Consider the following 71,774-nt stretch of genomic DNA (forward strand, 5'->3'; position numbering starts at 1 on the left):
TCTTGCTATTGTTGCAGAGTTATAAGGGAAAACATGCAGGCTATACATTTCCCCATATAACTCTACAGCAAAAAGGGCTACAGACTTACTTGTACCATGCCATCCTAAGTAGGTCTATTTAGAATCTTACTGAGCTCTATTCAATGGGGCCTACTCCCAGGAAGGTGTTGTTAGGATGGAGGTGTTACTTTTTTTAAAAGCTGGGAACTAGTAGATCACAGCAAGGTATTATTTTAAGGTTATAATGCTACAGCAATCTAGCAATGCTTTTTAAAAAAAAAAACCTTCCAGTGTATGAGTAGAAATGGTAATTGATGAGACTAAAGGAAGGAAAATGGCACTGATGTGGGCTGGACCAGAAAAATGCACATCTTTCTGTTTTGCATGGCACTGAAAGATGCTTTGATTGCAACCTTTCCAAAAAAGATCAAATCAAACCAGGTTTGAGAAAGAGGGAAAAAGGAGAAGCAGGATGAACAGAGAATGACATCATGTGGATGACAGTGAAAACAGTGCTGCTGAAATGAAGCCCAGATGAAGCCCAAACATCTGTTAGTACACCAGCTGTTGATTGTACAATGTGGATTATATGGTTTTATTTTATGAGTTAGTGCTTAGAGCTAATTCTTCTTGCATTAGTGCTGTTCAGTGCTGGTGCTTCCTGCAAGGTTAGAAAAGCTGGCCTTTTTGACGCTTACTATTCTGTGACTTTACATTTGTCTTTTGGTCACATTCTACTTTCAATGTCTCCTGCACAAACACTGTCACAACGAATGGAAAATGTGCCACACTGTTTAAATTGATTTTCTAAGCAATAATCTGTCCATGCATCCTAGCTGTGGGACTGTGGTATCTTCATTAGTGCACTCTTAATCCATGGCTTTAAAGATATACTAAAGTGTGTGTGTGTGTGTGTGTTACAACAACAAAATAATCTCAGCAAATAAAGCAACAGAGCTACCATAGCCTTCACTGCATCGGATGCCTAGCAACATATGTTTTAAGTAATTGCGTGAGACCAAAATTTGGTACTGTCACATTCATCCTCCCAAAGCAACCCCATTATCACTAAAGAGAACCAAGTGACTTCAGCACATTAATGGTATATGAGAGGAACTGGCTTCCTGGGTCTGTCAACACAGCTTCATCATCAGGAGCTAGGCTGGAGCATGCATATTACCCCCATTCTGCAATCACGCCATTGGATGCACATTCAAAGCACGTACTATCACAATCAAAGCCCTGCATGGCCTTAAACCCTCATATATACAGGAGCACCTCTCCTCCTATGTTCCACTGCAACAGTTTCACTCATCTGTTCAGGGCCTTCTGCAGATGCCACCCTGCAAATGGGCAAAATCAACAACTGCCCATACACATGCATTCTTTGTTGTGGTCCCCACCGTGTGGAATGGCCTGCCTGAGGAGGTCAGGAAAGTTCCCACGCTTATGTCATTCCACCAATTATGTAAAATGGAGTTGTTCAGAAGGGCTAAAGAGTGGTTCAGGGAGACCTTTATAAAGGGAACAGGACTATGGACTATGCCACTGGGCAAAGGACATATCTGATTGCTGCATGTACCGTTGTGTTGTCACTACATTATTTTCTACTCATGTAATACCATTTTTTTCCTGCGATGTATCTGCATTCTGTATCATGTCTAATATGCAATGCTTGTTCAGATTGCTGTAATCCTAGTCTTAATGCTAGTCCCCTCTCCCCCAGAGTTGGGGAGGAAGGGTCCATGTGCCACTGTTGGGTTTGCACTAGGGGGGAGGGTCTTTTCTCCCTGTTTGCAGACTCTCCATGGGGGAGGTGGCGGTATCAAAGGGGCAGTGGCCATATCAGTGGGTGGTGATTGGGTGCACCTGTGTGTGCCACTTGCATAGGCATCATTGGCTGCCATTGTCTGATTGGTGAGTGTTGCGGGGTTTGCTATGCTGTCTGTGCTTTGTAGAGGGGCACACATTATTTCCCCCTGCAGAATGCCCATAGGAAACAGACCAGTGGTGCAGTTTTTTTGCAGGTGGCTGGCCGCCACCACAATAGCAGCCTCGGGATTGCTCTGTAAATGTTGTGTCTAATACAAGATTCTGAACAGAAGAATAAAAATCTGGGACAGTGATTTGTGTGCCTTTTTCAATATTCTACGTTATGGATATAAAGAATCATATAGCTAGTTCAACAGCCCCTTGGGAGCTTCAGCCTTGCAGCTTTTTAACACCAACCCATACTCTTGTGGTACATTAATTTTGCAACTAACAAGGATTTCAAAAAGCAATTTGTGGTCTGCAAATGAAAAGAAAAAGATAGTTTAAAAATCCTACCTACTAAGAACATGCAAAGTGACTGACAGTCACTTAGTAGACATCACATCTAGTTCAGCCCTTAGCTTGATCATCTTGGAAGACAGAACAGCCCAATTCCATATGACTTGCTGAGCTGACTGGAGTCACCAGGCATCTCTCTCTCAAACAGCCCCATCAAGCCGCTCTTGGCTCCTTTACAAAACATACGTGTAGTCACAGAAGTACCATAATTTTGCAAATGGAGCCAATAGCAGCTCCACTTGGTAGTTTGAGGGAGTCAAATTGGCATGGGGGGGGGGCTGAAATTGCTTCTACCTGTGTGCTGAATTTAAAAGGAGAAAAGGGCATGGTGAGTTTGGGAGACACAAAACTCTCACTGACGGCCTGACGCAAAGTTTTCACGGTGCCCATCAACAAATATGAGGACTTAAACCAGATAATGAACTCATGTAGAATTTTGAAAGCGTGTGATACGTCAGAAATTTCTTGCTTCAAATTTTGCCTCATTCATAAATTTGCTAGGTTAATCAGGAAGTGTCAAGACACAATCCATCAACAAGTATTCAGAAGGCTACTTTAACACACCAAAATCCAGTGAAAGGTCATGCCTATTGTATTTCTGGAATAAGTTGTCAGCTTTATATATGGTATAAACTAAGAATTACTTTGCCATGGGATCCACTGATAATACTGTTCGATTATCTTAAGAATGCTGTTTGAAAGGTACAACAGGAATTGTCAGCAAATCTATTGATTGCTGAAAAAGTATTAATTACATTATATTGGAAGAGTAATAAAACCCCACAAATTAATTAATGGGTTTACAACCTGGGACACTGCTAAAATGCAGAAGTAGACAAAATGTAAAAGTCTGCTAATGCAGAAAAGCTTTGGACAATGTCCAAGCACTAAGGCAATCATTCTTTTAGTTTTAGGATATGAAAAATCATATACTGAAAAATCTTTTCAGTGTTCTGATTTTGCAACTTTGTTTCTTTCAACTGATTTTCTTTGTACTCCCAAATTAACACTCTCACACACACACAATATATCAAGCTAATATGGTCTATCCCTCTGGAATAAACATATGCACACACTTGCAAAAAAAACCTGGTTGGGGCTTTTACCTATTTAAAATTATTTTATTCCTGTTTATCCTGCTCTGAGATGCAAGCTTGCTCCTCTAGGCCTTGATCAGTCTGCCCTTTATTCCATATCCTGATCCCTTGAGAATAAATACAGTTGGTTAACTAATAATTGCAACAGCATCATAATGCTATCAGTATATCAAATTCTCAACATCACCAAATCTGTAGACACTTTAATCCAGCAACTGCATCCATGAAATCAAGACAGATTTTTCTTGTTTTTAGATATTTGGAAACCATTTATAGAAACTTATGTTTAGATCCGCCACCACTGTTATAATATTTTTGTCTTTATGTATACTCTTCTTATGTTTTTTTCTGGGTTTTTTTTGAAGGAAATAGAAAGAGGCCATTTTTTTTTAAAAGACACATTTTTCTACAAACCTGAGAAAAGCTCCAGGTTTGCAGAAAAATCTGCAATTAAAAAAATACATGGGGAATTTAAACCCCCGCCCCCCAATAATAGAAGCAGCATAGTAGCTTTAAGATACAAACAGGCTCCATGGTCACAGATAGGCAACAGTATTGCCAGCCTTCAAGCCTTGGTTTCTGTCAGTAAAAGGCAGAGGGAGGGCCCTCTCTAGGACTGTTTTGGCCTAGAAGGAGGACTCATTCGGGCCAAGCCCAGCAGCAACCAACGGGTGACTTGATACTACACAAGTTACATGACTCACCCAGGCCCAGCGGCTCACTACTATTCAACAGCAGCCACCACACAAGAGTCAGTGTTGTACAGTGGTTAGAGTTTCAGACTAGGGTCTGGGAGACCTAGGTTCCAATTCCCACTCTGCCATGGAAGCTTGCTGGGTGACTTTGGGCCAGTCATACACTCTCAGCCTAGCCTATTTCTCAGGGTTGCTGTAAATATGATAATCTTCAGATTATTCAGGGGAAGATAAAAGATAGTTTGGTGGGTGGGAAGGGGAGAAACAAGGAAAATGTGAGGATATGGGGACTGCCAGAAGAGGGAAAACTAAAGCGAAGAGGAGGAGGAAGAAGGATAGTTGGTTTTTATATGCTGACTTTCTCTACCACTTAAGGAAGAATCAAACCGGCTTACAATCACCTTCCCCTCCTCACAACAGACACACTGTGAGGTGGGTGGGGCTGAGAGAGTATGACTAGCCCAAGGTCACCCAGCTGGCTTCATGTGTAGGAGCGGGGAAACAAATGCAGTTCACCAGATTTGGTAGGTTTGCTGGTGGATGGGAAGGAAAAAGGAGGCAGGACGAGAGGTTATGGGGGCTTTCAGGGAAGAGAAAGATGAAACAGCACAGGAGGGGAAAATGAGATGACCTCTGCATATCCTTGTGGGTTTCCCCTGCTTTTAACTATCTATGGCCACCCATCTCTTTCTATTTCACGTTCAACAGAGCCATTATAGGATTAAAGTGCACGTTCATGAGGTAAGGTTCTAAAAAGGAATTCAAATGTATGTAGCCTCCCTCTAAGAGGAATTCTTCTTCCCTTCCATTTTTTTGTATTATTTTCCAGCACTACTTGTGGTTCTCAGCTGCATCCACATGGAGGTTTCTTTCTGCCTTGGCTTACAAATTGGAGTTTTGTTTTGTTTTTTGGGTGGGTGGGGGAGCTTCCACATGATATCATGCTGTTCTCTTTCCAGGTTTTCCACATCCTCAATACTGTTTTTCCAAAACCTACTTTACTTCAGTCTTTTTTGGGAAAGGACACAGTGGGGGCATGGGAGGATAGTGCACATTTTTTCTGCCCTGCAAAGGTTCCACCCACAATTCACCAATTTTCCAGTGTCAGCTCCTTAGAGGCACCATTTTCTCAGAATTTTTCCCCAGTTGTACCACTATTGAGCTTTCAGATAACTGGTAACTGCTACAGCATTATAGCGATATAATAATCAGTTGCCACATATATTTCTATTTTAAACTTTAATACAGTGGTTACAGCATGCACACAAGGAAACCAGGAGAGGGGGGATAAATCACTGTGCAATCAGTCCTTTCAAACTCCTCCAAGAAGTGATTTCTCTGCGTACCCAGTCAATGAAACAAAAAGGATAGGGCTTCAGGTAGAGGGGGTCTATATAGCACTATAATGCAAACATAAAGAAAAGACCCAAAACAGGGGCAGCAACTTACCATGTCAGCTGTGACAATGACACCCCTGAGATCCAATGCAGAGTTTTCGTGGTGCACATGTGGAAGGCAAAAGGGGGGAAAGCGTACAGGAAACTCCACATGAAAACTACAGTCAATGTGCATTCCTTTGAATTCACACTGGCAATGAAAGCTGCAGAATACCACTTTGTGTTTAAAAAAAAAAAAAAACCTCCAGCCTCCAAGCATGTAGAAAACTTAAAGCATCAGAGAGCTGGCTGAGTTATAGCATCTCTCATTGATATGCTAGTTTTGTTTGTAAATAATTTTTAATATGATGGAGCATTTAAAAATGGTACTCCCCATATGCAGTCTGAAGTGCTACATATCATTGCACCACTCCCCCATCTAATCCTACTGTATGTATAAACCAGGCCTGCTATAATTTTGAACTAGCAATCCACATGCTAAGGGCCAAAGTGGACCTGACATGAAGCCATGTGTTCATCAGGGGGTGGTCAGGGATCTGTCTTTTAAAACAAACACATAGTGTGGGAGCAGATGAACCTGACCTCTCCCTCATCATCCCACTGGATTGCTTTCCATATTTGCCTTTCAGCTTAGCTCTAATAATGGAAGAAAAGTGGTGACAGCCATCAAAGTAAAGAGAGGGAGTGGGTGCAGGGTAAGACTGAGCAACCCTCATCTGTGCACTTCTTTTGTTAAAAAACAAACCTCCACCCCCCCAGATGTTAACAAATGGATACCTGTATAAATACACGAGAATCTTTCCCTCATTACTAGTTTGGTGTCTGCCATGCCACCACATCAAATATTACAAAAACACTACAAGTCTCCAGTATTTTCCTCACAAATAACTGCCTTCAGTTTCCTACTTCTTGGGAAAGTACGAAAGGTAAAACAATATTGCCCCATTTGCCAAGCGGCGACGCTCCTTAGGTGGCTTTGCCTACTAGGCTGCTGGAGCGCCACGATCCCTGCAAACCGCACCCTCGAAAACAGAGCCCCGGGTCTTTTGGTTCCTAGGTGAACAATAAGGAAGCAAAGTTCGCTCTGCGCCACGCACCCGACGGGCTTTAAGACCCGAGAACACGTGGCCGCCCGCGCCGGCTGCCTCAGGGAGAAGAGTCGAGCGCGCGGGAAAGCGCTTAGACAAGAACGCATGCGCGCTGGCGGTTGCAGCGAAGGAGAGTGAGAACGCGTTGAACGCACGGCGCTAGGACCCCGTGTCGACGAACTGCGCCGCGCGCGCTGCTCGGCGATAAAGGGCTCGCGGCGGAGTTTGACGTCACGGGGAGTTAATTTTAAACCTGGACAAGATGGCGGAAGGGGACGCGGCTCGGTACGGTCGGCGAGCAGAGCTGCCTCGGCTACAGCCGGACTTGGCAGGTAGCTAACGTCTGTCTCGAGTGGGAGGGGGTGGTGTGGACGGTTAGGCCTTGAGGCTGGCGCCTGACAGTCTTCCTTTTCCCCAAACGGGCGGGAAGGGGGGTGAGAGGGAGTCGCCTCCCTCAGAAGGCACAGCGGTGTGACAGGCGAGAAAGAGAGGGGTGCCAACGTCTGCAGCTGTGAGAGAGGACAGCGACCTCTGTCACTGGGTTCTCCCTCGCTGCCCTTGGGGCAGGCAGAATTTTGGGTAGGGAGGCAGCTAGGCCTGGTCGTCGAGGGAGGTCGGTCTGTTTTCCTGGTCCGTCCGCCGGTGGTTTCAGCGTCCGGCGGCCCTCTGGTGTGGTAGGAGTGTGTGTAGAGCAGGTGGGTAACATGGTAGTCTGGGCTTGGTCAGGCTTTTTCGGTGTGAGTCTTCTCCAGTTCAGCGGGTCTTGCTTTGGAAGATGTGTCATGTAGGGTTACAGATTCAGTACGGCAAAGTGGTTCAGTCACTGCATGGGGAGGATGAGAGCTGTCTAGTTTGGGTGATCAATGACTTTAGAGGGGTATGATATGAGAGGTGCTTTCTGGCCAATGGCTTCACTTCTGGGTGGGAAGATGTGATGTGTCATGGTGATGGGTGGGTGATGGGTGTGATAGGAAGGGAGCGGTTAGCCTTGTTACTGCTCAGGGTGCAGAATCTGTTCCACAGGTATGGGTTAGTGGATGAAGTAGCAGGCCTGTAAGAGAGACAGTAGTCTGATTCGTCGGTGCCCCTGAGGTGTATCATGTAGCAAGCTCTGACTGGTGCATAGAGGGTGTGGAAGATACCAGTGCCCATGTGCATTGTTGATCTGTAGCGTATGTGGGCTCATAACCTACTGGATGTTGCTTTTAGAGTAGAAAACAAAGATTTTAATCTACCTAAGAGACTGGTGAATGTACTGGTTTAATTTTAGTCAGTTTTATTATTGCAATCCTAGTTTAGCTGGTCGTTTATTTTGAAATAGCCTTTCTTACTGAGTTGTCTTGGATGTGGTGTTTATTGGGCATTGGTAATTTGTAATGAGGTGGTAAGTTTGAGGAAATGGTGTTTGTAATGCTGTCTCCAGTGTATTAAATTGTCAGCCGATGGAAGGTCAACTGTTAAGATGTTGTGCTTGATTGCATACTTTCAAGTAGCAGGACCTAGCATAATAGGGTTATATGATGTAACAAACCAATTGTGTCAATCGTTTGATGAACGGGGAGTGGAGGAGAACTGTCTCTGGTAGGTTCTTGGAAGCTGTGATTGGTAGCTGAGGCAGTGGGGTTGTATGGAGAAATCTCCTCTGATTATAATGCAATGTGCTCTGCTTATTTATGCTGTGACCTACTTTTGAATACTCAGAAAGTAATATGATTCTTTGTTCACTACTGCTTTTCCGAGTATAGGAAAAGCCTGAGTTGTGCTATTTGTGCAGCTAATTTTTGCAGCTTGCCCAAACCAGCCTCTGTGTATGCCGAATGGGATCCTGGGAAAAATATAGAAGCAAACAGATAACTGTAGTGACCTTATTCTCCTCTCTGGTGTGGTTTGAATTGGCAACTGGCCAGTGAGTCTTGTCTTTGTGTACATCATGTGATATGCTTCCATGCCTGTTTATTGCCAGACTGCTGGGGAAATATGCTTATATGATATTTGTTCCATTTTCCCCCATAAATAAATATGGCAGGTATTAGTGCTTTGGCACTGTGTGTATTCCTGGGAGACCCATTATGTCTGCGTGTGCCTAAGGGCTTGAGAGGATGGGGATGACCATAAGAGGTGTCAGCATCTAGCCAAAACTTGTAGAGCCCTGGTGAATATACATAGAACTCTTGCATTGTGCTCAAACATACAGCATTAGCCTATGACATATTTCTCACAATATTAACAATGGCTAGGTTAAATTATTTGCTTCTGTTCTTGAAAATAAAAAGTAGGCTTAATTGAGGCAATATAGGCAGACTTATAATATCAAAATTGTCCATAATATATGGGGAAACATTAAAATGAGAGTATAGGCTTTGTTAATTATTTCATTGTTTAAAAAATCTTGATCTTTGAATTTAATTTAAATTATAAGCTGATCCCTAAACTAGATAGTTGCCCTGACCTGGATGGCCCAGGCTAGCCTGATCTCGTCAGATCTCAGAAGCTAAGCAGGGTCAGCCGTGGTTAGTATTTGGATGGGAGACCGCCAAGGAATACCAGGGTTGCTGTGCAGAGGAAGGCACTGGCAAACCACCTCTGTTAGTCTCTTGCCATGAAAACCCCAAAAGGGGTAGCCATAAGTTGGCTGCAACTTGACGGCACTTTACACGCACACAAACTAGATAGTTATGTGACTTGTGCCACTTAAATTTTAAAATGGTTCTTTAAAAATAACCTTCACTTTAGCCCATTGCCTAACAAACCCTGTTCCTTGTTTGTAACAGTTCAATGAAACAAACAAGTTTTCTGCAGCTGTGACCAAGAGAGCCTTTTTCAGGATTTGCTGTGTGATCTCTTTCTCTGACAGTGGTTTCTTACTGAATGTTATACTGCTTCTGGAATTTAGAAACCTTGCTGCACGGTGCTTGCATCATAGCTCTGTGTGTTTGGAGCCTAACTCAAGGCTTTAATGTTCTGATCCCCAAGTGCTTCATTGAGGAACAATGTTCTGGATAGGATGTACCAGTAATTAACAATGTAGTGTTACAAAACCAGAGGCAGATATAAACTTACAACAGAAAACTATATAATGTAGGGGATGACTACTTGTTTGTAAAATGTTCATTTTTTAGTAATTAGGGATAGATACTGATTCTTACATTGTTTAGTGGAAACCTCATAGAACAATGGGCATATTGTGGAGTAATGTCCACTTGTAATGAAGAGACCATATGCTTCTACTTCAGTGAAATACAGAAAACAAACAGTTCATCGCTATCAGTTCAACAGCAGTGTAGATATAACTCGTCACATCTCCTTTAGTTTCCCGTGCTTCTTAGCTTTTTCTGCCTTTTCTTTAGTTGTTTTGCCATGTAGGTGTTGGTACCTTCTAGAAGCTGAGAGGAAGAATAAGATGCTACATGGAATTCTACAAGCTTTTCCTAGGGAGAACTTGCTAAATGCTCCTTCTTATGCATTGCATAAGAGGAAATATTGGATCCACTAGAGTGTTTTCACTCTAGAATGGAACAGCTTCTGCCCATGGAGTGTGACTTTCTCAACTGCTTCATAAGAACATAAGAAAAGCCCTGCTGGATCAGACCAAGGCCCATCAATTCCAGCAGTCTGTTCACACAGTGGCCAACCAGGTGCCTCTAAGAAGCCCCCAAACAAGACGGCTGCAGCAGCACCATCCTGCCTGTATTCCACAGCGCCTAAGATAATAGGCATGCTCCTCTGATACTAGAGAGTATAGGTATGCAGCATGACTAGTATCCATTTTAACTAGTAGCCATGAATACCCCTTTCCTCCATGAACATGTCCACTCCCCTCTAAAAGCCTTCCAAGTTGGCAGCCATCACCACATTTTGGGGCAGGGAGTTCCACAATTTAACTATGCGTTGTGTGAAAAAATATTTCCTTTTATCTGTTTTGAATCTCTCACCCTCCAGCTTCAGCAGATGACCCTGCATTTTAGTATTATGGGAAAGGGAGAAAAACGTCTCCCTGTCCACTCTCTCCAAACCATGCATAATTTTATAGACCTGTATCATGTCTCCCCTCAGCCGCCTTCTTTCCAAGCTAAACAGCCCTAAGCGTTTTAACCGCTCTTCATAGGGCAGTTGCTTTAGTCCCCTAAACATTTTGAAGCTTCCTCCAGCTTCAGCACAATTCCCTCTGAAATGTTGTTTCTATGCAGGAGTAGCATTTCGCCTGCAGTGGAACAGGGAAGGTGAGAAAGAAGAAATGCTCCAGTAGATCCAAGCCAGCCTGTTTGCGTGCCTAGCATTATGGCATTAAAAAAGGGCTGGCGTGCTTAATAGGCCTGGGAGCAGAAGGTTAAGAGTAGATGTGGGAATACAGAAGTCAGTAGTAACCAGCATACCTATTGTGTGAACACAGTGAAACATTTGGTTAAAGAATCTCAAAGGATGGGGAAGTAGGGTCAATAAAGAGCAAGGTGGGGAGAAGTTTCGCAGACAGTATTCATAGCTGCAGGCCGTGGCTAGGAATGCTGCCTTCATGGTTCTTGGTATGGGAGCCTTTAGTACTGGATTGCTGCAACATAGGTAATACTGAAAGAGCTGCATGAGTTACAAATGTTTTCAAGTCAAATTCAGAATGCTGGTATTGATTTAAGTTGTTTTCCCACACGTACCTTCATTTGCCTGAAGATCTGTGCATAACTTTTATTTTGGAGGTGCAGGTGGCAACAGTGACATCTAGGGCCTTATCTGAGATGTTGCTGTAGTTATGAGATTTCCTACTCTGGGAGGTCTGCCTTTTCGGCACTCTCAGTCTCTGGAAAGGTTGAACAATACTTTTCAAGAAGGCTTTCAATGTAGTTCATCAATGATGTTATCTGATTCTGTTACATTTGAAGTATGTGAAATCTTACTTGTATCCTAGGGCCAAAGTACAAGTAATTGGAGTTCTATGATTAGAACTCAAGGCTGCAAAAAACAAAAAAAACAGCTAAGAGTGGGGGAAACCTGGACTACATTAAAACATTTATAGGCAGCTCACAAAATAAAACAAGATAAAGCCATAAAAACAAGTCATGAACACCCCCCCCCCTGAAGCAGTACAGTTTATTTAAAAATGCCATCTTCTTCCCCTATAGCCTTTTTTGTTTGAATCACAGCTGATACTAGAACTCCAGTGTTGCTAGTTATAGTTCAGTTGCTATGAGGCTGAACTGGCTAGCATGTTATACATATCACCATTGGGTAACCATTTTGGTAAGTTTTGTCTAATGGATAAATGCAAGGTAAAGCAAATAAATACAGTAAATACTTTGGTGGCACTTGAGTTTCAGCTAGAAAACACATGCACAGACCCATTCATGTGCCCATTATTGAGTGTATACGATGTAGGCAATGTGCATATATGGCTGGTTCTAGTGAGATTTTCACCCGAAGTGGAAGGATTGCAGGAACTAGTCTCTATTATTATTGTAGTAATTCGAGAGAATGGATTTATTTAGCTGTACAGTAAAGAATCTATTGAGGGAACATTAACAGTGCTATTGAAGTTCTAATATTGCGTTTACCTATTGGCTATCATTGAAGGGTGTGATGCTCCCCCGCATTAAGGCCATGTTACCATTGTTCTGCCATTGCCTTCCCTGCTGCAGACAACCCACAAGGCTTTAGGTTTGAAAAGAGGCCTAATTTCTCCTTTCTGTACCCACCACTGCTGCATACTTCATCCTTTCTGGCCTGCTGGAGATCATCTTTAAACAGGCCACCCTTCCAGTCCCCTCCTAGGGTGGGTTCCTTCACCCTTCCTGCTTGAGCTCTGGTCACCTCTTGGGTTAATCCCTCCCCTGGGTTGAGCTTGGTGATGTGATGTTCCACCTGGCTGCCAAACTGAATTACTTAATTCAGAGTCTGCAGCCCTGTGTTGCCTGTTTTGGGCATATCCAGGCCAGGCTGAAGTGGCTGCCAGCCATATATGGCTGGCCTCAGCTGAGGTGAGTTGTGCCTGCAAGTCCAGGGTGAGTCCCATTGCCGGACAAAAGGCTATAGTAATCACATTCAAATTTCCCCCTGTGTGACTTAGGCTGCAACCCTATGCACATCTTCCTAGAGTTCCACTGTTTACAGAGGGACTTGCTTCTGAATAACATCATAGGATTTCTCTACATATCTTGAACAGTAGCCTTTAAAGTACCTTCATTCTTGTGGGCATAATTTACAAAGTGGGCTTCAACTTGCCATACTTCACCGCTTCCACTCAAAGCCTTCCCTGAACATAGAGTCCCATGCTGTAACCTACAAGGGGTGTGTCAAGTATCATATCCTTGTTGGCTGCTAGGGAATATCTTTTCTAGCCAGTAACTGTCAATTGATCTTGTTTTGGAACTTGTGTAAGGAAAATATTAGCTGGAATACGAATAACATGTGAACTGATTTTATTTATCACAGTTAAACTGACATTTCTAATTGACTCTACTTAAATGGATTGGCTTAAATCACATTTCCCATTTTGGAAGTTATGTGTTTTCTGACCCATGTATGTTAGTTGGCTTCTGTTAACAGTTCGGAGCATAATCCCAGAGAACTTTGTCATGTACTTGACATCTTTTTTGCACCGTGGAATTACACTGACAAGGGTGTGTCTGTGTCAGCTGTAAAACTGCTAAGATTTCTTTCCATTCTTTGTCATGCATGTAGGGCTGGGGATACCAGATAACATCACTTTATTAAAATGGTACCACAATGTGCACGTTTGGGAAGGAGTCCCTGTGATCTTTGTGGTATGTATAGCCTGGTCAGATCCAACTCTAATGGCTAACACTGTTTTTCTCTTTCATCTTTGCCTCATGACACACCTGTGAGTTGTGACCCATTTGTGGGTCTAAACCAGTGATGTGGATTTTTTTGGGAAAATATGAAATTGGAAAGTTTTCCCATTCAAATTTAAATATTGGCAAAAGAAGGCAAATTTACTATGTACAAGCCCTGGGGTTTGTCCATGCTTCATATTTCATGTTCCCCCATCTAACATGATTAGATGGGCGAGGGTTTTGGGTCTTGTTGTTTTATCTTTGGTTTTAGCTGGGGGTACTATTACGTTTTAACTATTATTGTAAGCTGCCTTGAACCAAGAGGAAAGGCAGGATAGAAGTGTTTTAATAAAATAAATAGATTTGTAACACAGCAGCCCTGACAACTATAGATAGATTTGTTTTGGAAAAATTTCTGCTTCACATTACTAGTCTCAGCACACAATTTGAGAACCACTGTCCTAATTTATAACTTTATAGCTAACTTGCTAGCTTCTCAGACAAAGTCGATAATGTGAACAATTCGTGACTTACAGTGCAATCCTATACAGAGTTAATCTATTCTAAACTATGGGTGTAGACTTCAGTAACTCTGCATCAGATTACACTATAACTATGGTACATTTATAGTCAATGAATCTGTGGGTCAAGGATTCAGTTAAGGATCTTCACTATTAATCTGGTTTAAAATGAAAAAAAAACTTCTAAAGGGTGGGATATAAATCTGAATAAATAAAGTGTGTATCTGTAAGAATTGATATTGTTTAAAAAGTCTGATATTTGAAGTCAGTAGTTCCCAAGTTTACAAATTTACTTGGGCTGGTCCTGAAAGGGTCACCATACCAAGGTTTTTTGGCACCTGAAGCGAACTGTGACCTTTTCCCCATTTAGTCCAGCATTGCATTGGTGGCCAACCAGAAGTCGTTGAATAACTCATGAACATTGCATAAAGGATGCAGCTGCCCCTGAGCAACTGGCATTCCATTTTCCCATCCTTCCAGCTACTACTGTAAAGTTACAAGTTGCTCAACAGCGCTTCACATATTAATTTTAGATGGTTGAGAGTATGTTATAGTGTTATAGTTCTTTGTTAAATTGCATTGTGCTTTATGACCTGTTGAAGGTCTAAAGCAATGTACAGTTTCATTCACTGAACCAATGAATGCTCTGGCTTGAGTTCTGTTTGACATACTGAATATTCAGTGTGCATAGCAATGACTCTGGACTGTTTCAGTAATGTGTATAACTAGCCTTTAGAGAGAAGTCCATTCAGTTTCTGTCTAACCTTGGAGACTAGTGTGTGGAAGAAGAAAGTGCTATTAAAAATCCTATGTCTTAATTCTAGATTTGTATCAGGTATCACATTCTAGTCACTGTTGTGATAAAGTTCTTTTTCATCTATCCATCATTCTGTGGATCTAGTATAGGGAAAGTCCTCTGTCCCTCCTTTGTTGGAATATGGCACAATAAAAGGAAGAACAAAATTCTGTTAGGATGTTCTACAATCACTGTCTGTATGACCATCTCCAAAGTATGTCTGAGGTTTTGTCTAATAACCACATGAAGAATTCTTACATTAGGCTTGCTGATATAATTCATAAACATCAAGTAAGGTGTTGATCTCTTAACTGCTATTGAAAAGAGGTGCATTGGGAGCTGTATGATAAGAAATGGGTTTTCAGTAAACTGAAATTTGCTTATTTGGTTATTGCCTGCTACTAGAAAAACGAACAGGACAAGCCATCCTGTACTACAGGACAAGGTGGTTGGAGAATAACATGAGGTTTAGCAGGATGCTACATGAGCAATTGACAAGTCTTCTAAATATACCTAATAATGAACCTTTGGCTTCCTTATTACAGTTTTAGCTGGCCTAGAGTTCATTTTTTTCTTTTTTTTTCTTTTGCCTTTATAGCTTAATTGAAAGGGAAGTTGATGTAAACTTTCAGCTTGGTCTGTTGTGTAGAATGCAGTTGCTTATCATAAGGCTTTTTTCAGTTAGTGTATTGAATAAGCTGAGTTGGCAAACACTCGTATCTATATCAAAAGTACAATCCCATGGAGATTAGAAAATGACATTTCTATGTAATGGAGTAGAAGAAAGTCACAATACATTTATCTGAAAAGCCTTAGCAAAAGATCTGCGTCTTTGCAAATCAAGTTGTGTCAGGATCTCAGGGCTGGTTAACATAGTTAGGCCTTAGGCGCTTGCTTCCCAAGTTAAAGAACAACTCGTTTCTCTTCAGATCCAAAGAATTCTTTAATATAAAACACCAACTTTATAACAATAGAAAAATGCAGAACTGAGTACAGGAGAACTGCCCTTGTTCTTATTCTATATATTCCAATTTACAATCTTCTGAGGCTTTTCTGCCAGTGTTCTCATGGGGAGAGGAATCGTCTCTTCCCTGCGCTTCAGTGTAGCAGCTCCCTTCGTGGAATCCCTTGAAAATGGCTGTAGTCAGGCTGCTGGGGCCTAGCTGTTTCCACAGGTATTCTGCTCTCTCTGGTCTACAGCTTCCTCAGGTCTCACTACTTAAGGGGCAGATTAGAGACTGGGGGTGGGGATGCTGCTATGGAGTTCAGTTGTTTTATCTTGCTTTTATGGCCTCTGACTTGCAGCAGCCTGAATCTTAGCCTATGGGGGGGAACCCATAATATGCTGGCATCAGGGGTCTTATATTATTACCTGGGAAATCTGCTTCCCTCTTCTCTGCCTCTTTACTTTGTAACATATGGCCTGATGAAGAGTTCTGGGAAACTTGAAAGCTTACACACTGTGTCATTAGGTTAGTCCAAATAAAGGGATTAAATGGATTGTGCTTTTACTTTTACTTTTGGAGCAATGTCTGTAAACGACTTGTCAAATATTGAAAGCCTAGAGCCATACTTTCATGTGAAGCAGAACCTTTCTTCATTTTAATTTTTTCTTCTCCCCTGCGTATTTCATAACTCACACCAGTTCTATGAAATGTGATTGGTTCATCTTTCTGTGAAATGACAGAGGGGGCAGTATTTCTGCATGTATAAGAGTATTTCATATTTAACATAACTATCAGTGTTTCGGTGATCTTGATGTCAATCAGTCAACTCTCCCCAACTTTAGGTTTTGATTTAAACTAGTTGGACCAAAATGCTTCATTATGTCTGCAAACAGGTTGTGGAAAAAGAAGAGGGAAATGTGCTGCCATGAAGGCAGTGCTCTGATTGCAGCTACTCAACCTTGATAAAATGTATCTCAGTAATGGAAGTAGAATCATAAGCCTACCCTAGAACAAAAGACTAGCTGAACTATTGATGAAGAGTGGTAATCCTTCTCCATGTAGGTGTGTTCGATTGTTTTGGCAATTAAACAATTCAAGAAGAGAATTTAGGTAAACATTTTTACTGTTGAGTTAGATTTGGTGTGCTGTTCTATTGCTCAGAGGTGAAACCTTGCTCCACAGTGTAGGCAGTGGGCCTAGTTAAGTATATATAGAATTACTCAGTGGAGTATAGGCTCCTGTCTGGATTCTAATACTTGGCAAGAAAGAATAGTACATCTCTACACAGTGTGTGCAATACAAGAGGTAGTGTGCCTTTTTTCTTAATCAGTGGTTTCCAGAAAGTCCAAATTTATTTTGTACGGTGACCCATCTACGGCTGGCCCAAGGTTTTTTGGTGCTCTAGGCAAAGTATGACCGTGGCACCCATCTATTCCAGAATTCCATTTTCTATAGTGCTTAATCAGATTGGCAGATCAAAAGGGACTGGCCTGTGTTCCCTTTAAACCCCAAACTATGGGAAACCCTCCCCCCGAAACCCCTTAGTTTGGGACCCGATCCTTCAGTAAAAACATCTGCCACCATCAAGAGTCCTTTTTCTTCTCCACCTGTTTTACATCCCTGAGTATGGATTGTGAGTGTCAAGGGGTACTCTAAAATGGTTAGATTCAGTATAAGAAGCTGCATTTTCAGAGAGTGCAGTAGGTGGAAATTGGAGACCCTGTCTTGCATGAATGGGATTTGCTTCCACTCACTACCTGCTATGTATCTTGCCTTTACTTTTAGCTAAGCTCAATCTTATATACATATCTTATATTCGTAAGTCCAACCTTATAAAAGCCTCCCCCAGATACTGTTACCTCCAAATAAAAGTTCAGAGAAGGGTGATTGGAGATATGGGGAAGGATTATAGGGTTTAAATAGGCTTTCCTCCTGGATGTGTTAACAAAGGGTATTTATCTGTGTATTGGAGTACTAGTAGATATTCCCATAAATACCTGAGTTAAACTTGCTTAGCTTACAGTGCATTCCTAAGGAGAGTTACTCCAGTCTAAGCCCATTCATTTCAATTCATTTCTCCTGGGGAAAGCACTGTTAATCATTCAAGGGTTGTCTCCATAGAAGAAGCCTGTTGTATCAAGTAAGAAAGATGTACACCCCTATCAATAGGCCTCAGATATAGTTGATAGACTTCTCTTTCTATGGAAACAACCCTCCCCACCCTCTGTCATACTAAACAGCCAAACTAGTCAGTGGAACTTGGATCTCTCGACCTATTTATAGCTGAAATAGTCAAAACTCCAAATTATTTCTGTCCTTAAAATGAGCTAATTGGCTGGGTTTGCTGTTCAGCAATAGGAATGCAGTGATGTGTCAAAGTCTGAAGTGTCATCATGATTTCGTGTGGAGCTTACTAGGAAAAATGAAGATAGAAAGGGTTGACTTGGAGTGAAACATGAAATTACAGTTTATGTTGAAGAAATTGGTCACGTTACATGCAGTGAAATTCTGGACCTTCCAACCCTGATCTCAAGATCAACCTCAAGGGTTTGATCAGGTATGCCATAGTACACCCCTACTTTTAAGTAACCTTTAGGGCCTAGTATTTCTGTCCCTGTTGCTTCTGTTGGGGACTTAATTCCCCTGATGTTTTCTAACCTATTTGATTCGATGACCTCTTTTGATGAACAATGCAACATCTCCCCCAACCCATCCCTCCCTCTCCTGGCTGTAGAGCTTGTACCCAGGGGTAACTTATCCCATAGGTTTTCTCCATTCCACCATGTTTCTGAGATACCTACTATATCTAAATTGTCACCAAGATAAAACCAAATTGTGAGAGATGTCATATGCAAGAAGGAATCTGTCTCTCATCTAGATGATGTTGGGGGTTGGAATTGGCAATAGATGTGATTGTGGGTAAATTTAGCAAGTAGGCTTGTATGCCATGCTTTGGAACAGAAACTTTCATAGCTGAAAAATAATTTGTCTAGTTTTCCTGGCAACCCTTAGCATTTTGGTTATGGCTCTTGAAAGCAATGCACTTTAGTATTGAATTAGCAATCAGGCAACTATTCTTTTGACACCAACAGCCTTGTTTCACTTTGTGGTGAAATGCATACTAAAATACCTGCTAGTTCGATTGCTAAATGAAACAGGGAAAGTTGCTTCCAACGTTGAACAGTATCTTAGGGAAGAAAATTTCTATAATGGAAAGCATAGTTTATTTTTGCAACTGTCCTAAGATGACGTGAGAAGTTGTCATGCTTGGTAAAGTTTTATGTTTCATCACTATTCGTATGTTATAATATGTTCTAATGATTTATTATATGGTGTTGTCAGCCTATGGTGTATACATGTGGAAATGTACATCTAACATAGTAAAATTTTATTTCCTAGGGGAAAATTATGTGGATGCAGATGAGAATGCCTTTTTGGATTCTGATGATGAGGTGGTTACAGAGAAGCCATGTCCAATACAGATTGTTCTTGCTCATGAAGATGATCATAACTTTGAATTGGATGAATCGGCATTGGAGAGAGTCTTGCTTCAGGAACACTTAAAAGATCTCAATATAGTAGTTGTTTCTGTAGCTGGTGCATTCCGTAAAGGCAAATCCTTTCTCTTGGACTTTATGCTTAGGTATATGTACAACCAGGTGGGTATCTTAAAGGGTGGCTGTTCAAAATTAACTCAGTAGTTTGAGCATAACTAGATTTTACTGTAATTTTTAACAGTAGGAGGGTTTCCTCTCCAGGTTTTTGACTTAGTGATTTAAACTTTATTGTTACACTTTATGATCACACCCTGGGACTGGAAAGCTGTAGTTCTGGTATCAGCAGCATTTTATATTTCCATAATAGACAGTTGTTAATCTCTTAGATGTAAACATTGTTGATGGAGACTTGTGCATATTTTCACTCCAACAGTAAAGCTACTTAGTGGGAACAACTGCTTGGGAGTTGGAAGCTTTAAAACAAATAGCTTTGGCATCAACATTAGTTTAAGCATATTTTGATTACTTAGGTGACTTCAGTGTGTACCTCTTGCTAGTTCACTACCAGTTCTGAATGCATTAAGTTAACTCCCAGTGATACATTCCAGATTCTACCATTTTAATGTGGCCCTTTTGATAGAAGAATAATATAGCCATACTCCCCCTCTGTCTTATGATGAAATCTGTATGACTCATTCAGTCCTTTATTCGAACAGTTTATCATAGGTACGAGTTCTGCCATACCAGCTTCCATTTTGAGGCAGGGTGGTTCTGTGTGCAGTATGAAATCTGTAGTGAAAGTTTGAAACTTTCCCAAAGTAGATGGGCAAAAGGAAGGTATCAGAATGCCTGTTACTGCCTCATAAATGTATTGATTATGGGTCCAATTAAGAATGAGTAACCTTTCTGTGTCTCTTTGAGAGTTATATAGCTGTCTTTAAAATGAGTTTTTCAGAACAGGGATTAACTGTTTTAATAGTTGTGCTCTTGTGTAGCACATAGATATTGCAAGTGGAAGCCTTCTGTTTCAATTAGTTGTTACCCTGGCATCTGTACTAGCTACAGTTTAATTCCTCTTTGCAACCTTGGATTTTAAACGGTGGAATCCAAGTTTATGGGGAAGATATGCGCTCCCAGTTTGTCCAGGTATCCAGTTTTGGACATCACATGTAACAGAAAACAGAACCTTTATTGGCATTTACAGTAACAAAACAAACAAGGTAAAGCAGCTAGATATGGATCTAAAAACCAATGAATACACAGTTCATCAGTAAATTTTATAATAAACAATTAAATGAGGGTTGACATCAGATGTAATTAGTTACAATCATAGAGTTGGAAGGGACCATACAGGCCATCTAGACCAACCCCCTGCTTAATGCAGGATCAACCTAGAGCATCCCTGACAAGTGTTTGTGCAGCCACTGCTTGAAGACTTCCAGTGAGGGGGAACTCACCACCTCCCTACTTAGCCAATTCCACTGTTGAACTACTCTCACTGTAAAAACAACAACAAAAAAACCCCCTAATATCCAGATGATACCTTTCTGCCCATAATTTAAACCCATTATTGCAAGTCCTATCCTCTGCTGCCAACATGAACAATTCCCTGCCCGCCTCTAAGCAACAGCCCATCATATACTCATGTCCCTCCTCAACCTCCTGTTCTCCAGACTGAACATTCCCAAGTCCCTCAGCCTTTCCTTGTAGGGCTGGGTCTCCAGGCCCTGATCATCCTTGTCACTCTCCTCTACACCTGCTCTGTTCTATCTACATCCTTTTTGAAGTGAGGCCTCCAGAACTGCATATGGTATTCCAGGTGTGGCCTGAACAATGAGGTGTACCACGGGATTATTACATCTTGTAATTTGACATCCAAGTTGAAGACTGTGATTGTCAGTCTACATGCCAGGAGAAGAGGTCATGTAAAACTGACCATTGATTAGGTTCATATTTTGTAACATCTGGATGCAGCTGTAGAGGAATGGACCAGGAAAAACTCAGAAGTGGTATACATAATTGCATCTATAATGTTTTAATGAGACTATCTCGAGGTGATGGCAGATAGTTGTTTCGGAAAGAACGTACCTATCAAAGTATGCATTTCTAAGTATGCATTCACTAAGCAGTAGCTGCTTAGATTGCTGCACCTATCAGGATTGTTCAGTTAGCCAGCTCTGTGTTGTAGACCCACAGGAAGGGCAGCAGGGAAGCAGTCTTCTGTGTTTCAGTGACTCGGGGGGTTGACATTACCTAGGCATCATACTGAAAGGAGTGGTGAGAAACCTGTGCTTCTGCCTCCAATAGTTTATGGCCCCATTGTGCACACACAACCATTGTGTAGGTCTGTCACTAGACACTTGTTTGTGTTCAACCCCAACAGCTTCTATATGCTGCACGATCTTCAAGCAACCTTTTAATGATTAATATAGCTAGGAATTGACAGTCAGATGGCTTTGTGTGTAAACCGTACAAGCTTAGGCGTTCACAAGGAATTGCAATGTATGTAGGAACAATCTAGAGATTCCCCTCCAGGATTCTGTAAGCTCTCAAGAGCTTGAGAAAGCTAACTTCCCCATCTTTTTTTCCCCTTGAACTGTTTCTCAGTGTTCTGTGTTCCTAGAACATATTCAGTTCTCATCAGGCTTTTGATGGCTGGATAGGTATGTTCTTTTGACTAATTTAAAAATTTACTTTTTTACCTACCTGTGGAGTTCCCTGAGTATGTAGATGCCCCTACCTTGTCTGTGGGTGGGTGTGTTTTGCGGCTTTTTGTTCATATAGGGGCCAACCATTTTACTGCTAGATATGCTTATCAATTCTGTCGCTTCAACAGTGGCTTTATGAAGCTGGTTGTAACTGGCACTGAATGTGTATTAAGACTGGTCAGGCTAGGCCTCTAACAAATCAACCACTGTACTATGTTAACAAAGCCTTAGAAATATAATATCAATCTGCAAGGCTTATGAACATAAAGAAATATAAGGAATTGAAAGGGTTCCTAATCGCATCACATGCTTGACCTGGCAACTATGCAAATGCTGTTCGAAATTTCAAACCTGTAAGTTAAATCACATGGAAACACTCTACAGAAGTTGCAACTTAGTTAAATACTACACTAGCTCCCTTTAGACTGCTGGAAGTAAAAATATATATAGCCATCCCATGTCTTGAATGCTAGTAGGACCAAACCATACTAACTGTACAGCTACCAAGTCAGTGCTAGCTGTTGCCTCTTCATGACCCAGTATTGCATAACTTTGAACACCTTTTCCTATATGAATCCTTAAGATGGTTGGAGATAATTACTGTGGATACTGAGATGTGCGCTGCAAGTTCAGTGCCTGCACATGGAAGACTGTGATGTTGTTCTCTTTCTGAAATGAGTGCAAGTGTTATGACAAAATACGTAGGGAAATAGGAGCCCACAAGTCCTAACTTCTCATTGTGCCTATACATATATTGATGAGTGAACAACCCTGATGTTTTATAGTGTGTATGGATCAAGCCCCATTTGTGCAGTGGATATATTTTCAGGAAGAACACATGATGAGACATTCTCTAACTAAGGCCATCATCAACAGAGCAGTCCTATGCAGACCTCCAGTGGGAGATGATGACTTGATTTTACAGATTGCATATTTAATACAAGCATTTGTAACAAATCCTTGAGGACTGGAATGGCCTGGGTGAAAGAGTACAGGCAAAACTTTATTTCACAATTCTTAACTTCATCAATAGTTATTTGAACTTTAAATGAGTGTAACCAGATGTCCAGCTCTCGGAAGGTTTAGATATATAGTAGAGTAAAGTGAGTGTTTCATGATCATCCCAATTCTAATGTATTGGAGGCCATCAAAATTGAAACTTCACATTTGAATTAAATATGCAATTATTAGTACAAGAACCACACATACTCCTGTAAAATTGCCTAGAAGAGCCACTAATCTTCTAAATATGTAACTTCTTACAGAATTCATCCCTTTGGATAGGAGGAAACCATGATCCCCTGACTGGGTTTACATGGAGAGGAGGATGTGAGAGAGAGACAACTGGAATACAGATTTGGAGTGAAGTGTTTGTAATTGACAAGCCCGATGGCACAAAGGTAAACCTTAATGCGTTACTATGTTTTATTTATGTTTATAGTCTGCCTTTCCCACTAAGATTCAAGGCGGGTTACATATTATGTCAGTATGATCTATAGGTTGAGGAAACATAATAAATAATGCAAAAGAACTAGGATTTCAGAAATCTGAAACCAGGCATAAGTATTACACATGGCATATTAAACAATGCACAAAATGGTATAGCGTAAGCAGAAATATAATGCAGTGAAAGCAAGATAAAACATGCATCAACAGATACTACATATTAGTAGTATAGTCCACAGTCCTGACTCTATTGAAACGTCTTCCTGAATTATTCTGTTATAGTGTAGCCCTGGTCATTTATAAAAATGCTCTCCTGAACAATTCTGTTTTGCATAGTATGTAGAAAGCCAAGAGTGTGAGCTTTCTTGACCTATTCAGGCAGGCTTCCATAGGGTGAGTGCCGCTACAGAGAATCCATGCATGACCCAGCACACTTTGAATCTCTTCAGTAGTTAATAACTTTTTAAATGGCTAGCTTCCAGCCTCTTGACAATTGCTGTCATAGAAAAACAGTGCTAATGCTAGTACTTGTATCAGTGTAGCTTGTAGAACTCAGAAAGTTCTATATTGATTTTTGTAACTTGGGAACCTTCTTCTTTGAGGCTTTTATAAAACAGAAATCTTCATTAGCAGTGTATATATAGTGTTCACTTTAATTTTCTCAATTGAAGACCCATGTAAACAAAAATATACCTTGCATTCCAGATACTGAATAGGGATCTAAAGACCTCATATCTATCTGGATAAAAAGGAAGAATCCTTCTTAGTAGCCTAAGATTCTGAAGACCCCAGTCTCCCCTCCCTCCCTCCCAAAACCCCATGGAGATGAGATCAAAGCACTAAGATAATTGGAGTTGGCTATTTGAAGGCCAGAGGATATTTGCGACAAAGTTGCTCAATCTGCAGTTGGCATCTGAAGTTGCAAAGTAACCAGTTAACTCTGGATACTTGATGAGACTGGTATAAGGTATTGTCAGTAATTCCCAAGAAAATGTAGGCAATAAGGCTGACTGCTCTCCCATTTAAGCAGATGGTCTTCCAAATATTGTCTTGATCTGTAAGGCCTGGATATAACTCTCTGGCTTGCCTACCTGTCTTGGATTCTATATACCTATGGCAGTTCTTAATATACTGTTAGTCTAACGATTGTAGTTAGAAGTTCCCTTCCCTTTATCTACAGTGTTCTAGGCTCAAAATCCTAACGATTCATAGTATGCATGCACACCTACTGGGTTCAACATCATACATTTCCCACTGTCTTTGGCTGTAACCATGTAAATACCTGCTGGTGTGTAATCAGCCATTTCTTTTACCTATCCCTCTGGCTTTGGCAGCCTTCAGCTGACTTGGCTCTTGAATGGTTTGGTTCATGACTGAGTGGTGGGAGGGGACCAGCACATTAAAAAAACGTTGCTCTATAGCAACGTGTCTTTTGACCCACTGCATACTTGGGTAGGCAGGAGTTAAATTCTTACCAGTAAGAAGCTGTGTTTTAGTCTGGACCATGATCTATAGCAGTGGTTCCCAAACTGTGCTCCATGGAGCACTTAGTGCTCTGCGAAACATCTCCTAGTGCTCTGTGAAGAGATTGGAAAGAAAAATATTACTGTCTTTCGGTTTAGTATATGGGAAGAAAAATACTACTGTCATTCAGTAGTATATAGGTGCTAGGTGAAAATTAGTGCTCTGTGACGAATTTCTCTCCGGAAGAGTGCTCCATGACTCAAAAAGTTTGGGAACCCCTGATCTATAGGAACAAGTCTACTGTTTCATTTTTCTTATGTGTATATGATGAGGAAACTTAAGTACTGTAATCACACAGTAATCTTTACAGTAAAATTTGTTGTGTTATAACAGCAGTCCATTGATTTACTTATTAGCGCTTACTAAGACTATATTGGATTATATCCTACCAATTCATTCCACCAGCACAAAAACTTCCTCTTTCTGAAAAGGCACCTGCATTAACAGGAGGCTTTTTGAGAGGAGCATGCCAGTGGAACAGACTGTAGGAGCCAACACAAGATGAACCTATGGCGTTAACACATAATTGAGTTTTGTGAGTTGGTGCATATATCGGTAGCTTTTACTTCACTGTTCTGATCAGAGCATATTCCCAGGCTCTTGAGAGTAGATTGTGTTGTTTTGTTTTTCCTTATTCTTAACTTCTCTATAGACTTCTGGTAAAGCATGATCTAGACAGCTGTATAAGTACTTTTCCTTAATTCAGTTGCCACCAGAAATCAAGGGAGTTCAATAAGCTTAATGAGAACAAATTTCAGTTTATTATACCTTTTTACAAACCTGTTTTCTAGGTTGCTGTATTACTAATGGATACCCAAGGTGCCTTTGATAGCCAGTCAACTATCAAAGATTGTGCAACTGTATTTGCTCTGAGCACCATGACAAGTTCAGTCCAGGTAAGCTTAGCTATTCTAAGAGGTGGCAGTCCTTAAGTTGCCTTCCCAAGGACTGCTGCTTCAGAATGCATCTTTGGCTTGCAATCAGATAGGCAAAACACATGTTCAGTGTGCTTAGTTTGTTTTTTCTGTGGTTCTGGTAAATTGTCTGGCTTTCTGCAGCATTGTTAAGAGGACATAACAGAAACCTTTAAGGACCACCTCATATAGGGCTCATCTGATGTGTGAGGGAGATTAGGAGCCTTTGAGTTACAATATACAATATATAATGTTAGCCTTGCTTAGATCAAGCACTAGTCATGGGCTAGTTGTGCTAAAATCTGGATGCGCACCCAAACATTTGAAAATAATGCAATTAAAACGGATTATACTTATATTTGATTGTATCTGACACAACTTGAGAGGGCTTAGTAGCCAGCTGAAACTTGTACTTGCCAGCTGTGTTGCCCCCCCCCCCCGCAGACGATTGTAAAGGTCTTGTTTCTGCTTTTAAACAGAGATTTGGAGGCTCTTGTACAGTCTGAAACTTGGAAGGAGCTTGCCCCTTCTGTGGCTCTGCACCCAGCATTAGGCTGTGACGTGACAGTGGGTGTAGCAGTTGCTGTTCCTTCTGATGAGGCCGAGGCTGCTGCTGTAACTGCTGGAGCCTCTGTGGGTTCTGGGTTGGCTTGTTGTGGCTGTTGCCAAAGCAATGAGTGCAGCTTAGGTATCTGTTACAGTTTTATCCCACCTCTCGTCCAAGGAGCTCATGGCACGAACAAGGCTCTCCCCTCTTTCTTTTATCCTTGCAGCAGTCCTGTGCATTAGATTAGTCTGAGAGAGTTACTTGTCCATGGCAAATTTCATAGCAGAGTAGGGGTTTGAACAAGTGTCTCCCTAATCCTAGTTCAGCATTAACCACAGCACTTCATTGGCTCTTGGTGGAAACCCTTCCCTATGCTGCTCCTTTCTTCCTCCTCACAGGCTTCTCATAGTATTGAGAAAGGAGTGGGGAAGCAGAGTGGGAGCCCCTGCTGCTACCAGCCCAACTTTATTTCCACCAGCATTGCCCTGTTGCCATGTCAAGATGCGCAAGGAAGTGGTTAACAGGGTGCTTGCTGCTGCTGAGGGATGTGCAGAACACTAACGTATGCCTTACGTTTCTGATCCAGCAAATACAGAACAGTCTTAGATGGTTCTTGTAGGTTATCCGGGCTGTGTAACCGTGGTCTTGGAAGTTACACAGCCCGGATAACCTACAAGAACCAATGAACTCTGACCGTGAAAGCCTTCGACAATATTTAGTCTTAGATGGATTGGGGTAACACTCTTGCATACTAACTGTTCTCCTAAAGGGATGTTTCCACTTTTGTTGCCAGATGTTCTCTCTGGAATTTGATGCAGGGGGATCTAATCCAAGGGGACCTATTCAGTAATTGACTTAGTGCCACCTCACCCAGTGTGTGTTGCATAACCCAACATGTTTTGTAGGTATACAACTTATCACAGAACATCCAAGAAGATGACCTTCAGCATTTGCAGGTAAATGTTTCTGGTATGCATATCTAGCATTCTGTTAAGCAGTTTGGATGAAGAATTCAGATTAAAGTTCTGTGTTGGCATTTAACAGGTCACATAGGTTGGATCAAACCCCTTTCTCCATTGAGCACAAGCAGAAAGTGTTCCTCATGTATGGGGAGTGGGTGATATTTCCTTTCATAGGCAGCCTCTTCTGCTTGCTTTTGGGAAGGAGGCTTGAGGTTTTAACAATAGCTAAGTGACCCACTTGATCACTAAGGGCACACATTCTTAGCTAATTGTCTTATAACTTCAAACACCATACAAGGTTATCTACACTTGAAATGTCTTCTTCAAATATATAAAAACTGTTAGTTCAATCTTGCTACTATTTATCTTAACAAAGTCTATTAAAAATAGTGGTTATGTTTTTATCTTGTTGTAAACCGCCATGACCCCTGCTTTGGCAGGGGGAGGGTGGCATATAAATAAAATACTGCTACTACTGCCATACTCAGAATGCTTCTGCGCCTGGACCTTAACACATCTAATATCTATTGATATTACTATTTCATTTCTTGTCCCTCTCCAAGGCTATTCTATTCTAGGTCTCTAAATTTCCATTTTGGCATACTTCACTGAGAAGCCAGGCTAACTATTTCTGTGCACAGAGACATATTTTATGACTTTTTTTTTGTAAAGCCCACCAATTGCTTCCTTACTCAAGGGCACTATGGTACTTGCCGTTATCTCCCTTTTCCTAATAAGTCCTAACCTTTCAGGATTGGCAGGAAAAAATTACTACCTACCAGATACCTGGAAGAGGAGCCGCTTCTGCTAGTGAACCAGGCAGTGACCGTAGAGGTGGCACAGGGGAAGGGAGGAGGCAGCAGGGAGGGTGACTCTTTCCACATATGGTATAATATCAAATGCTAATAGGTATAACCTAAATTATCCTTAGTTTCTGCGTAGTAGGCATTGAGGTTGAACGGGAGCATGAACTTTTAATTGAGAGCAGTAATTTGACATCAGAATTATGAAAAATTTAATTTGAATCTGCTTTAAATGCAGCACTGCTGTTGGAGAGTTGTAGACATGATAAGGAGAAAGTTGTCTTAAATTGCTGCAGCCGTATGGAGGCCTAGAAAAACTCAGTTTTCACTTTATATTAACCAGGTATCTAACTTATTGAGCAAGTAATTGAAATTCAGCGCTAAGCTACTTTCGTATCGAAGATGAATACATTTTTATGCTGCTTGTTTGTTTTTATGCTGCTTGTTCTCTGAATGGTGTTCTTAATGGTTTCATTTAATAGTTGTTCACAGAGTACGGAAGGCTAGCTATGGAAGAAATTTACCAAAAGCCATTTCAGGTAATACTGTGCTTCCTGCTACAGTTGGTACTTACAATTTTTTTTATTGAACATATTGGGATAGTAACATGGTACAGTAGAACCAGATAAGCATTAAATATAGAATGTGTGAACTTCCAATTAGTATATGAGGTGGCTTGTCATCTTTCTTTTGCAGAGTGTGCATCAGGGAGCCATGACTTGCCCTTGCTCCCTGACTCTTGTTTCTGTGGCATTTATGTGGTTAAAAACAAAGTAGTCCACTTCAGATATAGATTAAGCATTTTTTAGACATTCTTAAACAGTTACTGTTAATAGATTAAGCCAGTTCTAATTGACCAATAGGTTGTAACCCAGAGCTGTCTTTATTTTTGGGTCCAAGATTTGCCATCCGTACCCATATAACTAAATGTACTTAATGCTATGTTAGTATAGAATCCTTTTGGAATTGAATTTGAGTCTATATTTGCATTCATTTTTTTCAGGCTAGTCGTATATGGGGGATTAGAATTGATTTATCGGAACTAATAATATCTGGAACTATTACCAACAGTATTTTTTTTCAGTGGTTAATAATTTTATTTCTGTGTATATCCCATATAGACACTAATGTTCTTAATTAGAGATTGGAGCTATCCTTATGAACATCCATATGGCTTAGAAGGAGGAAAACAGTTTCTAGAAAAGAGGTTGCAGGTAAGCTACATTCTGTGATTAATCCATATTGCTGGCTACATATGGAAGAATGCATCAGATGTCTTGGTAGAAAAGTTTCATTGAAAGGGCCTAAAAATTGTTTGGATTAAGTTATAAAGACTTCTAATAATGGCTTAAATTTTAAAATGATATCTGGTATACTAAACTGTGGTTCCAATAGAATCTGTAGACTCTTTGCTTTCATTTTCTGAAAAGCGTGTTGCCTCTTAGGTAAAGCTACATCAGCATGAAGAGCTCCAGAATGTAAGGAGGCATATTCACTCGTGTTTCAGTAATCTTGGCTGTTTCCTGTTACCGCATCCTGGTCTTAAAGTTGCAACTAATCCAGGTTTTGATGGGCGGCTAAATGGTAGGAGGTTTTCTATTAGTGGCTTTGTTATATCACTGTCCTAGGTTTGCAGAAACTATAGTAAAATGTGAGTGCACTGGAAGTAGTGAAAGATGACAGACTTAAGCATACACAATTCTATAATACTGTGCAGATCTCTTGATGGGAGGGACTGGATGCTTTTTGTGGGGGACAGAGCGTGTTCCTCCTACTGAAGAATATTTGAGCATTCTAGTCAGATAAAATTGATATACTAAAATAGCAGATGTGTAATGATTTGGTATTGAATATGCATATGCTAGACTCTAAACAATGAAGCTTCTCTCCTTAAATAGTTATTAAGCCAGTTATTTAAAAGTTCACTTGCCTTTAGTCTAGTCATTAAATGCTGCAGAGAGTTTGAGCACGCTGGCTGCACTAGAACTCTGCCCCATTAGTAAAAAGCCTGTGGCAGTGTCTTCACCTACTTTGAAAACTGGAAGTTGCCTTAATTGGTTTCATATTTGTGATACGTAACTATTTAATATCTTAAACATCCGCTCCATGCATTCTCCAGGAAGGCTTATCAGTCATTGGTTAAATTTTTGCTCAGTTCTGTTCTCAGAACAGAAACCTGGCCAAGTACCCATCATCAGGTACTGGTGTTAAATGACTGAATCTTTTTGTGAACACTTGTGCCTGACAAACTTAGGTCCAAACATATGCAGCATTTTAATGAATTGATACAGCAAAGGATGATTTCACTTTCTCTAGATGCCTCTAGAAGGATAATCTGTCCCTATAATTTGGTATTTGTATGGTGTTACCTTTTATTTGTGGATATCTATTTTGAGTTGACATATTTCAAATGTTAAACTTCTTTACTGAACCTGAAGAGGAGATTCCTGTTAACTGCAAAAAAAACATTGCAACTCCTGTTCTGTGACTAATTCCGATAGACATTGATGAAGACTTTAAGAAAGAGCTGCAGAATCTGGTTCCATTGCTGCTTGCCCCTGAAAATCTGGTAGAAAAAGAGATCAGTGGCTCGAAGGTGACTTGTAGAGACCTTGTGCAATATTTTAAGGTAGGCAAATAACTTGTGGTCGTTGATCAAAGATGTTCTTTAGAAGACCTGAAGCAGGGATCACTGTTGTAAGACTCCTGTGGCTTATGACCCAGAGCCCTGTTGTGTGACCAAGGCCCATTAAGATCAATGAGACTTCATAGTGCACAATTTGATATATTACTTCCAGGCTATTCAAACGCAAGACAATTTTTTTCCAGAGTTTTAGCTTTATGCTGTTTTGTTCTTATAACTCTCCTGTTGCCATTGAGTTCAGTAGGGCTTAGAATCTAGTAAATATGCCTATGATGGTAGCCTTACAAGTGCCATCCTAAGCAGAGTTGCATCTTTCTAAATCCATTGAAGTCAGCGGTCTTTAGAAGGGTGTAACTCGGTTTAAGATGGTATTGTATTTGTGGTATAGCCATTAAAATTAGATGTTTTATGCAACATCTTCCCAACAGGCAGAAAGGGGAGGGGTTGTAAGTGAAGAGGTAGAAATTACCTTGCCTTGGTTCCTTATATGTAAAACACAACTATTGGTGAATAGAAGCTCTTTTATGAACCATGTCAAACAGGACTTAGTGCTGTAAGAAGTATAGCTTTAATCCTAGTAAAACCACTGCTAATCATCATGCTTCCCTACAGTATTGTGCTCATTCAGTGAATGTAGGGATTATAGAATATAATCCCTCCACATTGCTAAAAACCGTAACATGTAATAGTAGTGAGACTTGTCTGATGCATTCAAAGTTGGTCTTAATCCAGTCAACTATTTTTAATTGCATCTTAGTTTAAACAAACTTGGATTTGTGTTGTAAAATTACTGCTGTTTACGGTCAAATAAAAGTAGACAATAAAATATCAAATTTTGTTTTCAGGCTTATATTAAAATCTATCAAGGAGAGGAACTACCTCACCCTAAATCAATGCTCCAAGTAAGTCTTTTGATACACTTCTTTTTAGTGCCACAAGACACCAAGAGTTGCTGGTGGTGCCTGTTAAAGCTAACTTTAATTCATATGTTGTCAAAAAAATGTCAAGACTTGAGAGCTGCTTTCAGAACAGCTGCTGTCAACCTTGGGCTAAAGACAGGGTTGTGAAAAAGAGTAAATTGGATGTTTGCTTCTTTCCTCTTCCCTCTGTAATTCTCTGTGCCCTTCCAATAGCTGATGCTGGAGATTGGGGGTGGGGGACTTTCCCCAACTGTGTACAGTGTGATACAGAGGACTGCAGCAATAATGGGGAATTGGCAGAACACCCCCGCCCCGTTGCATTACCCAAGAATGAGAGGAACTTTCTACCACTTCCTTCCTTCTGGCTGCAGCTCCCTGACCACACTATCTACTATCCCAAAAGGCCCTGATCTCCAGCTGTAGCTTTATGAGGTGGTACAGAGAGCAGACGAAGGAAGGGGAAGGCAGCTAGAATCCTTTTTGTGACCTTGCTCTTCAAGGAAGTATTGAATCACACCACTAGTTGTAAAACATTTGCATTGGAAACAACTGGTGTGACCTTCTCCTTGCTATATGTACATTTTTATGTTTGGCTTCAATTTTTAAGCAGCAATTTTCAATAGTACATACTATCTGTGGCACTCTGTTTTACCAGTCACTAATGTTCCTTGAGGGTCTGCTGGAGTCCAAGAGTCCCTTCTTATGTACTTGACAAATTCACATGAACCTTTCTTATACTGAATCAGACCATCTGTCCTCCCCAGTTAGTATGGACTGTTCAGACTGGCAATGGCACTCCAGGGTCTCAGGCAGACGTTTTCCCCATTACCTACTGCCTGGTCCTTTACTGGAGATGCTGGGAATTGAACCTGGGACCTTCTGCATGCTAAGCAGATGCTCTTCTATTGAGCCACAGCTCCGTTCAACCCTATGGTGCCCCAACCAAGTTTCAATTCTACTCTGTAGGAGATGGAAGTCTTTGGTGCACCTAAATGCCTTACCTTCCTTGCAAGACTCTAGATGGTATCTTATGATATCCTACTCTGATAGAGTATGTGACTGCTGTGCAGGTAGTGTAGATACTTTGTATGGCTTGACTTTTGAATGCAACTATTTTACTGAGGCTAGAAATCTTAATTTTTCTTTTCCTTCAAAATACTGATCAAGTGGAGACATTACCTCTTTTATTAGAAGATAATAGATCTATCACTCTTTCAGTTGCAAAATTTTATGCCCTTTGATTTTCGCAGCTGTTCACATGTGGTCTGGTTTTTTAATATTTTAGTAACCTGCTTAAAACTAATAAGTTAAGAAGCAGTATGAGGTAGAGTTTTTTCCAGTTAGCTGGAAGTCTTTCTCCCCACCCAGTCAACTGCCCTTAGCTATTAAATGAGAGATGCGAGACACTGAAACCTGAGACTTGATTACTGCAGAGTATTGAGTATAGCTGCCTTTGAAGTCTGTTTGAAAACCTCACTACAGAATGCAGCAGTAAGTTTGCAGATATTCTTATGCAGAGGTACATCTCGCTAGCCTTGAAGGGAGTTGCACTATCTGAATTTATTTCCAAGCACCGCCAAAGTACTGGTCCTTGTTGTTTAAATCCCTAAGTCAACTGAAACCAGTCTCTCCTATACAAATATTTAAGATGGTGTTAATAGGCCCTGCAGATTGTTTCTCAATTTACTGAGGTAGGTGGCCACAAGGGGCAGTGAATGTTGGCAATCCATTTGTGGAATACTTTCCCTTCTGCTGGATACCTGGTGCCTTCCTTAAGTTCTCAGGTGCCAGGAACAAGCATTTTCATTCTCCTCAGCTTTTAGTGGTTCTGTATGTGTGACTGGTGTTCCTGTCTGTTCTTGTATTGAGTTTTATTGCTGCTGCACTTTATTAAAAATCTACTGCTAAATGAATTGTATTAAAATTAACTGCTGCTGTATTCTGGTATTGCTAGCTCATGGTTTTTTTGTTGTGTATTAGCTGTGAAATCTTTATAGTTAGAGGCAGTATATACATGATTTTTACCAAGTATGTATCGCTGAGCAAAAATAGAAAGTAGGCAGAGCACTTAAAATAGTTCACAAATATTGGGAAGTGGCTCTTTCCTTTTTTCTTTAAATACTTTTTTTGGAGATTATTCTGGAGCGCCATAGCCTAAAAATCTGTTTTCAGTGTTGGATAGCCTGAAAATCTGATACTATGCAGTAGGTTTCTTCAGTTAAACAATGCAAAATTTTAGAAGTATAAAAATTATTGTTAGTGTGAACAGATAGCATTCACACTTTTTAAAGTTGTGTGCTGTGCTTGGTTTTTTAAGGCAACAGCAGAAGCCAACAACCTTGCTGCGGTAGCTGGAGCAAAAGATACTTACAACAAAGGAATGGAACAGGTATGGTATTTGATACCATTGAGGGTTGTGAATTGGCTGCGGGTTCTGTGTTTCTGGCCTTATTCAAAGTTATTTGCAGAAACAGACATGTACTGGGGAAATATGTTGGCTCAGACCCACAAACAAAACAATATTTATTATAGAATAAATTTCCTTGGAAAGATGGCAGAAGCAAACCGTGTAGAATGTAGTACAGTAAAAGCTTTATTGGACTTGGGGGAATAGAAGTGGTCTGTTAACCAAATGTGCAAGATACTTAAGCTTATTGCTCTGTCCTACTCCCCTCCCCCATGGAGCCATCCTATATAGCAGGCAGACAAGCAGGACAGCTGCCTGGGAGCCTTCTGGCAGAGCTGGCTCGTAATAGCTTGAAGCAGGTTGATAGGAAAGGAGGCGCTCAAGGACGATGTCATCTGGCAGCCCTAGCTACGAAAAGCCCAGCAATAGCTGAAAGGATCAAACTGGTCAGCTGAAGAGGCTGGCTTGGGGATGTGTACGTCCAGAGATGTAGGGTTTTGGCAGCTGAGCAGGGAGGAATGTGCCCTCTAGGTAATACCAGTTAACTTAGTGTTCTGGATAATCCAAATGCTGGATAACAAAGCTTTTACTGTAACATCACGTCAAACCTCATCGTATTTGATCGGCATTACCTTGTATTTAAACTTCATAAAACATAATTGGCAGCTTCAAACTTGTCTTCAAACTCTGATTTGAAGGGTTCTATGATTGATCTCTGCAGACATAATAATGAATCATAGGTAGGGATGGCTGGGATGGAGGGGAGGCCAGGGGAGTCTCAGAACAAGAATGAAGAGACTGGGGTGGGAGTGTATGATCCTGCAGCTTGGCCCCTAATTATGGTTAACAATTATGTCTGCAGATTGCTAAATGTAAAGGTGAGGTAAAACACGTGCGTGCCCCCAATCGCCCTTGCTCAATATTTAATTGTTCTGATGTGTCATAATCAGCCGTCATTCTGAAACTGCTCGCTCGCATAGCTGCTGTGCCTCATTCACCATCAGAAAGAGCTTTCAAATGGCCTGAGGCCCTCCCGGGATCAGCTCCAGTAGCACCTTATCAGCAGGGACTTCCACAGCATTAAAGTTGTAAATGCCAGGTCTGCAGTGCCAGTTCCATTATGTCTGTATGCGAAGGTAGGGGGGGGGAAACCTCTAGAAAGGTGACAGTTTAGCTTTATGTAAACTAATTGGTTAATTCTGTTCATTTGAACAGGTTTGTGGTGGAGATAAGCCTTACATTGCACCTGTGGACCTTCAACGAAAGCACCAAGAACTTAAACAGGTTGCTTTAAAACAGTTCCGTTCTGTGAAAAAGATGGGAGGTGAGGAGTTCTGCCACCGTTACCAGGACCAGCTTGAAGAAGAACTTGATGACATCTATGCAAACTTTGTGAAGCACAATGATGGCAAAAACATCTTCTATGCTGCTCGCACCCCTGCCACACTCTTTGCCGTCATGTTTGCCATGTACATAATCTCAGGACTGACTGGCTTCCTTGGCATGATCTCCATAGCGACCCTGTGTAATCTTGTGATGGGGTTAGCTCTTGTGTCCCTTTGTACTTGGGCATATGTTAAATACTCTGGGGAATTCAGAGAAGTTGGAACACTCATTGATCAACTTGCTGAAGTATTATGGGAACAGGTTGGTATGTCTAGGTTTACTTTTTTTTGAAGGAACTTGCCAGCTTATCTACTTAATTGCTGTTGGGCAAAAAAAAAATGGTCTAGCTGCCCTTTCTACAGGAGTGTAGCACAATTCCAAGCTGCAGTAGAAAGGAACCTAGAGAAAATAGCCTTGAAATCACTCCAGGATATCTTCCAGTATCTCAATGGCTAATTCATACACGCACTTTCCCAAAAACTACAGAAGGCAGAGGAATTCAGATAAGTAAGTCTCCAGAGAAAAGTAGTAGAGGTTTAGTATCTTAAAGGTAAGTATGAATTGTCAAAGAAGGGGGTGTCTTCAGAGCTGTGTCTTTTGACCCATCTGACTGGTCAGCCGTAATGCTGAATGGAAAGTTCAAGGGAGAAGCTTAAGATGAGTACATGTGGGAGGATGAACTTTAGGTGAGATTATAGATCTTGTAAAGATGAACAAAACTTTGTTTAGAATTTACAAAATTGTTAATTTGTTTAGTACGTAAATGTCTAAGTGAGAACTGAAAGATACTACTGTATGTGTGGTGCTGGGGGACATAGTCAGTTAGTAATTCATCACCAATTTATGCATGCCGTTCTACGACGGGCATCCTAGCTTTTTGGTTTTATACCAACCTGGCATTGCAGGTCTTTGTTGATTAGAGCTTGCTGTCCTAATTAGAAACTTCGTTCATTCAGGCTCTGCTACATCAGTGATGTGTCTTTAAGATGCTCATGTTGCTCATTACTGAGATTTTGAGCAAGTATAGACAATGGAAATGTTCACCTGAACTAAAGATGGAAGATGCCTTGGGTTCCAGGCACACACTCTAAGATGCCCTTCAGTATATATCAACATGTTCTTTGATTGGAAAACTTGTCTTTAATGCATATCTGTGCATCATTAAGGGGAACCACCGCCTCTAAGACTTAGTCTAGACTTGTGCACTCCTCTCTGGTGAGTCAAGTCTTCTATTATTGTTAGGTCCCACGCAGCTAAAAAAATTCCTTGCCGCCTGCTGGCAGTCTGGAATCTGGCAGCCCAGAATATTCACATATGTGTCACTTTTAGCAGAATATTGTTATCTCTTTAAGTTAAACAATTTGATGTTACATAGCTTATGATCTGCTGAACATAACTAGGAACTTTTCTCCATGTCTGAATCTTGGGACAACATCATAGGTACAGACATTTCTGTCCACATGCTTTCTGACAAAAGGTCCTATGTTAGATAATTCCTAAAGTAACAGTGTGACATAGGTCTGCAGCTAATTTTTATTAGTAACAGACATTCAGGGCTTTTTCAGCCAGATGGAATTGATTGACGCTTTGTATGCCATTAACTCAAGATATTGTCCCATGCTGAATTGTGTACAACTTCAGTATAATGAATCTCCATTGTGAGTACAAAAACTTCATTTTCAAAGGTAGCAAGGTTTAATTGACTGGTTCCTAGACCCAGTCTAAACAGTGAATTCTGAATATGAGAATGAGGGAAGGATCAATGCTTGTTCTCCGAGACATCCAAACTTGGAGAGTGGTAAATGTAAGGGATTATTCCTAGCTGCCTGAAGAACAGTTCCTCTATGGCTAAGCCTTCTGTCTTTAACTGCCCATCTCAATTTGCTGTTTAAAAATCAGATGAGGCTTCTCAGTTGGCAAGCTGTCTTGTTCCAATTTCAGCCTTCAAAGTAAATACTCTTCCCTGTTACCTAATTCACCTTTTTGCTTAGCTACTAACCTGCCCTAAATCTTGCTTCCTGTTTTTCTTTCTTCCTGCTTCAGAGGAGTCCCAAGAAGGTGAGAATATCAGTGGAGAAGGTCTTAGCTTTCACAACTCCTTTATTTTCTGCTCTCTTGCCAGCTCCTCTTTCTAACAACTTGCTTCGTGTTTTAGGTGTGTTCCAAACTCTTTGAAGTTGTTAGACGTCGAATGGCTCGCCGTGCTCTTACCTCAGCGCAGCGGCAGCAACTCTCCTCCAACAATAACAAGAAGAAAAATTAGCCAGTATCTTTACTTTTTCTTTCTGTATTGGAAGTGTGAACACTTCACTCTTATAGGACAGTAAGCAGGACCATCTGGGCCAGTTTGCATAAATGCTATAAACATACCAGGTTGATGCTGCATTATAGGGTATGAAATTGCACCTGACATTCTTGGAGTTATAAAGTGATTTGAAATTCAGGCAAATACTGCATAGGAGTAAACCACTTTAATACTCAGATTATTAACTTTATGCAGGTAGCAGTCAAAGTCCATTACTTAATTTTGTTATGTTACACATTTGAGTGCATTTCATATTATAGTATTTAAATTGTTCCTTTATTTACCTCATTTTATTTTACTGTTTCAAAAGATTTGATTTTTGGGGGGTCACTTTATTTTTTTTATTTTTTGCATTTCTCATACTACAGGTGATAAAACCTCTTGGGGATAATTTGATTGAGGATACCATGAGACAATCGGTTACAAACTCTCTCAAAGCAGGCCTGACTGAACAGATGTCTCAGCATGCCAGGTTAAAGACAGATTGACAGTTCATCTCCATCTCATCTGCCTGCCCATCTTAGACTTGCTTGCTGTACCATGAGAACTCAATAAACCAAAGTTTACATTCTACTGTAAAGAAGTAGTTTAGTCTGACTGGCTTCCCAGCTTGCTGCTGTCATCTTGTGGGAGGGGATGTGGGAGGAACGTATGTTGGCTTTTAACACTTTCTCCTTGGTTTTGTTTCTAAGATGTAACCTAGTGCCATTTTCTCCTTGGTTTTGTTTCTAAGATGCAACCTAGTGCCATGGAGATGGGAAAGAGGAGTTTTAACTGATACTAGTGTACTGTGTGCCCAGGGGAGGTGGTGTAGCCTCTGACTTATGGAAACATATTCACTGTAAAGGGTATTTCAGGGAAGTTATTATCAAGCTTACACAAGGAAATCTTTTACCAGAATGTAATGTAGCCACAATGTCCCATTGAACATTTTAACTCTGAACACTTGGAAGCAGTTTAACATGGATCCAGCTGAAGCTGTCAGCTGTGAAATCATGTTTGAGCCACTATATTTAGCTATTCCTTGCTTTACTGCCTTTTTTTACCAGTATTACCTAAATGCATGTGAATCATTCTCCATAAATTACATTTTAGAGGTAATAACTATAACCAAGGAAGCTGTTTTCAAGTGTACATTTGTCTTGCCTTTCAAATTTGGAGACCTTGTCCTACAGGAAATGCATATCAAACAAAGCTGTCTTTTTCTGCAGTCTTAGCCTTCATGTATATACAATATGCCATTAATATTACTGGGGGGAGAAGATCCATCCAAAAACAAAGACCGTTGCCTACAGCTACAAAGCAATGAGTTAGGATTGTCTGTACAGTGGGTCAAGTTATTTTTTAAGAAACCACAGGGCATGTATAAAATATAAATATATAAATAAAATTTTGTATCAAAGTTTTGTAGTTTATGGCAAAACCTGGTTCTGTGATAGGCTAAGTACGGTCCCTGTAAAGGAATGTTTGTGGTTCATGTAAATGTGTGAATGCATCAGAACAATTTGGAGTTTTTTGATATATTTGTGATATTTACCTGCCTCAAGCACTGCAATCTCACCCCATGGGAAATCAGTGGGAATGTTTGTTGTGAAACTTTTGTCTTTGGTTGCATTTTAAAGTTATTTCCTGTAATTTATTTTCCAGTACATGATTAAAATTGTGTATATATGAAATTCAACTCAAGGTGGTTCTTTAGAACAAGGCTGTAATTCACTGCGTTAAACTGTGATGGCTTGGGGCTTAAGGAATAGCAAACAGCCTGTCTTTTATATACTTTTTCTTTGTGAGCATAGGCTATTGTAGAATGTTACGAAAGAGTGCATTGTGTGTCATACTTTGCCTGTACTTCTAATACAAGACTTACAAAAAGTTAAATGTTATCTGAATTAAAAGCACTTGTTTAGTAGCCCCTGAGAACAGCAAGGACCTGAATTTGTGGTCCCCCTCCCCAAAAATTATCATTTCCCACAGGCTGCCTAATACTCTGTTTTGAAACTGATGGGTCTGGAAATAAAAGCAGATACGGGATGCTGAAGATGGGATCCAGCTATTCTTCAAACAATACTGTCCCAGGCAAAGTAGTCCTACGTCTATTCAAAGTTTTCTGCACAGCTTTTGGAAGGATTACTGCAGAAGAAACAGGTTAGAAATGAAAAGCCTAGGTGGATTTCATGAGTTCTTGAGAATCATCAGTATATTGCTCTTAAACTTTCCAGGAACTAATGTAGGTTTTTAACTTAATTCTTCCAAAAAAATATTTCTGCTCCCTTGGAAAACATTCAAGGTGGAACTAAAGATGCAGTTTGAAATAGGCAAGTCTTATACCTGAATAATTCTTCCTGTGTAGTCATGCCTGTTTGAAATTACGGAGACTTATGGAGCCACTTAGCTCTAGCAGGATTCTAAGAACTATAAGCTTCCTTAGACCATTGTTAGCCTGCCTCCTTCAGCTGCCATGCAAAAAGCACAGGATTGGATGATCAGCGGTGATAGAGTTTTGTACGGGGTGGGGAAGCTGTTACACATAGAAGGCTTGGAGGTAAGGAGCTGCCATTGGCCAAGCCTCCCCCTCGAGTTATATTCTACTGCTTGAGTCAATAGTTAATAGTATATAAGGATTGAAGATGGTTATGCTGGGAGTCAGATGGCACGTGAATTAAAGATAGCATGTGGCATATGCTTTCAAAGTATATGACCTAGTACTACTTGTAAATTCTGTTACGACTTTTTGAAAACATGTATTGGGGAAAACATTGATTGGGGAAAGGGGAGAAATGTGCCGCATAAGCAAACTGAGTGGTACAACTTTTCCACTAAAGCCTACCTCAATTTGCAGAATTTCTACATTGAAACCGCTATCCTATAAATCAGTTCATTCACTATGATAACAGAGCTATTACAAAGGATGATTCATCTGCCAGGACCCATGAAGACTCTTGAGGTGAGTGTATTCTATGTAGGAATTTCATAATATTAAGTGGTTGGTGATACTGTGTTTAGCTTTTCCCACTAAATGAAACAATTAGATTTTACTCAACTAGATCAAAAGAGTAGAGGAGATTATTGGTGTGTGTGTATATGTGTTGCAGTAGCAGCTGCTTGATTAGCAAAATCTGAGCTCATCCTGTGTACATGCATCCTGCTCATGTTCCCAAAGATTAGCTATGGTGACATATTGTTTTAGGCTTAGAAACCTCTGCTTCTGGAGGTAGCAAACTTTCCCAATTTCTTGGAAATAAATAAAAACTGTTTCACGTAAGTAAAGCGATGATTTGTCACTAATACACAAGCTCAATTAAGCCCAGCTGCAGAGAACAGAGGGACTTGAAAAGCTCAGGTAAATTTTTGTGTCCATTACCAAGCACTGAGAATTCGCTAAAGTATTAGAGTGGAGCCAGTTCAAAGGAGTTGTGATTTTGATGAAGAGCCAGCTTAAATTTTATGGCAGTGGACTAACCTAAGATTGCTAGTTGTTTCATACCAGTCTAAGTGAAGAGGGTTGAGAAAGTCACAAGTCTAGACACGAAGCAAAGAGGACTGAATGGATTCTATGTTGGGTTTAAGTGCTTGAATCAGTATAAGGTGTCCCATGCAAAGGTTTGTCATGCTTTTGACTCTCTAGATTTGCCATAGCATAGGGATATGATAGCATCTCTGGCTAGCAGCCAGATTAATTTTGATATTTGTTAGGATTTGTCAGCAATAAGGATTCCAACAGTTGGGAGGCATGGATAGCAAGCTAATTAAATGACATTGCTCTAAAATGTCCACTGAGTGACCATGACATTGGATGCAAAAATGTTGACTTATTTGAGGTAACTGATGTGAGGAAAATCAGATTTACAAAGAAGTGAGAAGATTTCTAGAGCTTGCTGAATGCCCACTGCTGAAAAGAACAGGATGGCATCATCAGCATATATAAAAGTACAAGCATCAAATTGCTTGACAGTTTGGGAGCATGAAGATCCACTGAGTTGTTTCTGAGGAAGGAATTAAAGTTGAGGGGCTAATACACTGCCCTGACATACTCTGTATAAGAATATAGTTGTTTAAACAAAGTGGTTGGTATTGAAGTGGCTTCCAATTTCACCTGAAAGCATTTCTGTGAGACAAAAAGGAGTCCCAGGTTTCCTCTGCTGCTTCAATGAAGGATGTACTTCAGAAGATTCCAGGAAGTATCATCTTCAATTTACAAGGAGTACCTACATTGGAGCAGCGTCCTCTGGAAGATGATCTTTGGCTGAAACCTGTTTTGTGATTAACGCTATCTCTGTGATTACTATTTTGTAGGTGCACTTGCTACATTTTAAAAATGCTTGCCGGCTTAGCAAGGTTGGGGAACTGCAGTTATAGCATATAGCAATAAACTAGTCTCATGAAGTGTGAGAGCCACCTGGTGGCGAGTCTTGTGTCTGCAAAAGATGGTACAGTTAAGACTGCCTACTTCGGCATTATTTTACTACTCACAGAATCAATGTTCTGTTTTTGCTGTTTTTTCCAGCTTTCCCATATTTATAACTATCAGCTGTTTTCCCATGACTCCATATTTATAACTATCAGCTGTAATCCCAACTATTAAGGAATACAAAAACATTACCTTTCTAGTAGTTTTGTATCATACTACATATTCCCTACAGGACTGACAAAACTATTGAAGCGCAAGGTTGTCACAGCTATGTTGCCTTGGCTTGGCCATAGAAACAGGCTTTCATGTCACAGCTTGAATATTTTTACTTAAACTTTGCTTTCCTCAAGTGTAGGGCAATTACCACGTACTCTAAAATTCTTTGCACTTTAAACCAGTATCAGTAGTTGTGTAGACCAGTGGTTCTCAACCTTTTTCCGACCGTGGCCCCCTTCCGACCTTGTTTCCTTCCTGTGACCCCCAGTCCTTCTGGTAGAAAGGTAGCTATTTAAATGTTTATGCTTATTTTTTCCTTGGCTATTTACAAACAAAACAGCCACACAAAATGCACACAGCAATTTTCACCCTTGGAATATCCTGGGTGGGGGGGCGGGGACCATATGGCCCCAGGTAGAGAACCATTGATGTAGACTACCCTCACCCTTAAAAGTAACTTGTGTTTAGATTCTATGTACCCTAGACAGAGAAGTCTTGCCCTAAAAGCATTACATCTGTTTCATTCTTCCCACGCTCCCTAGTCCCTTCATCCAAGGACCAACTAATCCCACTGCTGTAAGTGAAACCCTCCTAAGAGTAAACAAGCACATTTTTAAAATTTTCCTTTATACCCCCTTTGCTCACCAATGGGGACCAAAGGGGCTTAACATTCCCTTTCTTCGTTTTAGGGATTAACTGTGTTGTTCTTATGAGACTATGAATTAATGACCTCTAAAACTTGCTCAGGCCTTACCAACTGAAGGCCATGACTGCCTTTCAGTCAATCCATCTGACGTCATCTTTTCCTACTACCTTCAACTTTTCCTAGCATTATTGCTTTTTTCAGGGAGGCTTTGTCTTCTGGTGTGACCAAACAGGGTTAACTATAGAACTGAAATCCCCTTATTTGTAGAGAATGACCCAATGCTTCCTTCCCCCCCTTTTATATTCCAGATGCTTTTAATTTTATCCTCAAGTAGCAGGCAGGTTACTAGTGTAGCAGTACAGCCAAACGCTTCAGGGAAAGATATCTGCTATCTCCCATTATCGCACCCCAAAAGCACTCTCTCACCCAATTTACCCTTATTGCAGCCACAGCACTACCTTGCTGAAGACAGCCCCAAACCTTTTTAGTAGGTCAGACAAAAGGTGGTACTTAAACCTCAAAGATTAGACATGAGCATAGACCCAAGTAATAACATGTTCTAATATGGATCTGTGTTGCGATCTCAAATGAAGAGAAGACTCTGAACACTAATGTGCACCAAATTCACAATGTTGGGGGGAAGGTTGATGAAATTCTTGCTTCAGCATTACAGCCAATCTACTTAAGACGTACATAAGTAACAATTGCACTGCTGGATTAGAACAAGGATCCATCTAGCCTAGAAGAGTTGTTTTACATGCCAACTTTCTCTACCACTTAAGGAAGAATCAAAGCGGCTTACAATCACCTTCCCTCTCCCCAACAGAAACCCTGTGAGGTAAGTGGGGCTGAGAGATCTCCAAGAGAGCTGTAACTAGCTCAAGGTCACCCACCTGGCTTCATATGGGAAAGTGGGGGGGGGGGAGGAACCGGTTCTGCAGATTAGAGTCCACTGCTCCAAATCACCACTACACCATGCTGGCTCGCTAGCAGTGGACAGATATTGGACAATGGACACATATTCCAAGGATGCCCATGATAGGGCACGAAGGCTATACTCCTCCCCCCTCAAAATAACTGAAGGGGCTTACTGCCTTTGAACACTTTCCCACTTACAAAATACCATCTAATAAACAGTGGTCCATTCACTATTGTCTGCTACGAACTGCCCCATCTTTCAAGAAGCAAGAGTATGAAGATATGTACAGATGCCCAGGATTGTGTATACTCATCACACCAGAATAATCAATGCTAATTTAGATTTAGACAAACCCTTAATCTGAGCTATATGTTGTTTTTTTTAAGGTTGTATGTTAATTCTACATGCACTTGCAAACAGTGTATCAAAAGTTGTATAGGGATTCATTCAGGCCCATTTTTGACTCATGACGCAGAGTGCATCGACTGATTTAAAAAATGGCACATCAATTCATATTCAGTTAGCAATTTTGAGAGAAGGGAGGAAAAGTAATTTACTTATGTAAGTGCTATGGAAATATTAAAAGCCCTTATTGTCAAAATTGTCCTTGTATAATTACTGACCATATAAGAAATGTATATGAAAACACTGTTTAATCAGGAAAAAAGACAGTAGCACGAAAGATGACAGTGAATATCTTATATTCAAAGATACTACTTATAGGTTCCATTAAAAAAAAAAAATCAGCGGCAATGTGAAATTTACCAGACTCCAAAACAAGTCTAAAACAATCAAAAAAGGGACAACGAGGGTGCTGGCTGATTCTAACATTACTTTTCACCCATATGGACCTTTCAGTGCCCAACCTGCAGTCAGCAGTACAGGCCTACATCTTTTCCCTCACATTTTCAGCACTGAAGCAGTCGTGCATCTATTTGAGCTACACTGATAAGTTATTAAGATGAGTATCGGTGAAAAGCAGAGTCAGAAACAGCCCTCCAGAACTGCAGACTAAGACATCATTAATAGGAGAAGCTTCTTCTGGCCTTCAGTCCATCTTGTTTCTTCAAATAAGATCAGCAACTGGACAGAAACAAAAGGTAGTTATGGCTACAACGGCTGTCTTCCATTTGGTATTAAAACAAGAAAGACAAGCTCCTCTCCAGGATTTGTAATTCATCTCTTATCATGCAAATAATAGGACAAAAACTTAAATGTTATTGTTAGTGTACATTCTACACATTTGCTGGAGAGAGATACTGGTGTAGTGGATACAGTCTTGAACATGAAGCAGAGAGGCACAAATCCCCGTTCTTAAGCCAGTCATATGCTCATGGCCTAACCCACCTCACAAGATTATTGTGAGAATAAGGGTGGTGGGAGAGAGAAGAAAAGACATGCACTAGCTCAAGGTCCACTGAGAAAATGGGTTAAAAATTAATGAATAAATTTGTCTTTTGGAGGAATTTCAACTTTCATTTTAAAAATTCAACCACCCTCAGAGCTGCAGAAATATGAAGTACTGGGGAAATCCCAGAAGTTAAATGGGAGCTTATCAGAACTTCCAAGCACTCTGTATAGTTCTGTGTCCTATATGTAGATACGAAACCTTTGTATCTCTTTGCAGAACTTTAAGCATAAACAGACACAGAGCTGTAACTGGATCGAGTCAAATACTATGCCTTGGGGTAAAGTACAGTTAAGAAGGCCTCATGAAAGATGACACAGTCTCACAAATTCCACCCTCTCACAAATTCTTTGCCCAATTCCAAGGAGCCCCATCTATCATCCACCATAAATAGGATCCCACTGCCCATCTGAGACGTTCAATTTAAGGAGTTCATGCAGCAGCACAACATGCTTCTTGGAGGAAGGGTGGGATAAAAGTGTGGAAACTAGGTAGACTGAGCAGTCTCATAACTGGCTGTGAACTGCCGTTCTCATCTAGAAAATATAGCTGCCCAGTGATCAGCTTTACCAGCCGTCTTCTGTTGACCTGCCATCTACTTAGGTAACTATTGGGCAAAAAAATTACATATTTACCATTCATGGGCATTTCATCAATCTGGGTAGAATAGTACTGTTCAATGTCTCGCAGAATACGAATGTCATCGTTCTTTACAAAGTTGATGGCGACACCTTTCCGACCATAGCGACCTGATCTACCGATCCTGGAGAGAGAAAAGAACAATGCAGGATCTGTGAGTATAGAAGAAATCACCACTGAAGGCACCTTCCTATGCATGGATGAATTCCTCCACTCTCTTCTGTACAGTGGCAGTTATCAGCTACCAATAGGACACATTATGTACTTTTTCAGTGTGCTGTGCCCTGCACTTTAAATTCTCAAAGTGTGACCTAAACAATGACTTTAAAAGCACACACAAAACACCTGTGCTTTTAAATATTTCTCATCAGGTGTCCAGGTTTAGAAGGGATTTCTTTTCCATCCCCGGTGGAAAAACAAATCCCAGGGGAAAAAACCCTTTTCAAGACCTCCCTTGTCCACCCATCCTCTAATCTTACCTGTGTATATACAATTCTCTGTTGTTGGGTAGATCATAGTTAATAATTAAGGACACCTGAGGTACATCCAAGCCTCTGGCCCAAACATCTGTAGAAATAAGGACTCGGCTGCAAAAAGAAAAAAAATAATGAACTGCAGTTAGACTAGTGAGAGGGTTAGCAGCTATGCTAAGCTTTCCTTTATAAGACACACAGACTGGGCAGGTCAAGTAAGAGGCACCATACTCTCCTATTTTTGTTTGCTTAGGTCAGTCATGTCCAAAGTCCGGCCCGGGGGCCGATTGCGGCCCCTGGGCTGGTTTAATACGGCCCCCCAGCCCATTTTGCAGAGAGAAAAGGGGGCGCGTGGGGGCTGCTCCTGTGCTTTGCATCCCTGACCAAGGGGGCGACGCTTGGGCGGAGGGGCGCCTCGATTGGCTGTCTCAGCCCCACCTCCTGGAATGAAGGCCAGAGAGTCTGAAACCCTAGAGAGACCACTTCCTTCTTACCCAGAGCCCGCGCACAGGGACGCGGCCTTTGTTGTTCTGACGCATGGAAAAGCAGCAGCAGCTCCTCCCGAGTGAGTCAAGGGGGATCCTGAGGATGGGTTGGGGGGGATTCGAGGGTGGGAAAGGTGGTGGGGGGGAAGGGAAATGCATGGGAGGTCAGAGGCTGGCCCCAATCTGGGAGAGGAAAGACACCCCCACACACACAAACACCAAAAAGCCTGGGGGTGAGGGGGCTGCTCCGTCTGGCTCTCCTCTTTCCTCCTTCCTCTCTGCAGAAGGCTGGGGTGGGGGAGATGCAGCCCCTTCCCTGCATTGCAGAGGTCTCACAAGGGATCCAGATTTGCAGGGTGGGTGGGAGGGAGGAGGGGAGAGACTGGATGGGTCTTGGATGGGGGGATTGTGAGTCAAGGAAAAGCAGGGGGGAGAGGGCTGGATTTGGGGGCAGGGAGTGTTTGGAGTCAGACCCCCCAGCAGGTTCTCTCCAAGGAAAGTGGCTGCTTCGAAAGAAGGGATGGGGTGGGGGAAATAAATGACTCCTGGCATGTATCGTGTTTGGAAACGAGGTGTGTTCAGACAGGGCCGAGTCTGCAGAGGACACCCGTGTTCATTCCGGAGGTCAAAGCCCCGAGCAGAGAGCAAAGAGGTCAAAAGGAAAGAAAAAGGAGAGTTGGTTTTTATATGCCCACTTTCTCTACCACTTAAGGGTGGCTTACAATAGCCCTCCCCTTCCCCTCCCCACAACAGATACCCTGTGAGGTAGGTAAGGCTGAGAGAGCTGTGACTAGACCAAGGTCACCCAGCTGGCTTCGTGTGTAGGAGCGGGAGAAACAAATCCAGCTCACCAGATTAACCTCCATTGCTCGTGTGGAGGAGTGGGGGAATCAGACCCGGTTCTCCAGATCAGACTCCACCGCTCTTAACCACTACACCACACTGGCTCTCATGGGGAGAAAAACTCCACATTCCTCCCTGCACGGGAGATGTCAGAGTGTTTGAATCTTGGACTCCATGAGAATGAAAACTAATTTATTTCCTGGCTCAGATGAGGGGAGGACAGAATACACCCGGCATGGTTGAAGTGAGAGAGTCAACAGTCCCAGAGAGGCACATGAGGTGGGGGGGAGGAAGAGTTCCTGCTCCCTCCCTACAGAAGGAAGGTTGGAGATTTAGAAGCTGGGGGGTGTCCGGTGAGCTGAAAGGGGCTTTGGGGAAAGGAAAGAATGTAGCCATGGTTTTTGTAGTGCAGTCTGTGGTTATGGGCATAATAAGTATGCCATTTGCAATAAACTTTGCATAAAATAGTTAATTTGCATTTAATTAATTTAATTAAGAATGTCAGGCAAAATGGTCGGCCCTCACATATGTTCACTTCATCAAATCTGGCTCTCTTTGAAAAAAGTTTGGACACCCCTGGCTTAGGTTCATTGCAGACACAGGGTTTGAACAAGGGGTGAACTGACTACTTCAATGATGATGTTTCACCTTCCCACTCCAAAACAGCACAACACACAATGTACATGATTCTGAGAGGGCAACAATTTGTTTCATGAAATGATGGGCCTAATGAATGGAAGGGGAACACAGCTACTGAATCTAAAGTAAGATGCCCTAATGCACAAGCATTATTACCCTCAGACATTTTCATTAGAAATTTCTAGGGGCTTAATGTGATCTCAATGACCATTCCAACCTCCTCTGCACCTCCTACATAATGCCAGAATAAGCTGCATGATGAATCAGAAATATGGTAGTGTTTTGAATAGGACTTCAGGAGACCTTCCTTTTGCTTGTTCAGCACTGTCCTCCATTGCAGACAATTGTCCTTCGAGGAGTGCCTACCTTGAGTATGAGGCATTTTTCACACATGCAAAACTAGAAGCTTGCATTAACAGAAAGTGCCTGTTGCCAGAGTAATGCACTCCACAATGAAAGACCACTTCTATGCAGAGGATGGCACTATGCAAGTGGAAAGAAGGTACAGGAGCTAAATCCTGGTGAATACTTTCTCTGGTGACGCTCACAGGAAGACCCAAACCACATATGCAGTATCAGAGAAAAAGCAGTGACTTACCTAGCCCCTGATCTGAATTCTTTCATAATGGATTCCCTCTCCTTCTGGGGCATGTCACCATGCATTGATGAAACAGTGAAGTTAGCTTCTCTCATCTTCTCAGTTAGCCAGTCGACCTGAGCCAAAAAGAAGCCAGGCTTAGTTTTGCATGGTGACTGAAGCAATGCAGAAAACTTAATGTTCTTTTCTAATGAGCCCAGCATCTAATGCTTCCCTTGCTGATCCACAGCTTTACGAAACCACATAATGTAACTTGTTGACATACCTTCCTTTTGGTATTACAGAAGATGACTGCCTGTGTGATAGTGAGGGTGTCATACAGGTCGCACAAGGTATCAAATTTCCATTCCTCTCTCTCTACAGCCACAAAAAACTGTTTGATCCCTTCAAGAGTCAACTCATCACTGAAAAAGTGAGAAAAGAACATTTTGAATGCACATTTTTATTTTGAAAGTATATTTTTCTTATATTTGTTATTATAAGGTATTATTTTTGTAGCTATTTGTTATTGCACAGGTTTTCTCCACAACTGTCTATTCAGATCAACAGTTGAACAACCAACACAGTTGACCATTTAAACCAAATATGTTCATTTTGAAAATCCTAATGTCAATTCAAAGAAGAGCACAAACAGTGAATCAGAAAGCTGTGGGATCTGAGCCCACCATGAACTCATTAAGTATTTGGAAAGCCAGTGTTCTCTGTCCCCCATCTGCAAAGTGAGGATAATAATACTAATCTACTTTACAGTAGGAAGTTAATATTACTGAGAAAACTATTAACAGGACTAAGAAAGAAAGCGAGACAAGAATTCAGACATGCTCTATTCTAACACAGGAAAGCCATAATAACAGACAGACATACTGATGCAGGTTGAAACTCTAGAAATCACTAACCGTTTCACCAGGATGCGGATGGGGTCAGTCATGAATTTGTTTGTCATCTCCAAGATCTCGTGTGGTAAAGTGGCACTGATCAGAACCACCTGTGTTGCTGGGGGAAGGTATCTGTACACATCATAGATCTGTTCTTTAAAACCTAGCCAAGACAAAGAAATAACACCGTAGTGCGAGCCTCTAAGGAACAGAACCAATAATCATCTTGTACTCTGCTGATTTGAGCCACAAATAATTCACTGCAAAAGCCATTCCAAGTTTGTGTCCATGTTTAAAGCAAGAATCTGAACTGAAAGTTTAACAATGCTTAGTGCCGGTCTAAGGCATCGGGACATGCAGTTGGCCTGCCCAGTCTGCTTTTATACCTGGCAATATGTGCAGGCACAGTACACCTTCATGAAAACTGTACTGGTTTTAAAAACTGCAGTTTTTCCTGCTTCAGAACATGTGTGTAGAAAGTTAAAGGGGGACACTGACTATCACCCGTGATAATCTCTTCACACCATTCTAAAAAGAAGATGCACCCAAATCCATTATAAACTTTTGGCATGAAGCTTCACATTATGGGTGGGACTACAGCCAGACACAACACTTCGCTTCTTGCCAGCTACCCCACTGAATAGATATTTGCGACTCTGGCCAGCTGTCATAACTAAAAAGTAATTTTGCTGCCATACAACATTCATCATACAGTCTATTTACGATTTCTTAAGGGTAACACAAGATTACTTGTAAGTTAGTCCTCATTCAACACTCTGGATGCACTTGGGAGGAATCTCCAGGTATTTCTTTAGGTGCATGTGTGCACATGTACACAAAATTCACTTTAGGAAAACACATTTCTGTAAATTCAAACTATGAAAAAAGCTTACCAACCCACCCATATATATCTACCGATCATAACATGACTTGAACAGACTGGACAAGTTACTGAAACAAAAGGAATTGTCCCCTTGCCCTGGATAGGTGTTTAAATGCAGAACTAACATATACTGCTTCAGCAACTAAACCATGTAAGAAGCATCCTAATTTATATCAAGTCTTAACTGGCAGTATAGCATGGTAAACTTTGGTGATAAAGATATTCTTTACCTTTATTCAGCATCTCATCAGCTTCATCCAAAACTAACATTTTGATAGCTCGAGTCCTTAGACTTCTACGACGAATCATATCTGAAAGATTTTTAGCTTTTGTCAAGAAACAATAACAAAGTAGAATGGCTGACAACCTCTTCTTGATTTCCAGGGAGATGGCCCAGAAGAACAAGGAGAGTTAGGTCTCAAAATGGGACCATGCTAAAAAGACCTGGGAGATTGACTTCCCCGACACAAAACTGACAACACCTTGATTGTTTAATATTTACTTCCTAAGGGCCTGTTCAACATCGTATATGTCTTATGATACAAGTACAGAAATGTAAAGAATTGGGGGAAAACTACTGTTAATCAGTATTCATATCAGAAACCTTTTGCAAAAGACAAACACATTAATTTCCATAATTATTTAACCACACAGCTGAATTCTTCACTTTTTCTGGTAATGTACTCAGAATAAAAAATTTAAAAGACATAAAATGTAGATTTTCCTCCCCCTGAAGCAAGATGAGAAGACACCTCAGAGGTCTCCTTGATATTAACAGAGACCACTCAGGCATCCGCTCTTTTGTATGGGGTGTCTATTAGATAAGAGGAAGCAAGTTACATGCTTCAAGACTTCATATAAGGAGTCACTTCTGACCTGCAAAATTCCTGAATGAAAAGTGTTCACTGGGTCAGAAGAAATACCCCAAGGAAAATGTGAGGACAAGAAAGGTTTCTGGGGCATCTTCTCATCACAGAGTGTATTGGGAGGTACAGGTAGTTGGTGGAGGACCAGCTGGGAGGGAAGCTGAGACCAGTGCTAGAAAGGCAGAAGGCAGTGAAAATTGATAAGCTTTCTTCCCAGCTGGCTGGCATCTCTCTCAGACAGGATGTGAGATGCAGACAACTACATGGCTTCTAGGCCACCAGTTGCTCATCCTTGGCCTGAAGCAAAAGAAAGGGTATTCTGACATGTGATTTTAAGCTACCAACAAATGCAGAATAAAAGAAGAAAGCATGGGAGTAAAAAGACCATGACTGTTGATCCCAGTCTAGCAACGAAACTGAGAAATAAAATGCATCTTAAATACAAAACAGACAGAATTATAAACTTAAAATTCTAAACTAATTATTTGATTGAATTATATGCATCCTACCAAATACACGCCCTGGTGTGCCAGCAACAACATGCTGTCCATAATCCAGTTTTCTGATGTCCTCGCCAACATTGGTTCCCCCAATACAAGCATGACACTGGACATTCATGTAGTCACCAAGAGCAAGAAGACCCTGTAAGAAGAAATGCACAAATCAGAGGCTTCTGCATAACCTAAAATATAAGCAAACCAGGATCCTTAACTAAACTATGTCTTTATGCCAATAAAGGTTTTGATATTAAACTAAACTATATCAACTCCCAACATGCCTTAATGTATGGAAGAAAGAAAAGATCGACCGCACTATGCGCAAATATGTTTTCGTTATCCTTCTTCCCTTCCCTCCTTTTGTGGTAGCTGCCTCAGTACTCTTAACACAACAGGCGCTAATTGAGGCTATGAGAGCAACTAATTATGTACTGGATTGTAGTACAGGCAGGCAATGAATCAAAGTCACGTTAAGACTGATGGCACTGTCCTAAATATGTTTGACACATTACCAGTTTGTGGCTGCATGACAGATCTGCAGTAGCCTTACAGGATCTACAGAACACAAAGGCCTGCTGCAGTTTGGGAGCCAGATAGAAGTTTGGTTTGACTGAGCTGCTACTTCTTGCACAGCAAGATAAAAGCTGATGTCACGGGGACCCAATGTACCATATCACTCCATTTCTACAAAGCAGAGCTTGGTAGTTTATATTTCTAGGTGCTGCAACAAATGTTACGGCATCCTGGATTTTCCCCACACTTGACAGTATTTGTCTAACATGACAGTATTTGTCTACATTTGGTAGAATGATCCATCAACAGTTCTAGAAGTACAGGCATCAGCATTTCTAATCTTGTTAAGGTATCTTTACATAATTAGGAAAACGGCAAGAGGACAAATAATTTAATAAATATAACCATTTCATTTTTTGGAAAGCATTTTAACAATAAACTTTAGGAAACTAGAGAACGTATACCTACCTTCTGAATTTGTACTGCCAATTCCCTAGTAGGTGCCAAAATCAATGCTTGGGTTTCACGAACCTGTTTAAAATAATGAGGTACAGTGAACAGGGCATTCATCACTCTCTCAATATGTATTCTAGACCAGAAGTGTTCCAGGAGTAATAATAGCTTGATCTAAGCATCTCCAAATACTTGGAATGAAATCAAGCATCTGAAGAGGGTTCATAAAAAAAAGTCAGGTATTTATATTCAAATGTTACCTGGATGTCCAGACACTGTAGAACAGAGATGGAAAATGTTGCTGTTTTTCCTGTTCCAGACTGTGATCTAGAAAGAAAACATATTTTAAGAGCTGTATCTGATTAAATAACTGAACATATTATACATCTAAGAAAGGACAGAGGCTGTATCTTAACGGAAGATCACATGCTTGCACACAGAAAGTCCCAGATTCATCCTTTTCTTTATCCCTTAAAGCTCCTTGATCCATTGATCTTGAGCAGCATCATTTTAAATCTAATGTTTGAGGCATATAGCTACTGAAATACAATCTTGCCATTGACAATGTAGCCTTGGGATCCCTGTCACTTAATAAAAAAGGTATTATATCGGACACAGAGGCATTAGATTTATATATCAAAATGGGAAAGATATAAGTTATGTGATCTAAGTTCCTCGTAAAAGGTCCCAGATTCAATCCCTGGTTTCTCATGTAATTGGGCATGAGGCAGCTTCATGTGTCCATGACAGGAATGAGACTGTCTTCTAAACGAATACTATTACACTATATGCAATCAAATTGACAACATATATCAGCTTCATTTATTAAACAGTATATGGCAATATTGACAGTTCCAAACAGTTGCCAAAATAATTTATGCTTAACAGTAACTACTATTTACCACCTGTTCCTAAGCCTTTGTCCACACGTGCTAGTATTGCAGCAATAATTCATATTTTAACTCATTTAAAGCATAAAGTGATTTTACCGACAGTCAAGAGAGCTACAATGAATAATATACTACCTGAAACAACAGCAGAGCACAACTCTGTATGCGAGAACAAGGCACATGGAAGACCTCTGAACTCCAGCTTTAAATAGCATCATTTTTGTGTAATCAAACCTTTTCCTTTTCTCTCACTCTTGTTTTTTATACAAGCAGTTGTTTAATCTTTTGGGTGATAACAAGTGTAAGTTTAGAAGTTTGTTATGACTGTTACTTGCATGGTTATTTGAATGGTTTTATGTTGTATTTTAACATAAGATTTTAAATTATAAGTTTTTATTTCCATTGTAGATCCTTCGAGGAAGCATTTTGACATGAAAACACGTCGGGTCATCCTATTAAATTACATTCAAGACTTCCTGTGCTCCTTTTGCATTTTTGCAATTGTTTTCATAAGCAAACCAAAGAACAGAGCTCTTCATAAACAGATCTAAGGTTGAATCCATGCAGTATACATGTAGCCTGACTGACACTCAATTTAATGAGATCAGATTTGTATTGGATATCAACTAGACTAATAATAGGTTTAGCCCCAATCAGGCAAACACTGAGGGCCACTTTCTACTGAATTGTTCTGCGCAAAATAGTAAATGTCACTTCCTGAAATTCTCAAAGCACTTCACACGCACTATTTTAAATTTGTCTTTGCAACCACTCCAAATGTCTCCACTTGCAGATTTTTGAACAGTGCAAGGTCACACATGTGGCCAACCACACTTACGTTTGTGCTTATACATAATACTTAACACCCTAAACTACATCCCTCCAATTTATCACAATGTACATTTTCACTTACTGCGCAATCACATCTCTCCCTTTAATGATCTGTTTGATTGCTCTTTGCTGGATAGCGGAAGGCTTCTCAAAACCTGGAAAGGCAATACAAAAACAGATTTCTTCTACACTGTAACAAATCAAAACCTTAAAAACGAAAGCTGTTGCTGCTTAATAAGAAGCTCCTACACAGGAAGTACTTCGGGGTAGAAAACAGCATATGACCAACCCTCGGCTAGATAACCACACGGTGACGTCCCACACACACACAGCTCATATAGTTTTTAGGCTGAGCCTCCCCCCACACACACTTTATGCCCTACTCGTTTCCCTCCCCTAAGCCCCCCCCCGAGCACCCCCCACACCCGCGCGTACCGTAGGCGTAGATGCCGCGCAGCAGGTCCTCGCGCAGGCCCATGGTGTCGAAGGTGGGGGTGACGTCCACCTCTTCGCTCGTCTCGAACTCCACCTTGGTCATGTCCTCCTCCTTTAGGAGCCGTTTTCGGGCCGAGCCCGTCGCGCCGCCCGTAGTCCCCGACATCCCGCTAAGCTGACCCCTCAGTTCCGTTTTCGCCCCCGGACCACTCGGCTCCCAGCGCTCCCGAAAAGATTTCCTCGCGCAAGCGCGCTGCGAAGACAAGGGCCCGTCGCACACTCCGCGCTCGGCGGCCAAGAGACTGCGCATGCGCCTGACACCGTTCCCGACGCTCCTTCATGACGTCCCTGCTGACGCCTCGACGAAGCCCATGAAACGTTGGTTTCTTCTCACACCGAGAGCGGCGCTGTGACGAAAGGGAGCGCATGCGCGGTTGTGTTCGCGCGCCTTTCCTAGGGGCGTGGGGGTGTTTAGGGCCGCCTGACAGCGGTGGGGTAGAGTTGTCTTCCAAACCTATTGAGTGGGAAGGATTTAACTCTGTTTAGAATGGTATTGTTAGTGCCATACTTTCACAGGGAAAGATTTGAAAAACGTCCTAAGTACATGTTTGTCCGTGGTTTATTAAGGCTTTTGTTTTGGAAGCCCCCTTAGGAGTAAAGCAAGATTTGCAGGTGTTAATCTTAGTAGACACTTCCTTGAGAGCACATTTGCAGCCCTCCGACGGCAATCCTATAGCCATTTAGTGTTGGGCTTCACAATCACAATCCAGCCTGGTCCCGTGTACCTTAACTTGGAACAAATTCATTTTGTTCAAGGGAACATTCTGTAAGTGAACATGTATTCGCTTGCAGCTCTACCACAGAAAACAGTAAGACTTTTCTATGATAGGGCTGCAACTTGTAAGCTTACAGTGAGGTGGAGGGATTTTGGCTGCTCTTCTGGCTGGAATATACTGCCTTGTACGTAACATTTCACATCAGGCTCCTGAGCCTAACTCAAAGCACTGTATTCAGAAATCGTTCCCATTTATTTTAATAGAGATTTATTTGAAAGTAGGGAAGAGGACTGCAATTTTACAGCCCTGTTCATGAGCAGAGGGAGGCATGCCAAAACCAATCGAAATCAATGGAATGAAGCATTCCTGGATAGGATTGCACTATGACTTGAAATTAAAGTACATTGAAACCAACATGTATTGATGGATGTTTTACAATCTGCTGCTATGCCAAGTTAAGTATATCTGTTTTGTAAAAGATTACAGCTGTATAAACTGAAATGGATCAACTTTTATTTAGCAGATTGGTTTTATGCTAAATATGCTTCTCTGCTCAGCCACAATCTTTTCTTCAGTGTGATAATTTCCCCCATCTGCTGCTGGGTTTGGGATTGTGTGAATGTATTGTGTGAACTGCCCTGACCTGGATAGCACAGGCTAGCCTGATCTCGTGAGATCTTGGAAGCTAAGCAGGCCTGGTTAGTATTTGGATGGGAGGCCACCAAGGAAGTCCAGGGTTGTGACACAGAGGCAGTCAATGGTAAACACCCTCTGAATGTCTTTTGCCTTGAAATCTCCGTGGGGTTGCCATAAGTCATCTGTGACATTATGGCCAAAAAAAAGAGAGAGAGGGTGAACTGGTATTACATTTATCCCTGCGGAAATTTTCTGTGATTGTACTGCTTTTTTTTTTTTTAAGAGTTGTTGGGGATAATGGAAAGTGCATCAGGTAGTGCTATCAAACAGCTGGAGGATCTTTCCTATGAGGAAATGCTGATGAATGTGATACTGTTAGTCTTTAAGGTGCCAGACTCCTTTTTGCTACAACAGACTAAAGAAGCTACTGTTGTAATTTAGGACTGAGTAGTCTCCTGAATGCTGTTGTGGGCCCATTTACTACAGTTGGAGTGGGGAGATTAAATGTTTATGTGAACAGGAAATGGGAGGTTGAAGCCATGCATGGGATATAGGAACTAGGCTGGTATATCCAAAGAGATTGTCTGAAAATCTCAAGGGAGTGGATAATCTTTAAGAAGACGAAGGTTTATGGGATCTGATTAACACATGCAGGTGAATTAGGTGAAAATAAGATAGTAGAATGGAGTATTCCAATTGCAGGTAGAGGATCATGGAGGTTCACATTCATGTTTTGAAATGCTCCGTATGTTAAACTCTCTCCACAGAATGAAAACAAGCATAGCAGGCAAAGAGGTATTCTCTTAACGTTCAAGGCTGAAATCCATTCTCTGCAATCCTGTTCTGCCACCACAATATTCTATCATAACGCTGACATGACAAAAAGCTTCCGTTTGGGACTCACTGGATCTTTTTTAAACTGTTCAGCAACCTGTGGACAGCAACCACACATGCTTAGTGTGCATGCCAGAGGCCCGTAGCCCCTGTGGATGCTGTGCTGGTGGGGCAATCTAAGGTCAAGTATGATCCAGCTGTTTTTTGTAACATTCTTTTTCTGTTGTGCATATTATTGGCCTGATAGATTTATACTCTTATGCATCTGGAGCAGTGAGCACTGACTCAGGAAAGCTTCGACTGGAATAAATTTTGCCACTCCTTAAGGTGCCTCTGGAAGCCTGTTTTATTACATTTTGACATCTCTCTTGCTTTGCCAGCCTCCCATTTAAATTAGGCCTTTTCATTATTGACATGGAATTGGATTTGATATTCTGCCAAACAGAGACATGCATGGTCATATAGAATCTCACAGATTGGGGATTGCTATTTTGAAACCAGTTACCTGTGGAATTCCACAAAGCACAGTTCTATCCCCCATTATTTTCAATCTCTATGTAAAGCCTTTAGGACAAATAATTATTGGCTTTGGGGTTGCCATCAATATATGGATGATACCCAGCTCTATATCTCCTTATTCAAGTATCCTGGTGATTTGGTAGAGGTCCTAAATCACTGCCTGGCTGCAGCGGTAATTTGACTAAGAGTAAACAAATTGAAAGTAAACCCTCAAAAGACAGGTAATGCTGGTTAGGAAGGTGATGACCCTGAAGGACATTATGCTCCCCACTTTTGGTGGAGTTCAGTTGACCCTTCCTGACTTGGTTAAGAGTCTTGGGGTTATGCTGGACCCAATGTTATTGTTGGGGAAACAAGTTAATGCAGCCACAAAAGCTTTATTCCTACTTAGCCTTGTCCAAAAGATGGCCCATTACCTTGATCTGGCTACCTGGATCCACGCCATAGTAACATCAAGGCTAGACTATTGTAATGCGCTGTACATTGGTCTCCCTTCAAAAGCAAATTGGAAACTCTTATTTGGTGCAGAATGCTGTGGCTTGGCTATTATCAGGAACTAGACAGAGAACACATATTACTTCCATTCTATAGGCATTCCACTGGCTGCCCATCAGTTACCTGGCTCAATTTATGGTATTGGCTATCACATACATACAAAAAAGAAGAAGAGTTGGTTTCTTATATGCCAACTTTCTCTACCACTTAAGGGAGACTCAAACTGGCTTACAATCACCTTCTCCACAACAGACACCCTGTGAGGTAGGTGGGGCTGAGAGAGTGTGACTAGCCCAAGGTCGCCCAGCTGGCTTCATGTGTAGGAGTGGGGAAACAAATCCAGTTCACCAGATTAGCCTCTGCCGCTCATGTGGATGAGTGGGGAATCAAACCCAGTTCTCCAGATCAGAGTCCACCTCTCCAAAGCCCTTCATGGCCTTGGATCTGCATATCTGTAAGACCGCCTCTCCCCCATGCTCTGCCATGACAGGTTCACTCATCTGAGCAAGATTGTATGTAGGTGCCAACTTGCAAATGAGCAAAATTAACAACTGCCTGTGCCTTCTCTGTTGTGGCCCCCCACCTTATGGAATAGCCTGCCTGAGCATGACTGGAAAGCTCCCACTCTCTTGGCTTTCCAGAGGAAACTGAATTATAACTGAATTATTCAAGAAGGCTTTTCTATGCAGGCAACAGAGTCGCTCTGTACTAAGTGAGTCACAAAGTTACTTGGATAAATCATTAGGGACTGTGATCTATATACTCCTGTTTAGCTTGCTGAAGCTAGGATCCTACTATGTAATTTTTGCATCCTTTAATGTATCATGTCAACACTCATGCTTTTCTGCAGTTCTGAAGCCTTTCAAAAGAAATAAGGAGAGCGGTTCGATTCCGCGGAGGAAGCCCTTAAAATGTTATGAGGTGGAAAGAGCCGTGTTGGGCTGTGGCCTTGTGGAGTCCATTGAACTCCCTCGGGCTTCTTTCCGCGTGCCGAGGGTTGCCCAGTGCACCGCGCCAAAGGCGAGCGCCTTTTGTCGGGCCTTGCTGGACTTCCCCGGCCCCGCAGGCACCTGGCTGCAATCCTGCCGGCTCCTCCGAACCAGCAGAGGAGGCCAGGGAGGAGAGAGAGCCGCGCCGTGAGCTCAGCTCGCCCCTGCTGGTGCAGCAGTCCCGGCGAGAGCGAGGCACCTACTCGCACGAGGGCGGGAGGAGGAGGAGGAGGAGGGCTGGTCTGCTCCTGGGGTGAGCGCGGAGGAGCCGGGCGGGAGGTTGCCAGGCAGAGCCGGATGGCTTGGCTACCGTAGAGCTCATCAGGGGGGGAGGAGGAGGAGCCGCCGCCGCCGCTGGAAAGGAGGATCCAGGGACGCGGGTATTGGCTGGGCTGGGGGACACAAAGGGAGCTCAACTAGACGGGAGGAAAGTTTCCTCCGAGGTGCCTGCGAAGGAGAGATGCGGCTGCTCTGGGAGTAGAAGAGGAACCCGGAGAAACGGGCGGGAGGAGGGAAAGGAAGAGAGGTAGGTGTTGCTGAAGTTTGGCTTCGCTCTTCGGAAGGGGGGGGGGTCTTGAATGTAGCTCTTTGGCTGCCTAGGTAGCTTTTATCAGGGACAGCAAACTTGTTGAGCGTTTGGTTTTGGTGAGAGTGCAGGGAGCCTCTCTCTGCGGGTGACCGGAACTTGGAGCTTTTGTTTAGGCAAGGAGACTGCCCTTGCTCATCTTTAGTTTCAGCTTAAAACAAACACAACCCTGCAGCCCCTTAACACCTGCTTCTCCATCTTCTTTAAAAGCTTTATCGGCCCGGTGGAACTCAATTCTGATTTCTTATTTTAGCTCTTTCTCGTTTTCAGCTTTCCAAGCTGGCTGTGGCTTTTCTTAGACATTGTATCTTGAGATATCTGGATGCCTTCTCTTAAAAACAACCCCCAAAAGGCAGTGAACCTTTTGAAACTCATGTACCAGTTGATGTGTTTACAGCGCAGGGAATTTTGGCAGTTGCCTGTTTGGTTTCTTTTGGTGAAAAATTTTTTTTTTGCCAATACCTTCCTCTCACATCAGTTCGAACTTAAAATTGCATGACCTGTCTTATAAGTAATAGCCCCCCCCCCAATAAGGAACAAAATTAAGAGAGACTAACCCACAAGTTCTTGACGCTTAAATCTCTGTTTATCCCTAAACATATCTGAACTCCTACCTACAGATGCATAATTGGCTCCCACCCCTCGTTTATCAAAGATGAAAAGAGATTACTCTAGGAGATCCAAGAGACAGCTGCTAGCTATTCATATTGATGTATATGTGCTGTTTCTTTTTGCAGTCTTCCCCACATTTGGCAGTCCATTCATTTGTTACATTTATGTCTTGTTGTTCCTCCAAGAAGCTTAGAGTAAGGTTTTGTGTGTGTGTGTGTGTGTGCCGTCAAGTCACAACTGACTTATGGCCCAACTGACTTATGGAAGGGTTTTCAAGACAAGAAACTAGAGGTGGTTTGCCATTGCTTGCCTGCCTTGTCAAACTGGTGTTCCTTGAAGATCTCCCATCCAAATACTTGCCAGGGTCCAGGCTGAGAGTGTGTGATTGGCTCAAGGTCACCCAGCAAGTTTCCATGGCAGACTGGGGATTTGAAGCTGGGTTTCCCAGATCCTATGAAGAAAAGAAAGCAGCTGTATCAAGACAAAATGCAGGCAAAGAAACAAATGGTGCAGAGGAAAACTAATTCTTTAATAATGGGGTTGTAACAATTATTAACTAATTTGTTTCCCTCTGCACCATTTGTTTCTTTGCCTTCGTTTCCCCAGATACTAATCAAGAAACAAATGGTTGCAGTTTCCTTAAGTGTAATTAAGGAAAGTGAAAGGTAAGTTGACTGGCAGAGCTCAACCTTGTCTGAGCAGAAAGCCAACCTTATTATTGGAGGTAAAAGAAAAGAATGGATAGCCTGGTGTTTTAAGATTCTTTAAAAAGAGGAAAATTGGAACACCAGTAAAGCCTGAGGCAGAGGTGGCAGTAACTAGATGCCCTGCAATCATACTTTGAGGAAGATTGGCTGATGAAGCCCCCAGCCAATAGTAGAAAATATCAAACAGTTAATGCAGCAATTAATTATTGGCTGACGAAGCCCCCAGCGAAATGCGATTTACAATCTAGAGACCACGTTCCGTTCATCTTGTCTTCTGCACCGAGGCTACAGTTTGAATTTTTTTCACACAGCTATCCATTGTCAGAAATTTTGAAAGTTGCGCTACTTCTGTTCTGCCAAATTTGCGTATTGCGCATGTCCATTTCTTCCAGCAGTTGCTTACCTTCAATTTCTCCACTGTGCATGACCAACTTCGTTTCAATCACTGCTGCTCTGCGCATGACCACCAGCTCCCGTTTTTGATCGGCTCCAACAGGACCGGCTATTGCCGTTGCCAACTTTGGGATTGAACTTTGCGGCTATTACTAGCCTAGTTGAATTCATCTAGTTGTGTTTGAAAGTGTTGTTTTTTGTGTGCCTTTGGTACAGTTTGTTTATGTTTGTGGCAGTGTGTTGATCTTATGCATTTTGCCTAGAATATAGCATTAGCTTTTTGCTAATTTAGAGCTTGTGCTGTTCTTTTGTATTGACTTCTCTTTCATACAGTGCTAATCCTTTTTTGTACTGACCTCTTAAATGTGGCTCTCCGTAATACAAAGATGATAATGAACAACTTAATATTAAGACTGCACTCCTTATATACTTACTAGGCAGCAGGCTTTATTGAACTGCCCTTGAAACTGATCCGGAAACTCCAGCTGATACAGAATGCCGCAGCAAGGGTCCTTACGGGGACCCTGCTGAGGACCCATATCCAGCCAGTTCTCCATCAACTGCACTGATTCCAGGTGTTCCATTGTTTTCTCCAACATGGGAATGTGTTCTAGCAGTAACAAAACTTTAAAAAAATTCTGTGTGTAAGAGTAGAAAAGTCATTAAAATTGTTTTATCACACCAATATAACAACCATGTGTTATCTTTTGGAGAACTGTGTGTAATTTTGGGCCCCACACTTCAAGACAAACTGGAATAGGTTCTGAGGAGGACAACAAAGACTATCAAGAGTGTGGAAATCAAGTTCTATGAGGACAGTTTGAAAGAACTGCATTTATGTTGCCAAGAGAGAGGGAGGAGGCATGATCCTGTTCTTCAGAGTACTGAAGGCTGTCACATGGAAGTGGGCAAGCACTCTACGGCTCCAGACAACAAGACTGCATCTAATGAGCTTAAGCTACAGGGGGTTAGATTTCAGTTGAACACCAAGAAAGCTTCATAAGGGTGAGAGTTGTTTGACAATTGAACCAGTTATCTGAATGGGGAAGAGGGGCTCTCTCACCAGGGGTCTTCAAGCAGACACCAGACAACCATCTGTTGGATGTTCTACCTTTTGGATTTACTGTATTGAGAAGGGATTTGACTAGGCGTCTTTATGGCCTCTGTATGTAGGACTCTGTATGTAGTTTGAGTTCAAGTGCAGGGATTTAAGTTACTGGCAGGACCCAGATTCATATTGGGATGAGAGGAGAATGCTGAGGAGTGATAGAACTGGTACAAAAACAATCTCTTCTCAACCCTCACCCAATGCCTGCTGTGGAACATTCAAATGTTTCTTTTCTTCAGGATTGTGTGGGGGTGGGCTTATTTTCGGCAGAAGCCAGTTGTGCTTAGCTTCAGTAAGCTGTAACCAGTCATGTCTAATCCCCCTTCCTGGAATAGTTTGCCAGCTTTACACACACAAAAAAAGTCAGGTGTCTTAAAATAGATGGTCCCATGTATGCTTATTGAAGATATGTGCAGCACTTCAAAAACAATAGGGGGTCAGATCAGCTGAAGTATGTGTATGAGGGAGGATGAGGCAAGACAGCTGACTGAATAAGCATTAAGTTAGATAATATTTCATCTGTGGTTTGTAGTCTGGATTGCAGGAGGAAGCTGGGCTTTGATTTTTGTTCTGTTTGTATATGCAATTAGGAAAGAATGGACTTAGTTAAATACAGAAAGGAGGGTCAGGTCAGCTCGGAGAGTGGCATATCACTGAGCAGAGACTCAGAACTGTTACAGGGCACTAGACATCTTGGAGGGCCAAGCAGAGCAGTGGTCATGGGTCAACAGGGCTGTTCCACCACAGGAGATCTTAGGTGGTGTGCACTGGGGGGAAGGGAGAAAGTTGTATCCTGCAAATGTTGCTCTGCTCATAGAACCTTGGATCTAATTCATATCTTTAAATTAGAGTGAACAGTTGATAGGCAATTAATAAACATTTAAATTTGTATGTGGTGTTGTATAGATCAAACAGAGACATCAATCAAGGAGACCTTAAAGCTACTAGATCTGGTCATGTGCTTGGTTTCTGTGGCTTTAATCTGTTTTAATACTTGTGTTGTTTAAAAGAAAACTCAAGCCACTTTGCAAAATTATGTGGTGACAGTGCACAATAAATAGCTTAAATAATTATAAATGGTAGTTGAGAGAGAGAACACTTGATAGCAGGCTGCAGTGCTCTGGCCATGTAGAAAGAGAAGATGTCAAGCATGTCTTTTAAAAAGTAGAATACAGAAGTGGGCAAACCATACCATAAGATGACAGATAGGAATGGGAGCAGGCAAGCCTAATGAACTGGGGAGTAATCAAAGAGCTTACATAGAGCTGGAAAGGCTGGAAAATAACAGGAAAGGCTGATTTGGTTACTTGGAGATGAAGCCTAAGAAGAGAAGATCCTCTTAGTTTCTACTAAATGGGCATATGACTGTGAAAGCCACTCTGCTTCCTCTTCCCCATCTCCTAATTCTTCATGTACCAACTTGGATGTACCTTGTTTGCTTCCGGGTTATGTAGTAGCATAAGTCTTGGGGTTGTTTCACTGTATGTTGCATTCACTGCAAGCACTTGTATCATGTCTTGCTAAATAAGCAGTTTTTAATACTTCCCAAGATGTTTTATATGGGTACGTATTCTAAGGAAGTCCCAACCGATCACGGCTCCCTTCAACATGTACATGCATTGGAAGACTAGTGCCATCAAATTGTACTGCGGGAAGTGGCCTTCAAGTTTTATTTTCTGAAAAGGTGTGTGCAATCTAGTATGCCAGCCCATAGTCATTGGGTGACTTGATCTTGCTAGTTTAAGCATGTCAAGATCTCCTTGGACCAGGTATTTGGAGAGGTAGGACATCAGTTTTCCAATAAATAAATACTGGATTGATGTGCCTCTGCACACCTGTGAAGGAAACTTCCCCTGATCTTGTTCTCTGTGCTGCTAGAAGTACAGCAAGTGCCAACACCAAAGAAAAGGAACAGTATAGTGCTAGGTTTTCTGTGGCTCTCTTGCTTCTTTTTTTGTGGAGTCTTCTGGGATCCCACGGGGTATGCTAAATGTGCACTAACATTTGAAGGAAAAAAGGGATGTGTGTGTATGTTTTAAACAACCCTAAAGTGCCTGAATGGTTGAACTTTCCAGTCTTTAGAATGAACACTGAATTGTCTTGCTAGAAGGGGGGGATTCCAGTCATTACTTGGATTTCTTATAATGGTGGTTTCATTTCCTGATAAAAGATGAAACACAGATGGTCAAATGTTCCTGGCTATCCTGAATCTAAGAAGATAAGCCATTAGCCCTCAGATTCCTCCGTGTGTGTGTTAAGTCCTGTCAAGGCACTTCCAACTCATGGTGACCCTATGAATCAATGTCCTCCAAAACGTCCTGTCATCCTGGTGTTAACAGCCTTGCTCAGGTCTTGCAAACTGAGGGCCATGGCTTCCTTTATATAGTCAATCCATCTCAGGATGCTAGGAGATGCTTAAATGTTAGGGTTCATTACAATACATCATAACTTATTTACTCAAAAGGAAGAAGACCCTGAATGTAAGATGACCCCCTTAAAAATATTATATACACACACACAATTATTGAACATAGCTGTAACTTGTATGCGAATATAAGGCTACTTCTTTTTTGGATGGCATACCTGGGGAGGGAATTAGTCTTGCATTTTAATAAATACTCTACCATCTCATGCACTTCTCAGTTATTTTTCACACTGCATGTTTAGTTTCTAAAAAACTGCTAGGGTTTCTTTACATGTCTAATTTTGTTTTATTGGTTAACTCTTTGTTCGACCTGCTGGTAGTACTAATACTGAATCCTGTTTTCCTAATCCAATTAACTTCCAGCAAGAGTGATAGATCGCAAGAGCAGGTGGCTGCATCCATGGCTGCTGGAGGACACTAGAGCAGTAGTTGTTGCAAAACTTTGCATATAAATAGTGCTGTTGTGCTAAATGCAGGATCTGTGACTCTAATAACTTGCAAAAGGCTACCCAAAACAGTCTGTGTCTTTAAGTTGGGAAGGAAGCTTTGGATGCTTCATGGTCAGGATAATATTGCATGAAATAAATGAATTTGAGTGTTATGCAAATGTTAGAATTAAGAAGCCAAGGACAACTGTACTTGGCTGTACAAGTCAGTGGTCTATCCACCCTGCTCCTGTCTCTCAAACAGAGGATGAACTTGGGACACTTGATATGGATTTTACTAGCATACCTCCTTTCCCCTTCTGTCTACTCCAAAGCAAGGGTTTACTAGAGCACTACACTAAGAGCACAATCCTGAAAGAGGGGTAGACCTACAATGGCTGGGAGCTGCTGAGCTGCTCAAGGGGGCGTTCCTGGGGCCATAGGGCAGTAGAAGCTGCCTAAAGGCAGTTTCACCCCCAGGAATGTCCTGCTGCTAGCACAGCCACCTTGAGCATGGCTGTGCTGGTGGCAGGGGCCGGCTGCACCCGGATGCAGGTGTATTTGCCCCCACTCTGGCATAGATGCCTCTTTATTCCATGATAAGGTGGCACCTGCACAGTCACGCTGGCTCCAAAGGAGTCCCCCCCCCTTCAGGAATGGGCTGCCCCTTCATTTAATTTCCCTTCGTTTTGTGTGCCTCTTACCGGTATTTGATTCTGTGCTGTTCTTAACGGACAGGTACATCATACAAGTAAAGAGCAGAAGCATGATGAAGGAGTAAGGGACGAGTCAAAATAATGTAGACACTTGTGTATGTAATTTGCTGCTTCAACTGGCAAGCTTGCACATCTACTTACAAGTACAATTGCAAAAAAAGGCCTCTAGTGTATCTTGTGTGTGTGTAAAGTGCCTTCAAGTCGCAGCCTACTTAGTGTTCTTACTGAGCAGCAAACCTGACATTTGGCCAGACCTTGCAGAAAAGATGGTAGGAAAGTCAGTATTTCTTTTAGTTAACATACTTTCTGAAAGTAGAATCCTATCGGTGAAAGTAATAGATCACATGAGTTGTTCCTTCTATGTCCTGTTAGCTATCTGGGGGGGGGACACGACTTATGTCATTATTTTAGAGCAGGAGAAGGGTCAGCCATACGTATGATCCTCAGAATCGCCTGTAAAGCACATCTCCTTGACAGCAGGGACTGAAATCACCTGCTAAGTACAGTGGTCTGCCTAGGGTTGCTTGGTCCCCCCTGGCCACCCATGTTGTTGGATGTAAATATACACTCTCCTCTGTGACCAGATTTATTATCACAAAGTAGAGACGACGCCAGGTTTAAGAAGCAAAGGGAGAAAAAAGCTTTTTTTATTTTGCCAGGCAAAAGAGGAAGACATTTCAGCCCTTTTCGGGTTCAAAAGTGAAAGTCTCCTAACAGACTCCGCCTAGTTCTCATATTTATACTTTTCCAGAGTTCTTTGTTCTAAGAGGATTTGAATATCTCCTCCTCTCAAATCCACCCTAACTCTGATCTCATTTTGTGGTCACATGGATATGATCTCATCTGTTATTTGGTGATATCCTGTACCAGATACGAAAGATTTACCTGCTTTGTTCAGTTTAAGTTAGACAGGACTATTTTCTACTGACTTATATAAATAACCACAGCTTACAAATATAATAGAAAAATAACATTTTTCTAATATGCTAGAATTAAATTAATTAAAATCTTACACATCCCACAGTCCCCCCTCATGATCAAAATCAAAATTATTTTGAATCTTGATCATTCTATTATATTAACTTGCAATTTTAAAACAATAATGTAGATACAATGTTTCCCTAGCCACTTTTTCTAACCCAAAGGACCAAATAATACATCAAAATGGCTTTCTAAAAGAGTCTCAAACATCTACTCTTGTTCTTTAGCTAACAATTGTGCTCTGGTTTCCAAGTTTTCAATCATAAGTCTTGTTGATTTCTGAATAAAAATTAAGTTCGCCTGCAGGTTCGACCAACCACTTCGAGCCTCTTGCACTTGAGCTCTCTCTCCAGTTGCAGTGGCTTTGGCTGCCACGACGTCATCTACTGCCCTTCTGATCTCGGCCTCACACGGTGGTAGCACTTTCTTGCATTTGGATTAATGGACCCAGCCTTCCTTTCCATTTACCTTCACTGCGACATCTGTGGTGAAAAGAATTTGGAACGGACCCGTCTACCTGAGCTGGAGAGTAGTATGCTTTTAAGAATTTACAAACACCCAGTCTCCTATTAAAAAAAAATGGACAACAGAGTTTAGGGGGAGAGGTTGTACAACACAAGCCAGTTTTTGGGTTTCCTTCAAAGCTGCACTTAAAGTTTTTATATAGTTTTTCATATATCTGTTTCCAACCTTTTTATTGGGTGTTCCCTGATTCTAAAAATGCTAAAAGAGACATTCATACAGAGCCTCAAAGGGCAACAACTTGTGTGGCCCCTGGGCTAATATACGGATGCGTGTCAGTGTGATAGGCAATACATCTGACCATTTTAAATTAGTTTTTACACAAATTTTAATTAACATCTCTTTTTAGGGTCTGATTCATTTTTTTTTACTGTCCCTGGTAACTGGGATCGCCAAGCCATGTAAAAACTATATTTTATTTTCATTTTTTTTAAACTGTTCTATAACTTCCCTAACAAATAACCCCCTCTGTCTACATATACCCTTTGATATGTTACATGCTTTTGCTATGTGTTTTGTTTTCTGATAGATGCCCTTTCCATTGTATGATTGCAAGAATATTTCTGTTAACCCTGTTCCCCAGATGACTATTTTAGTGTAATTGTGTGAGGATGTGTGTGATGTGTACCCTTAGGCTTTTTTTTTTTTTTTTCAACCACCCCCCTCTTGTTTCTGTAGTCCCTACTTTTGCCATCCAGTTCCTTTTCTTCTTCAGTGCAGGGCCCTGTAGGTGGTAGTGTAAAAACTGGGGTTAAAGTCATTACCATATCACAGGATGTTGATTTTGCTGTAGTCACTTTTGCCATTTCATCAGTTCTGCAATTTCCTTTGGCCTCCTTGGTATGTCCAGTTTGATGTTATTGTCACCTGTAACTAAATATTGTCCAAAACCTGTAAAATCAAATTTCCATGCTTTACAGCTCCCCACTAGCTGTCAGGACTCTTTGTTCTTTTCAGATGTATTTATATGCTTGTACAACTCCAAAAGCATCTTTGCTGTCAGTATAAATGTTCACAGTCTTACCTGCTGCTTTAAATAAGGCCTGGTTCAATGCATATAATTCGGCTGCTTGTGCTGAAAATGACGCTGGTAATGGCTTTGCTTCAAGCACTTCGCACTCAGTCACTAGGCTGTATCCACTCTGCCTTTTTCCACTCACCACTCGAGAAGATCCATCAATCCAAATTTCGAGATCTGCGTTGTGGATAGGCTCATTTACCCGTGCCATGGTGCACATATCTACAGTCTGTAGACAGTCAGTTGTTACAGGCAGCAGACTAGCAGGATTTTTGTAAGTTATTTGGCTCCTTTCCGTTGTAACAAAATAGTCACTGCATGAGGGCAAAACACTCTGATTGGATGTTCAATAGTCAATTTTTTGCTTCCTTCACAGCCAGGGCAGTTGCAGTTACTGCCCTCAAGCATGGAGGCCACTCTTGTGCCACTGGATCCAGCTGTTTTGATAAATAAGCTACAGGTCTTTCAGTTAGCCCACAAGTTTGTGTAAGGACCCCCGCCATGCAACCCTCTTTTTTTTTGCAGGTCAGGGATACCCAGAGCTGGTGCTGTCATCAAAGCTTGCTTCAGCTCTTTTTACTTATGTGCATTTTCAGGTTCCCACTACAATACTTCTGGTTCCTCATCATGGCATATTTTTATAAAGTCTCTGGTTAGTTTACTATACTCTTTTATCTACTCATGACAAAATTTCAATATTTCCAAGAAGGACCTTAGCTGTTTCTTAGTTTGAGGGAGTGGCATGCGATAAATAGTCTTCCCTGTGTTATTTTGTGTCCCAAATAAATTACTTCCCTTTTCTACTTGGAGTTTTTTCTTTTGAGACCCTATATTCTTTCTGTCTTAAGAAATTCAGCAATGAGATCTTTCCCTTTAACACCAGCTTCCCTGTTTTTGCAGAGATTATCTGGATTCTTTCACCTCAGGAGAAACAGGTCCTTAGAGTTGGCATCCAGTGGAATGCTAAAAAGGCATTTTTCAAATTTGTCACACTAAACCATACATGGTGTCCTGATGGGATGTACAGGAAAGTGTGAGGATCTGACACCATTGGATGCCCATGTTGAACAATCTCATTAATTTCCTTTAAATCCTCAACTAATCTCCATCCTCTTCTCTTTCCTTTTCTACCTGGCTTTGGCAATGCCAGAATAGGGATGTTGTCTCCCATTTGTCAGCAACTGCTGTACTACTGGTAATTTTAACTGGCATTTACGCTCCCAGTCAAAGGTTACCTGTATGGGTGAAATGTTCAACTGGCCTGCATTGTCATCTTGCACTTACAGCATTCGTTTACAAATAATATATATACCTTTTTTTTTTAATTAATGATGCCACTTTTATGTTATAACAACATAAAAACAGAAAAACATAAAATAAAAAGACACTGTCCTTCAGTGTTACTTCTTTAAAGATGCCCGCCACAGCCGCTGGCGAAACATCAGGAAAGAAAATTCCAAGACCATGGTTACACAGCCCAGATAACCTATGAGAACCAATTAACTTTGACCGTGAAAGCCTTTAATAATACCCTGGCTTTAATTTGACTGTGTTTTAAAACACTTAATATATTAACATGATTTCTCCGTCCCTGGAGAAAACAGGCACCTAGCATCACCAATATCCATCTCATTGAATAACCATAACTATCCTCTCTCTTTATAAACCCTTCTGCTTTCCTCTTTTAAAGTCTTTCCCAACCATATATAACACCTTTCCTCAGCCCTCTTAAGCCACAACACTTGCCCCTTCACAACACACTCAAAACATGCTCTAACTTTCTCATAACTTACTTATTCCCTCATATTAATACACATTGCCTTTCCACCCTGTAAGCATTTCCAGTCTGTTTCTTTTCTTATAAAGTTTTATACAGTTCACAAGACTCTGCTTTTCAAATTCCAAACACTTTTGACTTGACCCCTCCTCCTGCGTTCAGCAAGAGGGCTGGTTCAGTCAGAGTTAACTTAAAATTCCTTTTTTTGTTTTTTTGTTTTACATTTTAAACTTCAGAGAAAGAAAGGATCTTCTGTTAACAAAACAGCATTGCTGCCTTGATTTACGACCAGTCTGTTAAAAAAACCTAGAGAAAAAAAAGAACAGAGAAGCAAGAAGGTTTAAAGAAACACTTTAAAGCGGAGAAAGGAGGGGCATGGGGGATTTTTTTTTTCCAGTCTCTTCCTCAGAAAGAAGACAACCAGATTACTTTTCTCCCAGCAAAGAACAGATTTTCAACAGAAAACAACAACAACACACACAACAAAACCAGACTACTCAAACAATTTGATTTTCTTTCGGCAACACAGTTTGAAGGGAGGAGGGAAATTTCTTTTGGCTGACGCCGTCCAGTATCTCAGGCTGGCCCCATAAAAAATAAACACGTTAACATTTGTCAAATAATCACATAACCCTTTATAAAATACTTCACAGAAAGAGGGAACATAAATCACGCTGGACAAGACAAGACACAAAAGTACGTTCCCTTTTCTAGGCATTTACCTCTTCCAGTGCCCTGGAGGCAACTGGAAAAATTCTGGATCAGCACAGGATTCCACAATCCCTGCTCTTGCTTTTCACACTGACAATAAAATACCATTGGCTGAACCCTCTGTTACAGCCCCCGTTACCATTCCAACTCAGTGGCGTCCCACCGAGCCCCTTATCCATGGTGGCGTTGCTTCTGCCTTCTCCTCTTAGAAGGGCTTACCTCTAAGATCTGCCCCACCATTAAGGTCCCGTAATTCCTTTCCGCGGTTCCTTACCTCCAGCCCGTTGCTTCTCCTGGGTCGGTTTAAAAGTGG

At 41.4% G+C, this 71,774-nt stretch overlaps 2 protein-coding genes across 6 annotated transcripts; one reads left to right on the forward strand and one right to left on the reverse strand.

The window, feature by feature from the left end:
• Positions 1–6,823: 6,823 nt before the first annotated feature.
• On the forward strand, positions 6,824–38,413 carry ATL2 (atlastin GTPase 2). 5 transcript variants are annotated; one of them, XR_008933404.1, is made up of 15 exons: positions 6,824–6,940; positions 19,051–19,310; positions 23,122–23,256; positions 25,618–25,722; positions 27,193–27,243; positions 28,535–28,591; positions 29,174–29,266; positions 29,498–29,636; positions 30,554–30,681; positions 31,542–31,598; positions 33,934–34,005; positions 35,239–35,670; positions 37,453–37,467; positions 37,565–37,801; positions 38,083–38,184. XR_008933404.1 is itself a non-coding variant. In XM_056852436.1 (15 exons), the coding sequence occupies exons 1-14, from the start codon at positions 6,871–6,873 to the stop codon at positions 37,670–37,672; spliced, it is 1,722 nt and encodes a 573-aa protein (XP_056708414.1). In that variant the 5' UTR covers positions 6,824–6,870; the 3' UTR covers positions 37,673–37,675; positions 38,083–38,197. The 5 variants fall into 5 exon arrangements, 4 of the variants coding, with proteins under 4 accessions (XP_056708414.1, XP_056708412.1, XP_056708413.1 ...); XM_056852436.1 differs by having other exon boundaries at positions 37,565–37,675; positions 38,083–38,197; XM_056852434.1 differs by lacking the exon at positions 37,565–37,801 and having other exon boundaries at positions 38,083–38,413.
• Positions 38,414–44,938: 6,525 nt separating this feature from the next.
• EIF4A3 (eukaryotic translation initiation factor 4A3) lies at positions 44,939–55,437 on the reverse strand. Its single transcript, XM_056852440.1, has 12 exons — positions 55,232–55,437; positions 54,879–54,951; positions 53,336–53,402; positions 53,091–53,153; positions 52,122–52,254; positions 50,977–51,057; positions 49,885–50,026; positions 49,254–49,392; positions 48,989–49,104; positions 46,430–46,537; positions 45,947–46,074; positions 44,939–44,986 (listed from the first exon to the last, which is right to left on the reverse strand). Exons 1-12 carry the CDS (start codon positions 55,395–55,397, stop codon positions 44,970–44,972), a joined length of 1,233 nt encoding a protein of 410 aa, XP_056708418.1. The 5' UTR covers positions 55,398–55,437; the 3' UTR covers positions 44,939–44,969.
• Positions 55,438–71,774: the final 16,337 nt, after the last annotated feature.

Source organism: Euleptes europaea, chromosome 7 (genome assembly GCF_029931775.1).
Source record: "Euleptes europaea isolate rEulEur1 chromosome 7, rEulEur1.hap1, whole genome shotgun sequence".
NCBI classification, from domain to species: domain Eukaryota; kingdom Metazoa; phylum Chordata; class Lepidosauria; order Squamata; family Sphaerodactylidae; genus Euleptes; species Euleptes europaea.

What these genes read in the sequence shown, in the direction of transcription:
- EIF4A3 (XM_056852440.1), bottom strand. Translation starts at nt 55,397, where the DNA reads ATGTCGGGGACTACGGGCGGCGCGACGGGCTCGGCCCGAAAACGGCTC. An exon ending in GCGCGGCATCTACGCCTACG is followed by an intron (nt 54,952 to 55,231) that starts GTACGCGCGGGT and finishes TTGCCTTTCCAG; the next exon opens with GTTTTGAGAAGCCTTCCGCT. An exon ending in TGATGAGATGCTGAATAAAG is followed by an intron (nt 50,027 to 50,976) that starts GTAAAGAATATC and finishes TGTCTTGGCTAG; the next exon opens with GTTTTAAAGAACAGATCTAT.
- ATL2 (XM_056852434.1), top strand. Translation starts at nt 6,871, where the DNA reads ATGGCGGAAGGGGACGCGGCTCGGTACGGTCGGCGAGCAGAGCTGCCT. An exon ending in ACAAGCCCGATGGCACAAAG is followed by an intron (nt 23,257 to 25,617) that starts GTAAACCTTAAT and finishes CCTGTTTTCTAG; the next exon opens with GTTGCTGTATTACTAATGGA. An exon ending in ACAACAAAGGAATGGAACAG is followed by an intron (nt 34,006 to 35,238) that starts GTATGGTATTTG and finishes TCATTTGAACAG; the next exon opens with GTTTGTGGTGGAGATAAGCC.